The following is a 72,089-nucleotide window of genomic DNA, read 5'->3' as shown; positions in this document are numbered from 1 at the left end:
GATTTTTTAGGACAGTAACAATCTGTTCGAACGTCTTATCCATCGGTTCATCTGGTGATAACAGGTGTTTCAATTGCCCGTATGTCTTCGCACCCATTAAGTTTAGTAATGTTAGTGCTTTATCTGTCTCAGGAATTTTATTTGCCTTACAATAGTTTTGTATGCGTTCTACATACATAACCCAGTCTTCTATATCACTGTCGAAGGCATTAATGTTCCCATGTTTAGGCATCGTAGCAATTTATCGTATTTTTAATGTTATCTAAGATGGCGGCTTCCCGCTCTTGCCGTCGTCCTCCGCCCACAAAATGGCGGTTTTCCCACGCTTGGCGGTCGTCACCCATCCCCCGACGCTGTCTCCGCTTCACCGTGGCTCTCGCGCCTTCAGTTTCCCCAGACGCTGCGCCTTTAGCCCGAATGCGGTCCCTATGTCTGGTCGCGATCGATGTCCCGCGCTGCGCCTCTCACTCGAAAGCGGCCCGGCCCGTATCTCTGGTCGCAATCGACCTCACTGCCCTTATTCCTCCCTCTTGCCAGCCCCGTCTGTACAGCCAATGCGGTTGACTTTCTGTCACATCGCTGCCCGGCTTACCCACCACGAGGTAGTAGAAGAAGCTGACAGTCGCTGATGGAGGCTTCGAGGTCAGGATGTCTTCTGCACTCCGGTTGCTCGATGCCTGCCGCTCGACGTGTCTTCCCGTAGGTGATGAGGGGGGAAACCTCTCTTCGACATCCTGTCTGTGGACGAAGTCACCGTGGAAATTACTGCAGCAGGGTAAGAATCGGACTCGTCGCCACTGTTAAGTCTGTGTGTTATAGTGAGAATTACTACACAGACCACAAGAGTAAATTCAACAGGTCTTTACTGGTTGGAGGTCGGACTATACTGAATACAATATTATTACACTGTGCTTATATACCGGTGTGGTCACCACCGGTATTACGTATACAGCAGCCAAAGAAAGTAGTACCTTTCTTAAGGTGGACCAGGCTGAAGTTCTCTTAAGGTGGAACAGGTTACATACACCACAATTTGGACTTGGGAATCAGAAGTACAATTTCAAAATTTGCTGATGACACTAAATTGGGGGGTGTAGTTAATACTGAGGAAGACTGCGATAGCATCCTTGTAGAATTATTCAGTTGTGTTCAGTAAATAGCACCATCTTTTAATTTGCTTTGACTGATCACATCACTATATAGTTATGTAAAAAACAGAAATTATTAACAGCTCCCAATTTCAGAATTGTCAGATTCAAACTCAACTTCTTCCAAGTACAATCTAACATTTCAAAAATTGTAATGGATGTAGGCGAGATATTAGGACTGTTGTCTAACACAATCCAAACACAGTGACACACAGACAGATGGGCAGGTGTAGCTTCACAGCGAATCTTTTCAAGCCTCACTAAAAAGTGGCAGACTGGCAATCCATTGTCCACTAATAGAGTTGTGATCTTTGTAAATTAAGAAATGGAAATGTGTCAAAGAGTTGATTAACAGAGTGGGGCATCATCTTCCTTTGATTTCTATTTCTGACACCAGGCAACAGAAAAAGGTCATTACAACACGACATAAACAGACTCTTCAGGTGTGAGACATCAGACTTCAGAACAACACGTCTGCCAGCTCTGACCACAAACCCCAGTACAGTCAACCTTTCAGCAGCTGCAGCCCTGATTAAATAACTAGTAGTTCAACATGTCTAGTAGAACTTTTGTATCAAAATAGAAGAAATGTATTTGTGACACACACACAATGAATAATTAAATCACAATGTGATTGTGAGGATCGATTATCACATCTTGATACTTTCCGTGTCCACCAGTCGAGGAAGATATCAAGTGAACCGGTGGACACCACCTGCTCCCTCTCCAGGGCCACCCGGGCATGGACAAGACCATGGGAGAGAGGCAGGCAGCCAGAGTGACACCCCCATGGGCCCCGCCCATCCAGGGCCTACAAATTGCTGTTTTCGCCAGGCCCAAGAGCAGGTCCAGGAGAAGATCCTCCCACTTACCCACCCCCACTCCGCACCGGGCGGCCAAAGATTAGGAGCGTGGGGCTAAAGTGTAACCAAGAGTTGAGGAGCAGCCCCTTCAGGGAACTATACAGGGGCTGTAACCTCTCACACTGAATATATACACGGCATGTGGACTCGTCTAGGTCGCAAACATCACATCTGACCTTGGAGTCCGGAAAGGAGCTTAAACTGTTGCATACGACAGCTCCCTGCAACAGTCTCCACCTCAGATCCCCAATGGTGCTAGGAAGGACTCCCGCATAGCGAGCCCTCCATTGGGGACCCTCGCCTCTGTCAGACAGCAAGATGACCTGCCAGTCTGATTGAGATTTGGCAATAAACAAAATTAATCCATAAATGACACAGAAACCCAGGTCCCCGGGTACTCAGCCCTGGTGTGAAGTACGCTGGCCACCAATTTTCCGTTACTAACTGGCACCTCAGGCCCCGCCCAGTCTGGTTTAATTACTAAATGTTTTCTAACTCGGGTTCAGGCCTGTCATGCTGAGGGAAACAAGGCCTCATTTATTGGTGTGTCCCACCCGAGCGGCTGTTAATGGCTTTAATAAACTGGTAGCAATGTCTTATTTAAAGGTGGAAAGAGGTGAAAAACGCAACTAGCGATGCCTCAAAACTCACGGACAGAGAAATCCACTTCATCAGCGCCCCTGCCACAGGACTCAATATCCACCCCCTCCACCACTGGTGCACTGTGTCTGCAGTATGTACGGTCTACAAGATGACCACGGTCAGGCCGTGTGGAGTCAAGGGCCAGGCAACAAAATGGATGGAAAGATCGCTACAAACTTCCCTTAACTCCAACCCTCTGATTTCTGTTTTGTAGCCAGCTTATTTAAGAAGGGAAGTAGGCAAAAAGCTGGAAACTATAGACCAGTTAGCCTAACATCTGTGGTTGGCAAAATGTTGGAGTCCATTATTAAGGAAACAGTAACAGAGCATTTGGATAAACATAATTTAATAGGACAGAGTCAGCATGGTTTTATGAAGGGGAAGTCATGTTTGTCAAATTTGCTCGAATTCTTTGAGGATGTAACATACAGAGTGGATAAAGGGGAACCAGTGGGTGTAGTGTATTTGGACTTCCAAAAGGCATTTGACAAGGTTCCACACAAAAGATTACTGATCAAGATAAGAAATCATGGGATTGGGGGTAATATACTGGCATGGGTGGAAGATTGGCTATCTAACAGAAAACAAAGAGTTGGGATAAATGGTTCATTCTCGGGCTGGCAATCAGTAACTAGTGGTGTTCCGCAGGGGTCAGTGCTGGGACCCCAACTCTTTACAATCTATATTAATGATTTGGAGGAAGGGACCGAGTGCAACATATCCAAGTTTACCGACAGTACAAAGATGGGAGGGAAAGCAGTGAGTGAGGAGGACATAAAAAACCTGCAAAAGGACATAGACATGCTAAGTGAGTGGGCAGAGATTTGGCAGATGGAATATAATGTTGGAAAGTGTGAGGTTATGCACTTTGGCAGAAAAAATCAAAGAGCAAGTTATTATCTAAATGGAGAGAAACTGCAAAGTGCTACAGTACAAAGGGATCTGGGGGTCTTGGTGCATGAAACACAAAAAGTTAGTATGCAGGTGCAGCAGGTGATCAGGAAGGCCAATGGAATCTTGGCTTTTATTGCAAGGGGGATGGAGTATAAAAACAGGGAAGTCTTGCTGCAGTTATACAGGGTATTTGTGAGGCCACACCTGGTATACTGTGTGCAGTTTTGGTTTCCATATTTAAGAAAAGATATACTTGCACTCGAGGCGGTTCAGAGAAGGTTCACTCGGTTGATTCCAGAGATGAGGGGGTTGACGTATGAGGAAAGGTTGAGTAGGTTGGGACTCTACTCATTGGAGTTCAGAAGAATGAGAGGCGATCTTATCGAAACATATAAGATTGTGAGGGGGCTTGATCAGGTGGATGCGGTGAGGATGTTTCCACTGATGGGTGAGATTAGAACTAGGGGGCATAATCTTAGAATAAGGGGCTGCCCTTTCAAAACTGAGATGAGGAGAAACTTCTTCACTCAGAGGGTAGTAAACCTATGGAATTTGCTACGCCAGAGAGCTGTGGAAGCTGCAACATTAAATAAATTTAAAATGGAGATAGACAGTTTCCTAGCAGATAAGGGAATTAGGGATTATGGGGAGAGGGCAGGGAAGTGGACGTGAGTCTAGATTCGGATCAGCCATGATCCTATTGAATGGTGGAGCAGGCCTGAGGGACTGTATGGCCTACTCCTGCTCCTACTTCTTATGTTCTTATGTTCTTATGTTCCACACGGCCTGACCTTGGTCATCTTGTCAATCTTACATACTGTTATGGATAGCAAGCTGGTCACAAAACAGAAAACAGAGAGTAGGGGTTAAGAGTAGCTACTCAGACTGGCAAAAGGTGGGAAGTGGTGTTCCACAGGGATCGGCGCTGGGATCACTATTGTTCACCATTTACATAAACGATTTGGACATGTGAATCAGAAGAACAATTTCAAAGTTTGTCGATAACACCAAATTGGGAGGTAGAGTTAATACTGAGGAAGACAAAATGCAAGAAGCCATTAATAAATTTCAGAATGGGTGTGCAATTGGCAAATGAATTCCACTGTAGATCAGTGTGAGGTGGTGTGTTAATGAATTTCACTATAGATCAGTGTGAGGTGGTGCGCTGATGAATTTCACTATAGATCAGTGTGAGGTGGTGTGTTAATGAATTTCACTATAGATCAGTGTGAGGTGGTGTGTTAATGAATTTCATTATAGATCAGTGTGAGGTGGTGTGTTAATGAATTTCACTATAGATCAGTGAGAGGTGGTGTGTTAATGAATTTCACCATAGATCAGTGTGAGGGGGTGTGTTAATGAATTTCACTATAGATCAGTGTGAGATGGTGTGTGTAATGTATATACCTTTAAGGGGGGAACTATCTTTTACAGCTCATGTATACTGCAGTACCGGCAGTGACCACACCTTTATATAGCACTGAGTAGTAATCTGTACAGATCAGTTCCAGTGTGAGCCACGTTTAGTAAACACCTGTTGTACCATTCTGCTGCAGTCTGTGTCTTATTATACACGGACACAACATCGGTGACAAGGCAAGTTCGAACCTACCTGCAACTCTGCATCACCTCCCGGGGATTCATTCCTGGAGATCAGTGGATTGGAGGTCAAGGCCAGAGACTCGGGCGTCGACCACGGGCAACCACCCAGTCATCCAGCAGAGACTCGAGAATTGTGGGGGAGGCTGTCGAGAGCCAGGCTTGGCTTTCCAGTCGAGGTGGTCCAGCGAAATGGGCTGGCAACAGGTAGTGCGCAGACCCTTCCCGGACAGCAGCGGGCTAGAGCCCGACCGAGCGGCACAGCAAAGGGCCGAGCAGCGTCGATGGGGGAGAGAGAGAGAGGACAGAGTGCACTGGGCGCAGCCAGTGTTCAGGGGCCGAGCAGCATCAGAGAGAGGGAGAGAGAGATGCACAGAAACCCGCGAGGCACCGCCATTGCCATGAGGGCCGCCAAGAGCGTCATTGGCAGCAGCGCAGGAGAAGCGCGTGAAACCTACAGGGCGCTGCCATTGCCATGAGAGCTGCCGGGAGCGGCGTTGGCAGCAGCGGGGGAGGAAGGAAAGCGCAGGAGATGCAATTTTAAGTCATTGGGAGACGCCATTTTAAACCACACCCAAAATGCCGAAGAGTGTCAGTATCACCGCATTTGACAATGAAGTCGAAGATTGGACTACATATGTCGAACGAATAGAGGTATACTGCAAGGCAAATGAGGTGTCAGATGACAAGACAGCGTCGGTATTGTTAAATTTAATGGGTGCAAAGATGTATGGTTTATTACGAAATCTAGTAACCCCAATGAAGCCAATGGAAAAGAGTTTTGAAGACATAGTAACGATACTACAGGAACATTTACACCCCACACCACTGCTGATAGCAGAAAGATTCAAGTTTCACAAATGGAACCAGCATAAGGATGAAAGCAATGCTGATTATTTAACAGAACTGCGCAAACTATCGAAACACTGCCAGTTTGGAGCGGGACTGGCAGATACCTTAAGGGACAAGTTTGTGTGTGGGCTTCAAAGTGAAGGTACCCAGAAATGGCTTTTATCTGAAAAGGACCTTACGCTGGAAAAGGCTTTCAGCATTGCGGTATCATATGAAGCAGCAGCATGGGGCGCTGCAGAGATACAACAGAGACCACAAGAATATGGCACAAACGAAATGTCATATGGAACAGTGAAGTGCTATCGCTGCGGCAGAACAACACACGACCAGAATGATTGCTGGTTCAAAGACAAAGTCTGCAGACAGAGTGGAAAAGTAGGACACATAGCACGAGGCTGCAGGTCGGGAAAGAAAACCAGCAATAAGAAACCTACCAAAGAAAAGTACAAGAAGGTACATAAGATGACGGAGAATAGTTCAGATGAACAAAAGAGTGATAACGACTCCGAAAGCAGGGAACTGAGTTGTCTGAAACTACATAATGTGATCACAACGGAGGATCACCGAACCATTTGGGTCACTCTCAAGATAGCAGGAGTCCAGGTAAAGATGGAATTGGACACAGGATCAGCCCTAACAGTCATAAACTGACGGGACTACGAGCGGCTATTCTCACACATACACTTGAGAGACACAAAAATTATTTTGAAGACGTACATGGGGCAAAAAGTCTACCCCAAAGGAAAAATAAGGGTGACCGTTATATATAATGGTAAGGAAACACCAAAACTAGACCTGTATGTATTGCAAGATGGAGGACCACCATTACTGGGACGTGAATGGATCCAGAAAATACAACTGGATTGGCATTCCATACAGGCACTGACTGTGGCTGACAAAAAGGATGACGACGTCACACCTGGGTGACTGTCAAAGATCCTAACTGATGCGAAAGAAGTGTTCCAGCAAGGACTTGGAACACTAAAAGGCATGACAGCGACGATTTAAATTGAAGAAAATGCAAGCCCAAAATTTTTTAAGGCCAGACCGCTATCTTATGCGATCCGCCCAGCCGTCAAAGCAGAGCTGGAGAGTCTGGAACATTCAGGTGTACTGTCCAAGGTAGACTGGAGTGAGTGGGCTACACCCATCATCCCTGTGATGAAAAAGTCATTGAGCAGCACACCTGGGGAACCAAGGAAGGTTCGCATCTGTGTGGACTTTAAGGTAACTGTGAACCCAGTCCTTCACACCGTACAATATCCACTTCCGTGGATTGAAGATATTTTTGCCTCGCTATCTGGAGGGAAACGCTTCACTAAGATTGATCTGGCCCAGGTGTATCTGCAAATGGAGGTAGAAGAAGCATCAAAAAAATACCTCACAATCAACACCCATAAAGGTCTCTACCAATACAATCGGCTGGTATTCGGGGTAGCATCATCTCCGGCTATTTGGCAGAGGGCAATGGAACAAGTCCTGCAAGGGATCCCAGGGACCCAGTGTTATTTGGACGACATCCTGGTCATGGGCGAAAATGACAGTGATCACCTTGCCAACCTGGAGCAGGTGCACACTAGATTGCAGGAATATGGGCTCCGAGCTAACCGCCCCAAATGCGAGTTTTTTAGAAAACAGATCTCGTATTGTGGCCACGTTAGCGATAAAGAGGGGTTACATAAGTCACCAGAGAAGATTGAGGCAGTAGTCAAGGCTCCAGCACCGGAAAATGTGTCACAACTGAGGTCGTTCCTCGGGCTGGTAAACTACTACCATAAGTTCTTGCCAAATTTGTCTACAATACTACACCCACTGAACACCCTACTGCAAACTGGGGTGCCATGGAAGTGGAGTGACGAATGTAGATGAGCTTTCCAGAAGAGCAAAACACTAATCACATTGAAAGAGGTATTGGCCCATTACAACCCAGCATTACCAATTCGGTTGGCATGTGATGCGTCACCCTACGGCATTGGAGCGGTGCTGTCGCACAAATTCTCAGACGGCTCAGAGAGGCCAATAGCCTTTGTGTCATGATCACTAACCTCAGCTGAGCATAACTACGCCCAGATTGACAGGGAGGCCCTCAGCCTAGTGTGGGGAGTGAAAAAGTTCAATCACTATCTGCACGGGCAGAAATTCACCTTGCTGACTGATCACCAGCCTCTCGTCTCCATTTTTAATCCGAAGAAGGGCGTTCCGGTGATGACTGTGCAATGACTACAAAGATGGTCACTTTTTCTAGGGGCGCACCACTATGAGATTGACTATAAGGGCATGAAACAGCATGGAAATGCTGATGGGCTATCACGCCTGCCACTGCTTACTGCGGAGGAAGCACCAGCAGTGGATCCTGTCAAAATATTCCATTCGAGTATAGTTGAATACCTACCGGTAACTAATGCTTGTATCGAAAAGGTAACCTGAAATGACCCAACACTGTCTCGGGTATATGATTTGACAGTGAAGGGATGGCCAGCACATGGTGACTCACTGTTGCCAGCATTCTCGACAAGGAGAGAACAGCTGTCAGTGTGCCGGGGGACCTTGATGTGTGGATCCCGAGTGGTAATTCCACCCAAGTTAAGGGATAGAGTGCTCAATGAGCTTCATGAGGGTCATCTGGGAGGGGTAAAAATGAAAAGCCTAGCCAGTGCTTATGTGTGGTGGCTGGGAATCGATAAACAAATCGAGGACCTGACCAAGAGCTGCTCAGGATGCCAGAAAGTCCAAAATGCAGCACCACAGGCCCCTCTACACCCATGGGAGTGGCCCTCATCTCCACGGCAACGGGTGCATATTGATTTTGCTGGTCCATTCATGGACTCAATGTTTTTAATAGCCATGGATGCGCACTCGAAATGGCCTGAGGTCATCAAAATGTCCTCCACCACCACGGAGAAAACTATTGCAGTCCTACGGACCATTTTTGCCAGGAATGGCTTGCCAGAACAGATTTGCTCCGACAACGGATCACAGTTTGTGTCCGAAGAGTTCTGGGGGTACTTGAAAAAGAATGGGGTAAGGCATTACACATCCGCCCCGTATCATCCAGCCACAAATGGATTGGCTGAGAGGTTCGTACAAACCTTTAAGAAGGCAATAAAGGCTATGTACAATGACAACATTCCGCTGCAGCACAAGGTGGACAATTTCCTGTTCACCTACCGGAATGCGACACATGCAGTCACCAACCAGGCCCCAGCCATGATGTTCTTTAACCGAAGGTTAAGATCTCACCTGTATTTGCTCAGACCAAACGTACGAAGAGATGTTGAGAGTAAGCAATTCCAGCACATCCATGAGAAGCCAACAAGGAGCTTCAATATAGGGCAACCAGTCTTGGCCCGCAACTACTGAACAGAAAAATGGCAGCCAGGAATGATATGCACATGGCAGGGCCCACTAATGTACACAGTGGACATTGGGGAGAGCATTGTGAGATGCCATGCTGACCAGATCCTAGAGTCACAGGAACAAGTCAACCCCATGCCTCGCCCATACGTACCTGGTGATGAACCCGACGTACAGGTCGCATCTACCCCAGAAGCATTAGCATCGGAAGCTGATGAACCAACCAACGACAGGGGGCCAGAATCGCCTCCGCACCAAGAGCAAGACACTCGGGAAAGGTGCTATCCAGAAAGGATCAGGAAGCCTCCCCAAAGACTGAATATATAAATAGACTATTTTCAGCTAATGTTGCATGTTAAAAGTGTTAATTATAATTAGTTTGATATTTAATTGTTAAATGAGTGTTATGGTACTGTTAATCTAAAGGGGAGGAATTGTAATGTATATACCTTTAAGGGGGGAACTATCTTTTACAGCTCATGTATACTGCAGTACCGGCAGTGAACACACCTGTATATAGCACTGAGTAGTAATCTGTACAGATCAGTTCCAGTGTGAGCCACATTTAGTAAACACCTGTTGTACCGTTCTCCTGCAGTCTGTGTCTTACTATACATGGACACAACAGTGTGTTAATGAATTTCACTGCAGATCAGTGTGAGGTGGTGTGTTAATGAATTTCACTGTAGATCGGTGTGAGGTGGTGTGTTAATGAATTCCACTGTAGATCAGTGTGAGGTGGTGTGTTAATGAATTTCACTATAGATCAGTGTGAAGTGGCGTGTTAATGAATTTCACTGTAGATCAGTGTGAGGTGGTGTGTTAATGAATTTCACTGTAGATCAGTGTGAGGAGGTGTGTTAATGAATTTCACTGTAGATCAGTGTGAGGGGGTGTGTTAATGAATTTCACTATAGACCAGTGTGAGGTGGTGTGTTAATGAATTTCACTATAGATCAGTGTGAGGTGGTGTGTTAATGAATTTCACCGTAGATCAGTGTGAGGTGGTGTGTTAATGAATTTCACTATAGATCAGTATGAGGTGGTGTGTTAATGAATTTCACCATAGATCAGTGTGAGGTGGTGTGTTAATGAATTTCACGATAGATCAGTGTGAGGTGGCGTGTTTTGGTGGGAAGAATAAGGAGGCCACTCACTACTTGGACAAGGGGGTGAAATTGGGTTGCTTTGTGCCTCCCACAATATTCAGCAGGAGGTTAGCGGCGGAGGAAGTCGGTAGCTCCCCGCGGCACTGCACCGCCGGCAATGATGTCATCGCCACGCGCAGCACCCCGGCTGCAACCTTGGGTTGCGACCCCTGACCTATCACTGGAAGATATGTCCGACAGGGTCAGGGGTCGTTTCTGCAGCTGCGGCGACGCCACTTAAAGGGCAGGTGTCGGGCGGCAACTTTTTATTTTGGCCGACAGCCAGCACCTGCCCCCTTCCCCTTTCTTCTTCGGGGTGTCGGCCGCGATCGCACAGCCCGGCGCTCCTCTTGATCTGACACCCCACTCCCCGGTGGTCCAGCAGGGCCCCGGTGTGCGCAGTGCTAGGCCCCTCCCCTTTAATCAGGGAGGGAGGTCTGCTATGACACGGTGCTATGTGCCGACGGGCGCGGCGCTGTTACACGAAGCGCTGTGAAATTCACTGGTAGCGCCTCAAGAGGGAGGGGAGCGCTTCCAGTAGCACCCTGCCTCCTGCCTGGGGCGCTACCACTGAATTTAATGCGCAGGGGCGCTAACTTTTTCGGGACGCTAAAATTAGCCCCGGCGCCACCGAATTTCTCCCTCAGAGTCTAAATGGGCTGGAGGAGCAGAGGGATCTAGGGACACAGATACACAAATCACTTAAAGTAGCAACACAGGTTAATAAGGCCATTAAAAAAAAAGCACTGGGATACATTCCTAAAGGAGCCTTCTGTTCCGTGCCTAGGAGCTCTGAACCATGGCAGAGAGCGGCTGGGACACGTTTCTCACACACCTCAAGATTAACCCGCACGGCAACTTTGCTGTCAGTGAAGAGAGACAAGAAAGACCAACGTGCCGTTTGCCCCTCTCAGTGTGGCCCTGAAGGACTGTGTCCAGGCTGGAGTTCTGTTCCCGCCGTATGATCCTCCCCCAGATTGTCCTTTGAGCTCCAGCCAGGTGATGCTAAACATTCAGGTGGGAAAGAAGAAAATCTACAATAATGTGTTTAAAACAAAGCTCGTTTATTTGACATCTATCCAGAATATTAAACTCCAGCCCAGTTATCGGGGTTATTAACATCAGCAGAAACAAACCCCAACTGTCAGAATGAACATGGTTCAGTCCTGAATGTGATTAACAGCAGCAATAACAGCAGAATCCAACCCCTGCAGTCACTTGTGAACTCGGTGGTGTGTCAGTAGGTGGGATGACTGAGTGAATCCCTTCCCACACTCAGAGCAGGTGAACGACCTCTCCCCAGTGTGAACTCGCTGGTGATTCAGCAGGTTGGATGAATTAGTGAATCCCTTCCCACAATCAGAGCAGGTGAATGGCCTCTCCCCAGTGTGAACTCGCTGATGTGTCTGAAGGTCGGATGACTGAGTGAATCCCTTCCCACATTCAGAGCAGGTGAACGGCCTCTCCCCACTGTGAACACGCTGGTGTGTCAGTAGGTGGGATGAATTAGTGAATCCCTTCCCACACTCAGAGCAGGTGAACATACCCGCTCCAGTGTGAACACGCTGGTGTGTCAGCAGGTTGGATGACTCAGTGAATCCCTTCCCACACTCAGAGCAGGTGAACGTCCGCTCCCCAGTGTGAACTCGCTGGTGTGTCAGCAGGTGGGATGACTGAGTGAATCCCTTCCCACACTCAGAGCAGGTGAACGGCCTCTCCCCACTGTGAACACGCTGGTGTGTCAGTAGGTGGGATGACTGAGTGAATCCCTTCCCACACTCAGAGCAGGTGAACTGCCTCTCCACAGTGTGAACTCGCTGGTGATTCAGCAGGTTGGATGAATTAGTGAATCCCTTCCCACACTCAGAGCAGGTGAACGGTCTCTCCCCGGTGTGAACTCGCTGGTGATTCAGCAGGTGGGATGACTGAGTGAATCCCTTCCCACACTCAGAGCAGGAGAACGGCCTCTCCCCGGTGTGAACACGCTGGTGTGTCAGTAGATGGGATGACCGAGTGAATCCCTTCCCACACTCAGAGCAGGTGAACGGCCTCTCCCCGGTGTGAACACGCTGGTGTGTCAGTAGGTGGGATGACCGAGTGAATCCCTTCCCACAATCAGAGCAGTTGAACGCCCTCTCTCCAGTGTGAACTCGCTGATGATTCAGCAGGTTGGATGAATTAGTGAATCCCTTCCCACACTCAGAGCAGGTGAACGGCCTCTCCCCGGTGTGAACTCGCTTGTGTCTCGATAGGCCAGAGGGTTGGCTGAAGCCTCGTCCACACACAGAACACGTGTACGGTTTCTCCCCGCTGTGAATGGTGCTTTTTGCTTCCATGTTCAGCGGCCGATGGTATTCAGATCTGATGAGTCGAGTGACTCTGTCAGATCTTGACGTGATGTTTGGTTTGAGCTTACCATCTGTAAATCCTCCCCTTCCAGTGCCCTGTAAAATTAATATAAAACAGGGAACGTGACAGACAACCCACAAGAAAACAAAGGCAGGTTGTGAAATTGAGCTCAATGAACCTGGTCAATTGTGGGGCCGGCACTTGAAAAAAGTGACCATGAAAGCTGCCGGATTGCCATAAATACCCAACTGGTTCACTGATGTCCTTCAGGGAAGGGAATCCGCCATCTGGTCTGGGCCTACACAAGACTCTGGCCTCCATGGGAGGAGAGAGAGAGAGAGAGAGGTGGGAGTGGGAGGGGGAGGGGGCAAAGGAAAGGAACTTTATACATCTGCAACTCGACCAGAAGTTTGATAGAACCTCCAAAACCCACAACCTCCACCACCTAGAAGGACAAGGGCAGCTGTTGTATGGGAGCACCATCACCTCCAAGTTCCCCTCCAAGTCACACACCATCCTGACTCAGATATATTCATCGTTGCTGGGTCATAATCCTGGAACTCCTTACCGAACAACATTGTGGGAATACCTTCACCACACGGACTGCAGTAGTTCAAGAAGGTGACTCATCACCCCCTTCTCAACGGGCAACTGGGGATTGGCCATATTTGCTGCTCTTGCGAGCTACGCCCACATCCCAAGAATGAATGAAAACAAATCTGTAGATGTAAACTGGATCAAAAGCCTCTACAGAAATACTTGTTCCTAAAACAATACTCTTCTACATTGTACGGACAGTGTCTGTGTAACAACCTAATCTCCCTCAGAATCCACCTCCCTCGATAGTCTCACATTGGAAATTGTTGGGTCCTCCTGGGCTCAGAAGTACTGGGGTTAAACCCAGCAGCTTCTCCTCCATCTCCACTCCAGCTCAAACTGAAACATAGAAACATAGAAGATAGGAGCAGGAGTCGGCCATTCAGCCCCTCGAGCCTGCTCCACCATTCAATGCGATCGTGGCTGATCATCCAAGTTCAGTACCCGGTACCTGCTTTCTCCCCATACCCCTTGATCCCTTTAGAAACATACATAGAAACATAGAAGATAGGAGCAGGAGTAGGCCTTGTGTCCAATGAGGGGAATAAAGGCTCACAGCCTCCCCTGGCCCCTGGCCCTGAACAAGGGACTGGAGAAACTCGCTGCCCTGCAGATCAGACAATCAGCCGGTGCTAGTCCCGCCCCTTGGGCTCCCTGATTGGTTGGAGGACCCGCCGCCGGCTCGCTCCTTCAGCCCCGCCCCGCTCGCTCCCTATTGGTCGGAAGCTCCCGTCAATCAGGCCCTGGGCCCAGGTCACGTGTCCCTGAGGAGATCACGTGCTCCGTCCAATTGACGCCGCTCGGTCTGGGGCCTCACAGACTCTCAGGTTTTTCTATTTCTCTCTATTCTCTCCCAATCCACCCCTCCCCCCACCCTGCGCGATTCTCCACCCAATCGGAGCGGAGAAAACTCACTTTGCGCCACCGATTGCGACTCTGGACCCGACACTAAGGCCTTTCCCCGGAATGCCCCGCGCCGACTCCGTCCGGCAGGATCCGAGTGCGCAGGCGCAGCTCCGAGTGGGGGAGGGGGTTTGGCCCCCTCTGGGCATGCATGGTTATTACCCTTGGTGACCGGGAGGGGTCGCTGTGCCGGACTCGGTCCGAACCGCCGCTTCCTGTGCGCATGCGTGGACTATCATCTGTCAATCAACCATCAAGAAGAGGTCGCTGGTGAGACCAGTGAAGAAAGAAAGACTTGCATTTCTATAGCGCCTTTCACCACCACCAGACGTCCTAAAGTGCTTTACAGCTAATGAAGTACTTTTGAAGTGTAGTCACTGTTGTAATGTAGGAAATGCGGCAGTCAAATAGCGCACAGCAAGCTCACACAAACAGCAATGTGATAATGAGCAGATAATCTATCTTTTTGTTAACTCTGTTTCTCTCTCTACGGATGTTGCCTGGCCTGCTGAGTGTTTCCAGCATTTCCTGTTGTTATTTCAGATTTCCAGCATCCGCAGTATTTTGCTATTATCCTTTTGTTACATTGATTGAGGGATAAACATTGGCTAGGACACCGGGGATATTTCTCCTGCTCTTTCCCACATTACAACAGTGACTACACCTCAAAAGTACTTCATTGGCTGTAAAGCACTTCAAGACGTCTGCTGGTCATGAAAGCACTATATAAATGCAAGTCTTTCTTTCTCAAAATAGTGCCATGGGATCTTTTACATCCACCTGAGAGAGCAGACAGGGCCTCAGTTTAATGTCTCATCCGAAAGGCGCCACCTCTGACAGTGCCTCAGCACTGCACTGGAGTGTCAGCCTGGATTTTTGTGCTCAAGTCTCTGGAGTGGGACTTGAACCCACAACCTTATGCCTCAGAGGCAAGAGTGCTACCATAGAGTCATAGATTTATACAGCACAGAAAGGGGCCCTTCGGCCCATCGTGTCCGCACCGGCCATCAAGCCCTGTCTATTCTAATCCCATTTTCCAGCACTTGGTCCGTAGCTTTGTATGCTATGGCGTTTCAAGTGCTCATCTAAATTCTTCTTGAATGTTGTGAGGGTTCCTGCCTCTACCACCCTTTCAGGCAGTGAGTTCCAGATTCCAACCACCCTCTGGGTGAAAAAGTTTTTCCTCAAATCCCCTCTAAACCTCCTGCCCCTTACCTTGAAACTGTGCCCCCTGGTTATTGACCCCTCCACTAAGGGGAAAAGTTCCTTTCTATCTACCCTATGCCCCTCATAATTTTGTACACCTCAATCAGGTCCCCCCTCAGCCTTCTCCGCTCTAAGGAAAACAACCCCAGCCTGTCCAGTCTCTCTTCATAGCTGAAGCGCTCCAGCCCAGGTAACACCCTGGTGAAGCTCCTCTGCACCCTCTCCAATGCAATCACATCCTTCCTATAGTGTGGCAACCAGAACTGCACACAGTATTCCAGCTGTGGCCTAACTAGCGTTTTGCACAGCTCCATCATAACCTCCCTGCTCTTGGCTTCATTAGCCGAGGCATAGAATATAAGTATCCCATATGCCTTCTTAACCACCCTATCTAGCTGTCCTGCTGCCCTCAGGGATCTATGTACATGCACACCAAGGTCCCTCTGATCCTCTGTCCTTCCTAGGGTTCTACCATTCATTGTGTATTCCCTTGTTAGCCCTCCCAAAATGCATCACCTCACACTTTTCAGGGTTAAATTCCATTTGCCACTGTGCTGCCCATCTAACCAACCCGTCTATATTCTCCTGTAGCCTGAGGCCTCCCTCCTCGCTATTTACCACTCCACCAATTTTCATGTCATCTGCGAACTTACTGATCATACCTCCTACATTCATATCTAAATCATTAATGTACACTACAAACAGCAAAGGACCCAGCACCAATCCCTGCAGTAACCCACTGGACACAGGCTTCCAGTCACAAAAACAACCTTCGACCATCACGCTCTGCCTCCTGCCACTAAGCCAATTTTGGATCCAATGTGCCAAATTGCCCTGGATCCCATGGGCTCTTACCTTCTTGACCAGTCTCCCATGTGGGACTTTGTCAAAAGCCTTACTGAAGTCCATGTAGACTGCATCAACTGGACTGCCCTCATCCACACACCTAGTCACCCCCATCGAAAAATTCAGTCAAATTGGTTAGACATGATCTCCCCCTGACAAAGCCATGCTGACTATCCTTGATTAATCCTTGCCTCTCCAAGTGGAGACTAATTCTGTCCCTCAGAATTTTTTCCAATAATTTTCCGACCACTGATGTTCAGCTCACTGGCCTGTAATTCCCTGGTTTATCCCTACTACTACCCTTCTTGAATAATGGTACTACGTTAGCTGTTCTCCAGTCCTCTGGTACCTCCCCTGTGGCCAGAGAGGTTCTGAAAATTTGTGTCAGAGCCCCTGAAATCTCCTCCCTTGCCTCACACAGCAGGCTGGGATACGTCTCGCCTGGGCCTGGGGGTTTATCCACTTTTAAGCCCGCTAAAACTACTAGTACCTCCTCCCTCTCAATACTAATTTGTTCAAGTATATCACAATCCCCCTGCCTGATTTCTATGCCTGCATCGTCCTTCTCCATAGTGAACACAGATGCAAAATATTAATTTAAAACCTCACCTACATCTTCTGGCTCTACACACAGATTGTCACTTTGGTCATTAATGGGATCTACTCTTTCCCTGGTTATCCTCTTGCCCTTAATATACTAATAAAACACCTTGGGATTTTCCTTTATTTTGCCTGCCAGTTTTTTTTCATGACCCCTCTTCGTTCTCCTAATTTCTTTTTTAAGTACCCCCCTGCACTTTCTATACTCCTCCAGGGCTTCCATTGTTTTTAGTCCTTTGTATCTGCCAAAAGCCTCCCTTTTTTCCCTAAACCATTCGTGTATGTCCCTCGACATCCAGGGTTCCCTGGGCTTGTTGGTCCCACCCTTGACCTTTACGGGAACATGTTGGCGTTGTACTCTCTCTATTTCCTTCCTGAAAGACTCCCACTGCTCTGATGTGGATTTTCCTACAAGTAGCTGATCCCAGTCCACTTTGGCCAGATCCTGCCTTATCATATTAAAATCGGCCTTCCCCCAATTTAGAACCTTTATTTCCGGTCCATCTTTGTCCTTTTCCATAACTACTTTAAATCTCACCGAATTATGGTCACTGTCACCAAAATGCTCTCCTACTAACCCTTCTACCACTTGCCCTGCTACATTCCCTCGAATTAGGTCCAGTACCGCCCCCTCTCTTGTAGGACTTTCTACATGTTGGCTGAAAAAGCTCTCCTGGATGCACTTTAAGAATTCCACACTCTCTAAGCCTTTCACACTCTGACTATCCCAGTTAATATTGGGGAGGTTGAAATCCCCAACAATTATTACCCTATTATTTCTACACTTCTCTGAGATTTGCCTACATATCTGTACCTCTATCTCCCCCTTACTGTTTGGGGGCCTATAGTACACTCCCAGCAAAGTGCTTGCCCCCTTTTTGTTTTTAAGTTCTACCCATATGGCCTCATTAGAGGAACCTGCTAAGGTATCATCCCTCCTTTCAGCAGAAATTGACTCCTTGATTAATATTACTAACCTGATTTTTGGTCAACGCTTGGAGTATTCACATTTAATAAATCTCAGGGAGAAGGAGTTGTTTCACTTGCACTGGTTCCTGGGGCCTGATCACCTTCCCCAGGAGCAGGGCCTTGACCCTGACTTTGTTCACTTGTACTGGTTCCTGGGGCCTGATCACCTTCCCCAGGAGCAGGGCCTTGATTCTGGGGGTGTTTTATTGCACCACTTGGTGTACTTGAGAAGAGCCCCATCAGGGCGAGTGCGGGAGGGTCAGGGGGCGAGTGTGGGAGGGTCAGGGGGCGAGTGCGGAAGGGTCAGGGGGTGAGTGTGGGAGGGTCAGGGGGCGAGTGCAGGAGCATCCATCTCCAGGACCAGTGTGTATCTGAGTCAATGGGACTCTCTCTGACCTTTCTCCCCAGACCATCTCCAGGATCAGTGTGTATCTGAGTCAATGGGACTCTCTCTGACCTTTCTCCCCAGTGCATCTCCAGGACCAGTGTGTATCTGAGTCAATGGGACTCTCTCTGACTGTTCTGGACCGATGGACATTTCTACATGCAATAGCACCCTCTGGTGGCGGTTATTGTGTTAACAGTTTGTAAGCTGGAAAGGTCATCTGTTCCTTTCTTCCTGTGTGAGGTCATTTGACCTTTGTTCCTTTCTTCCTGTGAGAGGTCATTTGACCTTCTTACCTTTCTTCCTGTTGACCCCAGGAAGCAGTTTTGCCAGGAAGAACCTGACTTGAGTAATGGAGAATTTGCTATGAGAGGTTCCACTTACAATCTAATGTAATCTGACTTCATATGTTAGGCCAAACGCAATATCTGTGAGCATCTTTAGTTCTTAGCATAATAGCAATGTTGTCAGAGTAATATTTTGATAATACTATGTTTATAAAAGGTTAATGTTTAATAGTTACAGAAGTTAGTTCAAATGTTAGTTAGTTATACAATTAGTCTATTCTACTGTTGTAAATATGTTTGTATCTTGTGTAATATCGAATGTGTAGTACTCAGTTTATGTACAAAACATACTTTGTCTTTGTTTACAGTTTCACAAATTTGTTCAAGTAAAAGCTTCAAAACAGCAACCGCTTCAGGAAGAATTAATTTGAATGAGTGTTTAACTTGCTGGATAGCTAGATAGGAGCACGTCTAGCGCGGCCAGTACAGTGAAAAGATATCAGTGAAAAGATATCAGTGAAAAGATAGCAATACGGCTAGCTGTGAAGAGCGGAGCAGGAGGAACCCAGAGTAAGCCTTAACCTCGTAGAGCACATCTACCTCACATCAATATGTCAGAAGATAATAGCGAAAATGCTTTGCAGCAAGTAGAAGACCTTAAACAGGCAGACGAAACTGTAGAACGTGACAATCGGTCTATAAGCACCGGTTACTACAGATCGCAAGTTGGTTCACGGTCATCGGGTGATTCTAGAGTAAGCATAGCCATCGCCAAAGCACGGGCTAAACTAGTAGCAGCTCAAGCCAGAGCTGCGCATACGGACAGTGAAATAGAAATAAAAGTAAGACAGGCCCGTCTCCAAGCTGAATCACAAGCCGAACAGGCCCGACACCAAGTGGAACGCCAGGCTGAACAGGCCCGTCTCCAAGTGGAACACCAGGCTGAACAGGCCCGTCTCCAAGTGGAACGCCAGGCTGAACAGGCCCGTCTCCAAGCCACATTAGAGGCTCTGCAGCAACAAAAAGAGATAGATGCTGCATTAGCCGAGACACAAGTATTCAAGGCAATTTTGGAGGGAGCTGTTCCCGAGGCAGCTTACAAACCTTTAATTCCCGTTCCGTGGCAGAGTCCACGACAGCGCACCATAGATTACGTGAGCGACCATGCCGACATACAGTTTACAGGAGAAAGGGATGGAGGCCCGCACATCTCTACAGACGCAAACACTTCGTATAACATGCCACAAGTTGCCAACCAAGGTCAAAGCAGATGGCGTGCCTCAAGCCGCAGAGTCTCCGTGAGCAGAACGGAAGACACGGTGCAAAGGAATAGGACGCTGAATAGAGAAAGTCAGAGGCAAATCCCCTCTCGGTCCCTTGAGACCCCCAACAGAGCCCCCAGCCAAGGCAACCCTGGCCCAGGTCCCAGCACCTACGACCTCGCCAAATACCTTGCACGCACCCAGCTGGTGACTTCGGGGTTAATCAAGTTTGATGACAGGCCGGAGAATTATCGGGCTTGGAAGTCCTGCTTCCACGATGCCATATCGGGCTTAGACCTGTCGGCAGGAGAAGAGCTCGGCCTCCTTATCAAGTGGCTCGGCCCAGAGTCCGCCGGACAGGCCAGCAGGATAATAGCGGCCAATGTGGGGCAGCTGCCAGAGGGGTTGAAGAAGGCTTGGGTGAGGCTGGAAGAAAGCTACGGCTCACCCGAAGCCATTGAAAGGGCTCTCTTTGACAGGTTGGCGAACTTTCCGAGGTTGACGAGTAAGGAACCCCAGAAGCTCCGCAACCTTGGAGATCTGCTGTCGGAACTCGAAGCCGCAAAGCAGGACGGCTACCTACCCGGTCTATCGTACTTAGACACTTCGAGAGGGGTAAGTCCCATCATTGAGAAGCTTCCATTTAACCTGCAGGAGAAGTGGATAATGTTTGGATCAAAGTTCAAGCTAAAGCACAATGTGGCGTTCCCACCATTCTCTGCGTTCGTTAAATTCATCCGTAAAGAAGCCAAAGCCAGGAACGACCCCAGCTTCAACTTCTTCTCCTCCCAACCAGCACTTGCCAGAAGAGACAAGTTCGACAGACATGGGAAGACACCAATATCTGTCCACAGATGCAAGTGTCCTCAACTGAGCACACAAAGATTCAGAAGAAACCTGAGGATATGAGCAAACAATGCCCTATCCACAACAAGCCCCATCCTTTAAAGAAGTGCAGAGGCTTCAGGGAGATGTCCCTGGAAGATCAGAAACAATATCTTAAAGAGAACTCTATATGTTTCAGGTGCTGCTCGTCCACGAGCCATCTCGCCAAGAACTGCAAGGTGGATGCAAAATGCACTGAATGTGAAAGTGATCGGCACGTTTCAGCACTACACCCAGGCCCAGCTCCTTGGAAGTCAGAAACGCCTCCTCCCGCATCAGAGCATGGCGGGGAGAGAGAGGGAGCTGCTGGTATGGAGATTACATCCAGGTGCACCGAGGTGTGTAGAGAAGGAGTGCGCGCAAGAGCATGCTCCAAGATATGCCTCGTTAATGTGTACCCTGCGGGATGTCACCAGGAATCTGAAAAGATGTATGCCATACTAGATGAACAAAGCAATCGTTCTCTAGCAAGATCCGAGTTCTTCAACATCTTCAAGATCAAAGGAAGTCCGTCGCCTTACATGCTGAAGACGTGTGCTGGACTTTCAGAGACAGCCGGCAGGAGGGCCTGCGGTTACGTTGTTGAGTCAGTCAACGGGAAGATTAGTCTCCCCCTTCCTACACTCATCGAATGTAATCAAGTCCCCGACAACCGTTCCGACATTCCCACTCCGAATGCAGCTCGTCATCACCGTCATCTGAGACGCATTGCAGACGAGATCCCACCTCTTGACCCAGATGCAAGCATACTTCTGTTGTTGGGAAGAGACATCCTGAGGGTACATAAGATAAGGGAGCAGATCAACGGTCCACATGACGCCCCTTTCGCCCAAAGGCTAGACCTCGGCTGGGTCATTGTTGGAGATGTGTGCCTCAAGGGTGCTCACAAGCCATCTCAGGTGAGCACACTCAAGACTTCCATCTTGGAGAATGGTCGTACAAGCTACCTTACCCCATGCAGTAGACAGATCCGCGTGGTGTTTGACTCCAGTGCACCATATCAGGGCGTCTCTCTCAACGACGTACTCCTCACAGGGCCTGATCTTAACAACAGCCTCTTGGGAGTGCTCATGAGATTCAGGAAAGAGCCCGTCGCCATCACTGCCAATATCCAGCACATGTTTCATTGCTTCGTGGTGAGAGAAGACCACAGAGACTACCTCCACTTCCTGTGGTATTGGGGCAATGACCCCAATAGAGACATTGTGGACTACAGAATGCGTGTCCATGTCTTTGGGAATAGCCCATCCCCTGCTGTCACCATATATGGACTAAGGAGGGCTGCCAAGGAAGAAGGCGACGACTTTGACAGTGATGTGAGAGGGTTCATCGAACGAGAGTTCTATGTCGACGACGCACTGAAGTCATTCCCGACCGAAGCAGAGGCCATCAGCACCCTCGGACGAGCCCAGGAACTACTTGCACTATCCATCCTCAGGCTGCATAAGATAGCCTCTAACAGACCAGCAGTGATGGAGGCATTCCCCCTGAAGATCGTGCTAAGGACGTCAAGGACCTAGACCTCTTCACTGATGACCTCCCCCTACAGCGTAGCCTAGGGGTGTCGTGGAACATAGCAACAGACACGTTCACGTTCCAAGTCCTAGACGCCAAGAAACCCTTCACACGTAGAGGAGTGCTCTCTACAGTCAACAGCCTATACGACCCTCTTGGCTTCTTAGCCCCTGTCACCATACAAGGCAGGCTGCTCCTCAGGGAACTCTCCACATGCGCTGAAGAGATGGAAGCAGAGTGGGACAGATGGAGAGACTCACTCCAAGACTTACAGGAGATCCGAATACCTCGCTGCTATTCGTCTTTCTCTCCCTTAAATGCCCAATTCAAAGAGCTTTGTGTCTTTGCAGACGCATCCGCTAAGGCCATTGCAAGTGTGGCTTATCTGAAGGTCACCACTCAAGAAGGACAAAGCAAAATCGGCTTCGTCTTTGATAGAGGCAAGTTGGCGCCCCAGCCAGACCTCACCATACCCAGGTTGGAACTGTACGTAGCAGACCGCAACCTACCCCCTCACAGCAGTCTACGGAAGCTGCATCCTATCATCAACAACCAACGGACTGTCTCTGAGGTGGTTCTTCTTTTGTCACCAGAGGACTCCAGTGACAAGTAGAGTTCGGACTATGTGGAGTTGTTAATGACCCCAGACGGGGAGTGTTCTGGACCGATGGACATTTTTACATGCAATAGCACCCTCTGGTGGTGGCTATTGTGTTAACAGTTTGTAAGCTGGAAAAGTCATCTGTTCCTTTCTTCCTGTGTGAGGTCATTTGACCTTTGTTCCTTTCTTCCTGTGAGCGTCATTTGACCTTCTTACCTTTCTTCCTGTTGACCCCAGGAAGCAGTTTTGCCAGGAAGAACCTGACTTGAGTAATGGAGAATTTGCTATGAGAGGTTCCACTTACAATCTAATGTAATCTGACTTCATATGTTAGGCCAAACGCAATATCTGTGAGCATCTTTCGTTCTTAGCATAATAGCAATGTTGTCAGAGTAATATTTTGATAATACTATGTTTATAAAAGGTTAATATTTAATAGTTACAGAAGTTAGTTCAAATGTTACTTAGTTATACAATTAGTCTATTCTACTGTTGTAAATATGTTTGTATCTTGTGTAATATCGAATGTGTAGTACTCAGTTTATGTACAAAACATACTTTGTCTTTGTTTACAGTTTCACAAATTTGTTCAAGTAAAAGCTTCAAAACAGCAACCGCTTCAGGAAGAATTAATTTGAATGAGTGTTTAACTTGCTGGATAGCTAGATAGCAGCACGTCTAGCGCGGCCAGTACACTGACCTTTCTCCCCAGTCCATCTCCAGGACCAGTGTGTATCTGAGTCAATGGGGCTCTCTCTGACCTTTCTCCCCAGTCCATCTCCAGGAGGTGTATGTCTGATTCAATGGGCCTCTCTCTGACCTTTCTCCCCAGTCCATCTCCAGGACCAGTGTGTATCTGAGTCAATGAGTCTCTCTCTGACCTTTCTCCCCAGTCCATCTCCAGGACCAGTGTGTATCTGAGTCAATGGGGCTCTCTCTGACCTTTCTCCCCAGTCCATCTCCAGGACCAGTGTGTATCTGAGTCAATGGGACTCTCTGACCTTTCTCCCCAGTCCATCTCCAGGACCAGTGTGTATCTGAGTCAATGGGACTCTCTCTGACCTTTCTCCCCAGTCCATCTCCAGGACCAGTGAGTATCTGAGTCAATGGGACTCTCTCTGACCTTTCTCCCCAGTCCATCTCCAGGACCAGTGTGTATCTGAGTCAATGGGACTCTCTCTGACCTTTCTCCCCAGTCCATCTCCAGGACCAGTGTGTATCTGAGTCAATGGGACTCTCTCTGACCTTTCTCCCCAGTCCATCTCCAGGACCAGTGTGTATCTGAGTCAATGGGACGCTCTCTGACCTTTCTCCCCAATCCATCTCCAGGACCAGTGTGTATATGAGTCAAGGGTAGGCGGTGGCGTAGTGGTTATGTCTCTAGACTAGTAAGCCAGAGGCTCAGTCAAATGCTCTGAAGATATGGATTCAAATCCCACCACGGCAGCTGGTGGAATTTAAATTCAATTCAATTTAGTTCTGGAATTAAATGTTAGCCTTAGTAATGGCGACCATGATACCATTGTTGATTGTTGCAAAAACCCATCTGGTTCACTAATGTCCTTTAGGGAAGGAAATCTGCCGTCCTTACCTGGTCTGGCCTACATGTGACTCCAGACCCACAGCAATGTGGTTGACTCTTAATGCCCTCTGAAATGGCCTAGCAAGCCACTCAGTTGTAAACAACCGCTACGAAAAACAATAAGAATAAAACTGGACGGACCACCCGGCATCGACCTCGGCACCGGAAATGACAACGACAACGGCAAACCCAGCCCTGTCGACCCTGCAAAGTCCTCCTTACCAACATCTGGGGGCTTGTGCCAAAATTGGGAGAGCTGTCCCACAGACTAGTCAAGCAACAGCCTGACATAGTCATAATTACCGAATCATACCTTACAACCAATGTCCCAGACACCACCATCACCATCCCTGGGTATGTCCTGTCCCACCGGCAGGACAGACTCACCAGAGGTGGTGGCACCGTGGTATACAGTCGGGAGGGAGTAGCCCTGGGAGTCCTCAACATTGACTCAGGACCCAATGAGGTCTCATGGCATCAAGTCAAACATGGGCAAAGGAACCTCCTGCTAATTACCATCTACCGCCCTCCCTCAGCTGATGAATCAGTACTCCTTCATGTTGAACACCAATTGGAAGAAGCACTGAGAGTAGCAAGGGCACAAAATGGCCTCTGGGTGGGGGGCTTCAATGTCCATCACCAAGAGTGGCTCGGTAGCACCACAACTGACCGAGCTGGCCGAGTCCTAAAGGACATAGCTGCCAGACTGGGTCTGCGACAGGTGGTGAGGGAACCAACAAGAGGGAAAAACCTACTTGATCTCGTCCTCACCAATCTACCTGTTGCAGATGCATCTGTCCATGGCAGCATTGGTGGAAGTGACCACCGCACAGTCCTTGTGGAGACCAAGTCCCGTCTTCATGTTGAGGATACCCTCCACCGTGTTGTGTGGCACTACCACCGTGCTAAATAGGACAGATTTCAAACAGATCTGGCAACTCAAAACTGGGCATCCATGAGGCGTTGTGGGCCATCAGCAGCAGCAGAATTGTATTCAACCACAATCTGTAACCTCATGGCCTGGCATATCCCTCACTCTACCATTACCATCAAGCCGGGAGATCAACCCTGGTTTAACCCTGAGTGCCTCACAGCGCCAGGGACCCGGGTTCAAATCCGGCCTCGGGTGACTGTCTGTGTGGAGTTTGCACATTCTCCCCGTGTTTGCGTGGGTTTCCTCCGGGTGCTCCGGTTTCCTCCCAAAGTCCAAAGATGTGCGGGTTAGGTTGATTGGCCATGATAAAAATTGGCCCTTAGTGTTAGGGGGGATTAAATACGTGGGGTTACGGGGATAGGGCTTGGGTGGGATGGCTGTCGGTGTAGGGACCGGGTGCTAGGGTTTGGATGATCAGCCATGATCTCGTTGAATGGTGGAGCAGGCTCGAAGGGCCAAATGGCCTACTCCTGCTCCTAGTTTCTATGTTTCTATGTTTCTATGTTAACGAAGAGTGCAGGAGAGCATGCTGGGAACAGCACCAGGCATACCGAAAAATGAGGTGTCAACCTGGTGAGACTACAACACAGGATTACTTGCATGCCAAACAACGGAAGCAACATGCGATAGACAGAGCTAAGCGATCTCACAACCATCGGATCAAATCAAAGCTCTGCAGTCCTGCCACATCCAGTCATGAGTGGTGGTGGACAATTAAACAGTTAACAGGAGGAGGAGGCTCCAAGAATATCCCCATCCTCAATGATGGTGGAGCCCAGCACGTGAGTGCAAAAGACAAGGCTGAAGCATTTGCAACTATCTTCAGCCAGAAGTGCCGAGTGGATGATCCATCTCGGCCTCCTCCTGAGGTCCCCAGCATCACAGATGCCAGTCTTCAGCCCATTCAATTCACTCCACGTGATGTCAAGAAGCGGCTGAAGACATTGGATGCTGCAAAGGCTATGGGCCCTGATAACATTCCGGCAATAGTACTGAAGACTTGTGCTCCAGAACTAGCTGCGCCCCTAGCCAAGCTGTTCCAGTACAGCTACAACACTGGCATCTACCCGGCAATGTGGAAAATTGCCCAAGTATGTCCTGTCTACAAAAAGCAGGACAAATCCGACCCGGCCAATTACCGTCCCATCAGTCTACTCTCAATCATCAGCAAAGTGATGGAAGGTGTCGTCGACAGTGCTACCAAGCGGCACTTACTCAGCAATAACCTGCTAACTGATGCCCAGTTTGGGTTCCACCAGGGCCACTCAGCTCCTGACCTCATTACAGCCTTGGTCCAAACATGGACAAAAGAGCTGAACTCAAGAGGTGCGAGTGACTGCCCTTGACATCAAGGCAGCATTTGATCGAGTGTGGCATCAAGGAGCCCTAGCAAAACTGAAGTCAATGGGAATCAAGGGGAAAACTCTCCATTGGTTGGAATCATACCTAGCACATAGGAAGTTGGCTGTGGTTGTTGGAGGTCATTCATCTCAATCACACGACATCACTGCAGGAGTTCCTCAGGGCAGTGTCCTAGGCCCAACCATCTTCAGCTGTTTCATCAATGACCTTCCCTCCATCATAAGGTCAGAAGTGGGGATGTTCGCTGATGATTGCACACTGTTCAGCACCATTCGAGACTCGTCAGATACTGACGCAGTCCGTGTCCATATGCAGCAAGACCTGGACAACATTCAGACTTGGGCTGACAAGTGGCAAGTAACATTCGCACCACACAAGTGCCAGGCAATGACCATCTCCAACAAGCGAGACTCTAACCATCTCCCCTTGACATTCAATGGCATTACCATCGCTGAATCCCCCACTATCAACATCCTGGGGGTTACCATTGATCAGAAACTGAACTGGACCAGCCATATAAATACTGTGGCTACAAGAGCAGGCCAGAGGCTGGGAATTCTGCGGTGAGTGTCTCACCTCCTGACTCCCCAAAGCCTTTCCACCATCTACAAGGCACAAGTCAGGAGTGTGATGGAATACTCTCCACTTGCCTGGATGAGTGCAGCTCCAACAACACTCAAGAAGCTCGACACCATTCAGGATAAAGCAGCCCGCTTGATTGGCACTCCATCCACCACCTTCAACATTCACTCCCTCCACCACCGGCGCACTGTGGCTGCAGTGTGTACCATCTACAAGACGCACTGCAGCAACTCGCCAAAGCTCCTTCAACAGCACCTTCCAAACCCATGACCTCTACCACCTAGAAGGACAAGGGCAGCAGATGCATGGGAACTCAACCGTGGATAACAGGGGAAATTAGAGACAGCATAAAATCCAAAGATAGGGCGTATAAAATAGCCAAAAAAAGCGCCAGAGCGGAAGATTGGGAACAGTTTAAGATAGAGCAAAGGAGGGCAAAGGGCATGATCAAGAGGGGCAAAATAGCTTACGAAAACAAGCTGGCGGAAAATATAAAAACTAACTCCAAAAGCTTTTATAAATATATCAAAAGGAAAAGACTGGTGAAAACCAAAGTTGGTCCATTGCAGTCAGATACGGGGGAATATATAATGGGAAATAAGGAAATGGCAGATCAACTAAATGCATACTTTGGGTCAGTCTTTACGAAGGAAGACACAAAAAACCTCCCTGGGATATCGGGAAAAATAGGGACATTGGCAAAGGAGGAACTGACGCAAATCAATATCTCTAAGGATATGGTGTTAAGGAAGCTAAAGGGATTGAAGGTGGACAAATCCCCAGGGCCTGATAACATGCATCCTAGGGTACTGAAGGAGGTGGCCCTAGAGATAGCGGATGCACTAAGGATGATTTTTCAGAATTCATTAGACTCGGGAACAGTGCCGATGGATTGGAGGGTAGCTAACGTTACCCCACTATTCAAAAAGGGGGGTAGGGAAAAAGCAGGTAATTACAGACCTGTAAGCCTTACATCAGTTGTGGGCAAAATGCTGGAGTCCATCATTAAGGATGAAATAGCGGAGCACTTAGCAAATGGGGACAGGATAGGACAGAGTCAACATGGATTTACAAAGGGTAAATCGTGCTTGACTAATCTATTGGAATTTTTTGAGGGAGTAACTGGTAGAATAGATGGGGGAGAGCCAGTAGATGTGGTGTACCTGGACTTCCAAAAGGCCTTCGATAAGGTCCCACATAAAAGATTAGCATGGAAAATTGAGGCTCATGGGATAAAGGGGAAAGTTTTGGCGTGGATAGGGAACTGGCTGTCAGATAGAAAACAGAGAGTTGGAATAAACGGCTCATTTTCTGAATGGCAGGCAGTAACAAGTGGGGTACCACAGGGATCTGTCCTGGGCCCCCAGCTGTTCACAATTTACATTAATGACCTGGATCAGGGAGTCGGATGCAGCATTTCCAAATTTGCAGACGACACTAAACTAGGAGGGGGGGTGGGCTCAGAGGAAGAGACCAGGAAGCTCCAGAGCGATTTGGACAGACTGGGCGATTGGGCGGATAAATGGCAGATGCACTATAATGTGGACAAGTGCGAAGTTATCCACCTTGGGTGCAGGAACGGGAGGGCAAATTATTATTTAAATGGCAATAGATTGGGAGAGGGGGAAGTACAGAGAGACCTGGGTGTTCTTGTACACCAGTCACTGAAGGCGAGCATGCAGGTGCAACAGGCGGTCAAGAAGGCAAACGGTATGCTGGCCTTCATAGCAAAAGGGTTAGAATACAGGAACAGGGATACCTTGCTGCAGCTGTACAGGGCACTGGTGAGACCACACCTCGAGTACTGTGTACAGTTTTGGTCGCCTCATCTGAGGAAGGATGTTCTTGCCATGGAGGGGGTGCAGCGGCGATTCACCAGGCTGATACCAGGAATGGCGGGAATGACCTATGAGGAGAGACTATGTAGTTTAGGGATGTACACACTGGAGTTTAGAAGATTGAGAGGGGACCTCATAGAAGTGTATAAAATTCTGACAGGTCTAGACAGACTGGATGCAGAAGGAATGTTTCCCTTGGCGGGTGAGAACAGAACTAGAGGACATAATTTAAGGATAAGGGCTAAACCATTTAGGACAGAGATGAGGGGGAATTTCTTCACTCAGAGAGTGGTGAACCTGTGGAACTCATTGCCACAGAGGGCAGTGTACGCCAGCTCATTAAATATATTTAAGAGGGAATTAGATATATTTCTACGGGCAAAAGGGGTTAAGGGTTACGGAGAGAAGGCGGGGACGGGATACTGAATTAAAGGATCAGCCATGATCTCATCGAATGGCGGAGCAGGCACGAAGGGCCGAATGGCCTACTCCTGCTCCTATCTTCTATGTATCTATGTATCTATGTATCACCAACTACAGGTTCCCCTCCAAGCCACACACCATCCTGACTTGGACCTATATCGCCGTTCCTTCACTGTCGCTGGGCCAAAATCCTGGAACTCCCTCCCTAACCGCAGTGTGGGTGTACCTACACCACATGGACTGCAGCGGTTCAAGAAGGCGGCTCACCACCATCTTTTCAAGGGCAATTAGATATGGGCACTAAATGCAGGCCTAGCCAGCGATGCCCACATCCCATCAATGAACAAAAAAAAAGATTGGGTCGATTGGACTTGTACTCGCTGGAGTTTAGAAGAATGAGAGGTGATCTCATTGAAACTTATAAAATTCTGACAGGACTGGACAGACTAGATGCAGGAAGGATGTTCCCGATGGTCGGGGAGTCCAGAACCAGGGGACACAGTCTAAGGATAAAGGGTAGGTCATTTAGGACAGAAATGAGGAGGAATTTCTTCACCCAGAGAGTGGTGAACCTGTGGAATTCTCTACCACAGAAGGCGGTGAAGGCCATTTCATTAAATATATTCAAGAAGGAGTTGCATATATTTCTTAAGGCTAAAGGGATCAAGGAGTATGGGGAGAAAGCAGGGACCCGGTACTGAATTTGGATGATCAGCCATGATCGCATTGAATGGCGGAGCAGGCTCGAGGGGCTGAATGGCCTACTCCTGCTCCATCTTCTATGTTTCTATGTAGCGAATTCCACAGGTTCACCACTCTCTGGGTGAAGAAATTCCTCCTCATCTCTGTCCTAAATGGCTTACCCCTTATCCTTAGACTGTGACCCCTGGTTCTGGACTCCCCCGCCATCGGGAACATCCTTCCTGCATCTAGTCTGCCTGGTGCTGTTAGAATTTCATCAGTTTCAATGAGATTCCCTCTCATTCTTCTAAACTCCAGCGAGTATAAGCCCAATCAACCCAATCTCTCCTCATATGTCATTCCTGCCATCCCAGGTATCAGCCTGGTGAATCTTCGCTGAACTCCCTCCATGGCAAGAACATCCTTCCTCAGATAAGGCGACCAAAACTGCACACAATACTCAAGATGTGGTCTCACCAAGGCCCTGTACAACTGCAGCAAGACATCCTTGTTCCTGTACTCAAACCCTCTCGCTACGAAGGCCAACATACCATTTGCCTTCTTAACCGCCTGCTGCACCTGCATGCTCACCTTCAGCGACTGGTGCACAAGGACACCCAGGTCTCATTGCACTTCCCCTTCTCCCAATCTATTGCCATTCAGATAATAATCTGCCTTCCTGTTTTTGCCACCAAAGTGGATAACCTCGCATTTATCCACATTATACTGCATCTGCCATGTTTCTGCCCAATCACCCAACCTGTCCAAATCATACTGGAGTTTCTCGGCATCCTCCTCACAGCACATCACTCTCTGGGTGAAGAAATTCCTTCTCATCTCTGTCCTAAATGGCTTACCCATTATCGTTAGACTGTGACCCCTGGTTCTGGACTCCCCGACCATCGAGATCCCCTCGTGGTGTCGATTGACAGTGGTGTGTCAGCCAATGAGTTGCAGGAATGGGCGGGACCAGGGCCAGGACTGACAGCAAGCAGGAACTAACTCAATTAAATACCTGCAGCCCAAAAAAAACCTTTTATTTCGTCAGCCAAAAAGCAGCAAAGCAAATAAGGTTTGCTGAGTCAGCAAAGCCTATTTTAAAGAATTCTAGATCGATATCGCAGTGATCGGTGCTCGGACCCCAGCTATTCACAGTATATATTAATGATCTAGACAAGGGAACTAGATGTAATATCTCCAAATTTGCAGACGACAGAAAGCTGGGTGGGCGTGTGTGTTGGCCTTCATAGCGAGAGGGTTCGAGTACAGGAACAAGGATGTCTTGCTGCAGCTGTACAGGCCTTGGTGAGACCACACCTTGAGTACTGTGTGCAGTTTTGGTCGCCTTATCTGAGGAAGGATGTTCTTGCCACGGAGGGAGTGCAGCGAAGATTCACCAGACTGATACCTGGGATGGCAGGAATGACGTATGAGGGATTGGGTCGATTGGGCTTATATTCGCTGGAGTTTAGAAGAATGAGAGGGGATCTCATTGAAACTTATAAAATTCTAACAGGACTGGACAGACTAGATGCAGGAAGGATGTTCCCGATTGTCGGGGAGTCTAGAACCAGGGGTCACAGTCTCAGGATAAGGGGTAAGCCATTTAGGACTGAGATGAGGAGGAATGTCTTCACTCAGAGGGTGGTGAACCTGTGGAATTCTCTGCCCCAGAGGGCTGTGGAGGCTCAGTCATTGAGTATAATCAAGGCTGAGATCGATAAATTTTTGGACTCATGGGGAATCGAGGGATATGGGGATCGGGCGGGAAGGTGGAGATGAGGTAGAAGATCAGCCATGACCTTACTGAATGGCGGAGCAGGCTCGAAGGGCCGAATGGCCTGCTCCTGCTCCTATTTTCTTATGTTCTTAAGAAAGCTGTTTGCTATAACCTGCTGCCCCATGACAAATACACAGAGGATTTCAGTTACGTGGAGAGACTGGAGAAGCTGGGATTGTTCTCCTTGGAGCAGAGAAGGTGCAGCGGAGATTCAATAGAGGTGTTCAAAACATGAAAGGTTTTGATAGAGTAAATAGGAGCATGGGAACAGGAGGAGGCCATTCAGCCCCTCCAGCCTGTTCCACCATTCAATGAGATCATGGCCGATCTGTGTCTTAACTCCACCCACCTGCCTTGGCTCCATATCCCTTTGCTCCCTGGTCTGGCAAAAATCTATCGCTCTGGGATTTAAAATGATTAATTGAGCTGGCATCGACTGCTTCCTGTGGGAGAGGGTTCCACACTTCTACCACCCTTTGTGTGAAGAAGTGTTTCCCAACTTCTCTCCTGAATGGCCTGGCTCTGATTTTAAGGTGATGTCCCCTTGTCCTCGACTCCCCCACCGGCGGAAAAAGTTTCCCTCTCTATCTACTCTACCAATTCCTTTCAAAATCCTAAAATCCTCAATCACTCCTTAACCTTCTAGATTCCAGGGAATACAAGCCTAGTTTATGTAATCTCTCCCTCATAATCTAACCCTTGGAGCCCGGGTAACATTCTGGTGAATCTGTGCTGCACTCCTTCCAAGGCCAGTATATCCTTTCTGAGGTGCGGTGCCCAGAACTGTACACAGTGCTCCAGGGAGTTCCTGGGAGTTAATGTGCGTAGGTCGCTGAAGGTGGCGGGACATATTGAGAGAGTGGTTAACAAAGCATGTGGGATCTTGGGCTTCATAAATATAGGTATTGAGTACAAAAGTAGAGAAGTTATGCTGAACCTTTATAAAGCGCTGGTTAGGCCACAACTGGAGTTTTGCATCCAGTTCTGGTCACCACACTTTAGGAAGGATGTGAAGGCCCTTGAGAGGGTGCAGAGGAGATTTACCAGAATGGTTCCGGGGATGGGGGATCTTAGCTACAAGGACAGGTTGGAGAAGCTGGATTTGTTTTCATTGGAGCAAAGGAGGTTGCGGGGTGATTTGATAGAGGTGTACAAGATTATGATGGGTTTGGATAGGCTAGACGGGGAAAGGCTGTTCCCACTAGCTGATGGTACAAGGACTAGGGGACACAGATTTAATGTTTTGGGCAAGAGATACAGGGGGGATGTGAGGAAAAACTTTTTTACGCAGTGGTGATGACCTGGAACTCGCTGCCGACGGAAGTGGTGGAAGCGGAGACACTCAATGTTTTCAAGGGGAGACTGGATAGGCACTTGAGGGAAATAAACTTGCAGGGCTACGGGGATAGAGCGGGGGAGTGGGACTGACTGGATTGCTCTACAGAGAGCCGGCACGGACTCGATGGGCTGAATGGCCTCCTTCTGTGCCGTTATGACTCTCTGGGGTCTAACCAGGGCTTTGTATAGCTGTAGCTTATAAGGAGAAACTGGTTCCAGTGGCAGGAGGGTCGGTGACCAGAGGACACAGATTTAAGGTCATTGACAAAAGAACCAGAGGCGAGGTGAGGAGACTTTTATTGACGCAGCGAGTTGTTGTGATCTGGAATGCGTTGCCTGAAAGGGCGGTGGAAGCAGAGTCAATAATAACGTTCAATGGGGAATTGGATAAACACTTGAAGGGGAAACATTTTCAGGGCTATGGGGACAGAGCAGGGGAGTGGGACTAAATGGAGAGCTCTTTCAAAGAGCCGGCACAGGCACAATGGGCTGAATGGCCTCCTTCTGTGCTGTATGATTCTAGGAGCCACTCCTAGAGTGGAGTGGTGCCCGCAGGGATCGCTTGGCAGGAAATTGGGAGGAGGTGGTGCACACGCAGACAGCACCTGATTTCGAGACACTGTCCTTTTAAAATTGGCCCTCCACAGGCAAGGAGGGACTCGGTCCCTTTAATAAAAATCACATTGAAAAGAAGAGTCCCTGTCCCTTTAAGAGCCCTCCGCCCACCATTCCCACCTTTTTCGTAAAGTCTTTGAAAGTAATAATAAAAGTTCATGCAGAAAAAATGTGAGTGTTTGTCTGACTGTATTTTAGTGAGTATCTGTGTCTGTGTGTCTGTCTGACTGTATGTGTGTGTGTCTGTGTAGAATAGCATCATAGAATGATACAGTACAGAAGGAGGCCATTCGGCCCATCGTGCCTGTGCCAGCTCTTTGAAAGAGCGATCCAATTAATCCCACTCCCCCTGCTCTTTCCCCAAAGCCCTGTAAATGTTTTCCCTTCAAGTATTTACCTCAATCCCTTTTGAATTATAATATTGAATCTGCTTCCACCGCCCTTTCAGGCAGCGCATTCCAGATCACAACAACTTGGGGTAAAAATCTGTTTCCTCATGTCACCTCTGGTCTTTTGCCAATCGCCTTAAATCTGGTTTCTGTCCCTTCAGCCATTGGAAACGGTTTCTCCTTATTTACTCTCTCAAAATCCATCCTGATTTTGAACAACTCTATTAAATCTCTTAATCTTCTCTGCTCTAAGGAGAACAACCCCAGCTTCTCCCGTCTCTCCACATAACTCAAGTCCCTCATCCCTGGTCCCATTCTCGTCAATTTCTTCTCCACCCTCTCCAAGGCCTTGACATCCTTCCTAAAGTGTGGTGCCCAGCGAAAGCCTAGCCAGTGTTTTATAAAGGCTTAGCATAACTTCCTTGCTTTTGTACTCTATTCCTCTATTAATAAAGTCAAGGATCCTGTTTGCTTTATTAACAGCCTTCTCAACTTGTCCTGCCACCTTCTAAGATTTGTGTACATACCCCCTGAGGCCTCTCTGTTCCTGGACCCTCTTTAAAACTGGACCATTTAGTTTATATTGCCTCTCCTCATTCTTCCTGCCAAAGTGAGTCACTTCACACTTCTCTACATTAAATTTAATCTGCCACGTTTCTGCCCATTTCACCAGTCTGGCTACATCCTCCTGAAGTCTGTTACTATCCTCATTGTTTGCTACATTTCCGAGTATCGTGTCATCTGTAAATTTTGAAATTTTGCCCTGGATCCCCAAGTCCAGGTCATTAATATGTATCAAAAAAAAGCAGTGGTCTGAATCAATGTTCACGTTAAGTTGCGCGGCCACGCAGCGGTCTGGAGGTCCCGCGCAGCCGGCTCACCGCCCTATAAATGGAATAAACGCGCATGCGCGGAAATTTGAATGGGCCGTGCAGCCCATTAAAGGGGACATGCACCTCAAAAAAAAGAGGGAACATTGATCCTAATACCGACCCCTGGGGAACATCACTGTTTACCTCCCTCCAGTCTGAAAAGAACCCGTTCACCACTACTCTCTGCTTTCTGTCCCTTGGCAGAAAATTGGGAGGGGGAGCGAGCAAACAGCACCTGATTTCTCACCAAGCACTCACGGGAGCAGAGGATTTGCCCTACTTTAAATGTCAGTCTCTTAAATATACATTATAAAAAGGGAGACGCTGTCCCTTTAAAATCGGTCATCCACAGGGACGTGGTCCCTTTAATGAAAACACATAGAAAAAGAGAGCACCTGTCCCTTTAAGAGAACCCCCACCACTCCCATATTCTCTTAAAGTGCTTGAAATTAATAATTAAAAACACAGAAAATTAGTATTTAAAAAATTAATTCAGGGAGAAAAAATATTTTTACTCACATTTGGTCCACAGGGTTTCTTGTTTCTGTTTCATCAATTTAAAAACGAACTGCTTTTTTTATGATCAGCCATGATCGCATTGAATGGCGAAGCAGGCTCAAGGGGCCGAATGGCCGACTCCTGCTCCTATCTTTTGTTTCTCTGTTTAAAACAAGTATCTTCTGTCAAATAAAATTAGTTTGAGCTGTAAAATGGGAAAGGAACATTAAAAATAAACTTTCCCAGGCTCACAGATCCTGACCAGGCCCCTTTACAAAATGGCGGCGGGCCGATCCCAGGCCCCGCCTCCGCCTTCACCGCGATTGGTTGGAGGACCAAAGTCCCTCGGTCGATCCTCCAGGCTCCGCCTCCCCTCGCTCATTGGTGGAGAGCTCAGTGTCACTCGGTGCACGCCAGCGACGTCGTGACGTTGCAGGGTGGGCGGTTGGAGCAGGCAGGAAATTAAATTCATTTAAATTAAATCTCCCGTCAGCCTCCTCTGTCCCACTCAGCCGGCGCAAGTCCCGCCCCTCGGGCTCCCCGATTGGTTGGAGGAACCGCCGCCGGCTCGCTCCTCCAGCCCCGCCCACTGGGTGCCACTAGTCCCGCCCCTCGGGCTCCCCGATTGGTTGGAGGACCCGCCGCCGGCTCGCTCCTCCAGCCCTGCCCCGCTCGCTCCCTACTGGTGGGAAGCTGCCACCAATCAGGCCGCGGGCCCGGGTGACGTGTCCCCGAGGAGATCACGTGCACCGTCCAAGTGCCGCCGCTCGGTCCGGGGCCTTGCGGACTCTGAGGTTTTTCTATTTCTCTCGATTCTCTCCCGATCCACCCCGCGCCATTCTCCACCCAATCGGAGCGGAGAAAACTCACTTCGCGTCACCGATCACGACTCTGGAACCGACACCAAGGCCTTTCCCTGGAATGGCCCCGCGCCGACTCCGTCCGGCAGGATCCGAGTGCGCAGGCGCAGCTCCGAGTGGGGGAGGGGGGGTTGGTCTCCTCTGGGCATGTGCGGTCATTACCCTTGGTGACTGGGAGGGGTCGCTGTGCCGGACTCGGCCCAAACTGCCGTCCCCTGTGCGCATGCGCGGGATCTTGGCTGTCAATCCACCAACCGTCAGAAGAGGTCGCTGGTGAGACCAGTGAAGGAAGAAAGACTTGCATTTATATAGCGCCTTTCACCACCACCGGACGTCCCAAAGTACTTTACAGCCAATGAAGTACTTTTGCAGTGTAGTCACTGTTGTAATGTAGGAAATGCGGCAGTCAGTTAGCGCACAGCAAGCTCCCACAAACAGCAATGTGATAATGACCAGATAATCTATCATTTTTTATGTTGATTGAGGGATAAACATTGGCTCGGACACTGGGGATAATTCCCCTGCTCTTTCCCACATTACAACGGTGACTACTTCGTTGTAGTACTTCATTGGCTGTAAAGCACTTTAGGATATCTGGTGGCACTATATAAATGCAAGTCTTTCTTTCCTGAAATAATGCCATGGGATCTTTTACATCCACCTGAGAGAGCAAACAGGGCCTCAATTTAACATCTCATCCGAAAGACGGCACCTCCGACAGTGCCGCACTCCCTCAGCACTGCACTGGAGTGTCAGCCTGGATTTTTGTGCTCAAGTCTCTGGAGTGGGACTATGAACCCAAACTTTCTGACTCAGAGTCGAGAGTGCTACCCACTGAGCCACTGGCTGACACTAAAGAGCAAGCAGTTCTGACGAATGGTCATCGACCTGAAACGTTAACTCTGTTTCTCTCTTCACAGATGCTGCCTGACCTGCTGAGTACTTCCAGCATTTTCTGTTTTTATTAAAGAAACGAGGGAGTGATTGCTGACAGGAAGAATGTTGGGTTGTCCTGCGCATGCGCACCTCCCTGGCGGCTGAGGCAAAACACCAACTCGCCCCCACCTGAGCCGCTCACGCGTACCAGATGTTGCGGCTCCGCATGCATGCCCGATGTTCCAACCGCGGGGTTTTGTGTGCTGAGCATGCGTGTTGTGGACCGATCGGGACGGGCGATTGTAGAGCAGGAGGGAGAGCGCGGGGGCCATGAGCACGTGCGCGGGACTCAGAGTCAACAGAGCACTTTCTGCAGAGCCGGGGCCTTGTGGGTATTACAGCCGCCATTACTGCTGATCCTTTCAACCAACCTGTGCAGCAGCTGGGGCCTGAAAATCAGCTTCACTGCCCCTAGGTTCGGAAAGGGGAAAATTAAACAACAGTTTGCCTCTGATCCTTTTCTGATCTCAATTTACAGGGTTATAGAAGTGGAGCAGTCACAGGCAGGAAGCTCAGACCAAACATCACGTCAAGATCTGACAGAGTCGCTGGATTCATCAGGACCTGAATATCATCGGCCTTTGCACATGGAAGGAGAGAGCAGGGATCGCAGTGATGACAAACCGCACACGTGTTCAGTGTGTGGACACGGATTCAGCCGATCGCCTGGCCTGGTGAGACACGTGCACCGTCACACCAGGGAGAAACCGGGTAAAGGTGGGGACGGCGGGAAGGGCTTCAGTTCCCCGTCTCCATTGGAAGTTCAATGGCGCAGTCACACCAGGGACAGTCTGTTCACCTGCTCCGTGTGTGGAAAGGGATTTGTTTGTTCATCCCACCTGCAAACACACCAGGGAGTTCACACTGATGGGAGACCATTTCAGTGTCCTGACTGTGGGAAGAGCCTTAAAAGCCCTGGGGAATGAAAGCAACGCCAACTTGTCCACACTGATGAGAGACCATTTCAATGTTCTGACTGTGCGAAGAGCTTTAAAAGCCCCAAGGAACTAAAGCTACACCAACTTGTTCACACCGATGAGAGACCATTTCAATGTTCTGACTGTGGGAAGAGCTTTAAAAGCCCCAAGGAACTAAAGCTACACCAACTTGTTCACACTGATGAGAGACCATTTCAGTGTCCTAACTGTGGGAAGATCTTTAAAAGCCCCGGGGAACTAAAGCAACACCAACTTGTTCACACTGGCGAGAGATCCTTTAAATGTTCTGACTGTGGGAAGAGCTTTAAAAGCTCCAGGGAGCTGAAGGGACACCAGCGACTTCACACTGGGGAGAGACTCATGCAATGTTCTGAGTGTGGGAATAGTTTTAAAAGCTCTGGGGCGCTCAAGAAACACCAACACCTACACACTGGGGAGAGGCCGTACACCTGCTCCGTGTGTGGGAAGGGATTCACTGTGTCATCCAACCTGCTGGCACATCAACGAGTTCACACTGGGGAGAGACCGTTCACCTGCTCTGTGTGTGGGAAGGGATTCACTCGGTCATCCCACCTGCTGACACATCAGCAAGTTCACACTGACGCGAGGCCCTTTAAATGTTCTGACTGTGGGAAGAGCTTTAAAAGCTCCAGGGAGCTGAAGAGACACCAGCGAGTTCACACTGGGGAGAGGCCGTTCACCTGCTCCGTGTGTGGGAAGGGATTCACTCAGTTATCCAACCTGCTGACACATCAGCGAGTTCACACTGACGAGAGGCCCTTTAAATGTTCTGACTGTGGGAAGAGCTTTAAAAGCTCCGGGGATCTGAAGAGACACCAATACCTACACACTGGGGAGAGGCTGTTCACCTGCTCCGTGTGTGGGAAGGGATTCGCTCGGCCCTCCTACCTGCTGGTACACCAGCGAGTTCACACTGACGAGAGGCCCTTTAAATGTTCTGACTGTGGGAAGAGCTTTATAAGCTCCGGGGAGCTGAAGGGACATCAACGAGTTCACACTGACGAGAGGCCCTTTAAATGTTCTGAGTGTGGGAAGAGTTTTAAAAGCTCCAGGGAGCTGAAGAGACACCAGCGAGTTCACACTGGGGAGAGGCCGTTCACCTGCTCCGTGTGTGGTAACGGATTCAATCAGTCATCCTACCTGCTGGTACATCAGCGAGTTCACACTGGGGAGAGACTGTTCACCTGCTCCGTGTGTGGGAAGGGATTCACTCAGTCATCCAACCTGCTGACACATCAGCGACTTCACACTGATCATAGAATCTAACAGCACAGAAGGAGGTGATTCGGCCCATCGTGTCTGTGCCGGCTCTTTGAAAGAGCTGTCCAATTTAGTCCCAAACCCCAGCTTTATCCCCAGAACTCTGCAAACTAGTCCTCTTCAAGGACTCGTCCAATTACTGTTTGAAAGTTCCTGTGGAACCTGATTCCAGCATCCTTTGAGATGGTGTGTTCCAGATCTGAACAACCCTCTGTATGAAAACAATTCTCCTCATTTCCCGTATAGTTCTTTTAGTAACTATTTTAAATCTGTGACCTTTGGTTACCGACTCACTTGCCAGAGTGAACAGTTTCTCCCTACTTGCTCGATCAAAACCCCTCATCATTTTGAACACCTCTATTAGGTCTCCTCTTAACCTTCTCTGCTCTAAGGGGAACAATCCCAGCTTCTCCAGTCTCTCCACATAACTGAAGTCCCTCATCCCTGGTACCATCCTGGTCAAACTCCTCTGCACCCTCCCCAAGGCCTTGACATCCTTCCTAAAGTGTGGTGCCCAGAACTGTACACAAGACTCCAGCTGAGGCCAAAACCCTGCAGCTGTACAAAACCCTGGTTAGACCACACCTGGAGCACTGTGAGCAGTTCTGGGCACCACACCTTAGGAAGGATATATTGGCCTTGGAGGGAGTGCAGCGTAGGTTTACCAGAATGATAGGTTTCTGTTACCCAAAGGTATTAAGGGATATGGGCCAAAGGCGGGTGTATGGAGTTAGGTCACAGATCAGCCATGATCTCATTGAATCGCAGAACAGGCTCGAAGGGCTGAATGGCCTCCTCCTGTCCTATGTTCCTAACTAGTGATTTGTAAAGGTTTAGTGTAACTTCCTTGTTTTTGTATTCAATGGCACTATTTACAAAGCCAAGTATCCCATACGCTTTCTGAACCGCCTCACCAACTTGCCATGGCACTTTCAAAGAACATAAGAACATAAGAAATAGGAGCAGGAGTAGGCCAATCGGCCCCTCAAGCCTGCTCCGCCATTCAATAAGATCATGGCTGATCTGATCCTAACCGCCAATCCACTATCACAGAACCATCTCCTGAATCTAACAGAATTAGACACACGAAATAGGAGCAGGATCAAGCTACACGGCCCCTGGGCCCGCTCCGCTACCCACAGGGCCATGACCGATCCGAACCTAGACTCATGTCCAAATTCCTGCCCGCTCCCCGTAACCCTTAATTCCCTTTACTTCTAGGAAACTGTCTATTTCTGTTTTAAATTTCTGTAATGATGCAGCTTCTACAGCTTTTTGGGGCAGCATATTCCATGGACCTACCACCCTCTGAGTGAAGTAGTTCCTCCTCATCTCAGTTTTGAAAGAGCAGCCCCTTATTCTAAGACTATGCCCCCTAGTTCTAGTTTCACCCATCATCGGGAACATCCTCCCCGCATCCACCCGATCCAACCCCTTCACAATCTTATATGTTTCAATAAGATCGCCTCTCATTCTTCTGAACTCCAATGAGTAGAGTCCCAATCTACTCAACCTCTCCTCATATGTCCATCCCCTCATCCCCGGGATTAACCGAGTGAACCTTCTTTGTACTGACTTGAGAGCAAGTATGTCCTTTCTTAAGTATGGACACCAAAACTGTACGCAGTACTCCAGGTGCGGTCTCACCAATACCTTGTACAACTGAAGCAATACCTCCCTATTTTTATATTCTATCCCCCAGCAATGAAAGCCAACATTCCATTGGCCTTCTTAATCATTGCTGCACCTGCATACTAACCTTTTGAGTTTCGTGCACCAGGACCCTCAGATCCCTTTGTACTTCAGTACTTTCCAGTTTCTTGCCATTAAGATAATAACTTGCTCTACGATTTTTCCTGCCAAAGTGCATAACCTCACACTTTCCAGTAATGTATTCCATCTGCCAAATCTCTACCCACTTACTTAGCCTGTCTATGTCCCCTTGCAGGTTTTTTATGTCCTCCTCACTCACTACTTTCCCTCCCATCTTAGTATCATCTGCAAACTTTGATATGTTACACTCGGTCCCCTCCTCCAAATCGTTAATGTAGATTGTAAAGAGTTGGGGACCCAGCACTGACCCTGCGGAACACCACTAGTTACTGATTGCCAGTCTGAGAATGAACCATTTATCCCAACTCTCTGCCTTCTGTTAGATAGCCAATCCTCTATCCATGCCAGAATATTACCCCCAATCCTGTGATTTTTTATCTTAAGCAATAATCTTTTGTGTGGCACCTTGTCAAATGCCTTTTGGAAGTCTAAATACACTACGTCCACTGGTTCCCCTTTATCCACCCTATATGTTACTTCCTCAAAGAACTCCAGCAAATTTGTCAAACATGACTTCCCCTTCATAAAACCATGCTGACTTTGTCCTATTAAATTATGATTATTCAAATGTCCTGTTACTGTCTCCTTAATAATGGACTCCAAAATTTTACCTACCACAGATGTTAGGCTAACCGATCTATAGTTTCCAGCCTTCTGTCTACTGCCCTTTTTAAATAAGGGTGTTACATTAGCAGTTTTCCAGTCTGCCGGGACCTTTGCCGAGTCCAGGGAGTTTTGGAAAATTATTACCAATGCATCCACAATCCCTACCGCCACTTCCCTCAAGACCCTAGGATGTAAGCCATCAGGTCCAGGTGATTTATCCGCCTTGAGTCCCATTATTTTACCGAGTACCACTTCCTTAGTGATTTTGATCGTGTTTAGCTCCTCCCCCCCTTTAGCCCCCTGTTTGTCCAGTGTTGGGATATTCTTAGTGTCTTCTACTGTAATGACTGATATAAAATATTCATTCAGTGTTTTTGCCATCTCCATATTTCCCACCATTAATTTCCCGGTCTCATCCTCTAAGAGACCAACATTTACTTTAGCCACCCTTTTTCTTTTTATATAACTATAAAAACTCTTACTATCTGTTTTTATATTTTTTGCTAATTTACTTTCATAATCTATCTTCCCTTTCTTAATCAATCATTTTGTTATTTTTTGCTGTCTTTTAAAGTTTTCCCAATCCTCTATCCTCCCACTAGATTTGGCTACCTTATATGCCCTTGTTTTTAGTCGAATACTATCCTTAATTTCTTTACTTACCCACGGATGGCTCTTTTCTTTTACACCCTTTTCTTCTCAGTGGAATATATTTTTTTTGGAAGTTGTAAAATAACTCCTTAAATGTACACCACTGATCATGTATCGTCTTACTCTTTAATCTATTTTCCCAATCCACTCTACTCAATTCCGCTCTCATACCTTCATAGTCTCCTTTATTCAAGCTTAGCACGCTTGTTTGAGATCCAACCTTTTCACCCTCTAATTGAATATGGAATTCAACCATGTTATGGCCACTCATTCCAAGGGGATCCTTTACTAGGACATTTTTAATTAAGACTTGTGAATGTGGACCCCCAGGTCCCTCTGCTCTTGCACCCCCTCAAACTAGTCCCATTTAGATTATACGGCCTCTCCCTGTTGTTTCTCCCAAAGTGCATCACTTCACACTTATCCTCATTTAATGTCATCTGCCTTGTGTCTGCTCATTTCACAGTCTGTCTCTGTCCTTCTGAAGTCTGCTACTACTACACTCTCAAAACTTGGCAACATAGTAAATAGTATCATCCGTAAACTTTGAAATTGTACACCTATACCCAAGTCCAGGTCAGTTATATATAACAAGAAAAGCAATGGTCCTAATCCCGACCCCTGGGGGAACCCACTGCATACTTCCCTCCAGTCAGAAAAACATCCCTCAGCACTGCTCACTGCCTCCTCTCCCTTAGCCAATTAGCAGGAGTGGGCCATTCGGCCCCTCGAGCCTGCTCCACCATTCAATAAGATCATGGCTGATCATCGATCTCCATATCCCTTGATTCCCCCAGAGTCCAAAAATCTATCTGTCTCAGCCTTGAATATACGTATAGGTGTGATAACCAGACGGGCTTGTGGTTTTGTATCTGTCTTCACAGTAGAAGACACAAAAGCATACCAAAGATGGTGGGGAACCACGGGTTCAATGAGGGTGAGGAACTTAATGTAAAGTACTAGAGAAACTAATGGGACTAAAGGCCGACAAATCCCCTGGACCTGACTGGCTACATCCTCGGGTTCTAAAAGAGGTGGCTGAAGAGACAGTGGATGCATTGGTTTTGATCTTCCAAAATTCCCGAGATTCTAGAACGGTCCCAGCGGATTGGAAGGTTGCAAATGTAACACCGCTATTCAAGAAAGGAGGGAGAGAAAAAACAGGGAACGACAGGCCAGTCAGCCTGACATCAGTCGTTGGGAAAGTGCTGGAATCCATTGTTACGGAAGTTGTATCAGGGCACTTAGAAAATCATAACATGGGTAGGCAGAGTCAACATGGTTTTATGAACGGGAAATGGTGTTTGACAAATTTATTAGTTATTTGAGGATGTAACTAGCAGGGTAGATAAAGGGGAACCAGTGGATGTAGTATATTTGGATTTCCAAAAGGCATTCGACAAGGTGCCACATAAAAGGTTATTACACAAGATTAGGGCTCACGGGGTTGGGGGTAATATAGTAACATGGATAGAGGATTGGTTAACGGACAGAAAACAGAGAGTAGGGATAAACAGACCTTTTTCAAGTTGGCAGGCTGTAACTAGTGGGGTGCCGCAAGGATCAGTGTTGGGACCTCAGCTATTTACAATCTACATTAATGACCTAGATGAAGGGACTGGAAGAACCGGGTTTTTCTGGTCCTCTTCTTGAGTTCCGTAGTACGAAGAATTCCAGGCTCGAGGGTTCGGAGAGTTAAAACAACATCATTTTATTCATTACTGTTCGGAGTGGTCATACAGCATATCGACAGTACATTCGTGTCCCGAGGGTCACACCGGGTTAGACACGTGGTGCCAGCATTTACGTCCCCGGGAGATGTCTGACCCTCTTGATGTTCCACACGCCTTCTGGCTAAGAGAGAGAATACCTGTGGGGAAGCCCCTATTATACCGTTGGACAAGGGTCACTACATCACTTCCCTGGCAACAAATGTTTCCTTACATCACTTCCCTGGCAACAAGCGTTCTCCAATAAGGGGTCACTCAAGCCCTTTCGGTTTGACCATGATCTGGTCTTCAGTCTGGCAGGCAAGTCCTGACTTGCCTCACTGCTGTGGGCACCGAACAATGGCTAGTCAATCATTCTCTAGTCAGCAGTTAGGCTTTTTCAGTGGCCCTGATCTGGTCGTTAGCACTTCGTTAACACTTGGCCTCAGGCTGAGGCAGATTCTCTCTGTTCTGCTAGCTTTTGCACTCTGCAAAGCTGGGGCTGCTTTTTAATCTAATCTAGACTTTTCTTGTGTGAAGCCATTTTGTAAGCCAATTCATTGTCCATTTTATTCACGTTTCCACATCCCTCCCTTTGATCCTTTATACAATCTACAAGAATCATTATATACAAGGTATCCTCTTGATAGTGCACTTTATCAAGAACATACCCTGTGGCTCCGTTTTGTTTGTGTTCTGGCCATGAACACAACCAAAAGGGTTTTAATTTCGAATTTACAGATAACTGTGTAGGACCGAACAGGCTTCCTCTGGGGGTTCCCCCTGCTTTGCTGTGTCTACTTCTACCCTAATTCGGGAGAGGCGAGGGGGTATAGTAGCTCCTGCACGACTTATACAACATTTGATAATATTTACAAAAATAATAATTCCCAGAATTACACCACTTATAACAATCAAACCATACAGTAATTTCTGTCCCAATGTTTTCAGCCATGTAAACCATCCTTCACCCCCTCCGGCTTCAATGAAGTCGGCCAGTTGATTTTTAATCTTGTCTACAGCGTCTTGGATATTTTGTCTCTCACTATTGATGTTTGTAATGCATTTGTCTCCTATAATCATACACACACCTCCCTCTTGTGCCAAGAGGTAGTCCAAAGCATATCGGTTTTGCATGCTAAAAAGACGTAGGGTTGCCATTTCCTTATTTATGGCGGTTAATGCTTTAATGGTGCTATTGCCCAGGAGGGTGATTCCACACATTAGATAATTCCTATTCTTGGCTGCTATCACTCCTGCGCCCCCTCCCAATGATATGGCCGATAGAATACCCCACCCTACTGAGCTACCCAGTGTGGTCGGATCTCGCCAATCAGCACAGAACTCCTCGGAGACTGCCCGGCATTTCCGTCTGGATGGTGTACTGGTGGGGCAGGGAACAGCTACGGGGGCGATTACTCCTACTGCGAAGAGAGAGGGGAGTTTTGGCGTCGCTGTTGTATACGTTCCATTGAGGAGGAACGCAAACCCGTGCTTCGCTCGGCAACATTTGACTTCCCGGTTATCAACCTTCGCAAACTGTGTATAATAATAGTTAAGGGGGTCATTTGAGTTTCCCCCAGACCCGGACAGCTGGAATGTATCAAATGGGAAGATCCATTTATCGGATGATACATGGGTCCCGTTACACTGACCACAAATGAATTGTCTTCCTGCTGTGACATTAAAGCACCTTGTTCCTCGCATGTACAGGCCAGCTGGCCCCTGTGTACCTGACAGTGGTGTCGGGCACATTGTTGCTGTATGCAGGTATTGTCCTGGGGGACAAGGGCATATACGCATCCCCATCCTTTACCTGTAAAACACGGGATAGCTACCTGACGTTGTGCAATTCCCACCCACGAGCCCTCGGCAACCGGGGTCTGTTGAGCTTATTAGCCGCACGCATTGCCCCCGAACACCCTGGCTATATCGACCCGTCTGGCCCTTGCATGTCTGTTTCATTGTGTCGGCGGTATATAGTGGGAGGGGTTGCCAACCTGGTGTGGCTGCAAACCAAGATTCCACTGATGTGGCCAGGGGGTAGCATACACTCCGGTCTCCGTGTATCTGTAGGTGGGTCTGATAAAATAAGTTATTCTCTATACCTCCTACCCATGTTAGAAAAGGGGTAAAGGAGATGGCCAGCAATATGTTGATGGGAATCATGGTACACAATAAGTCCAATTTATTCTTCTGTTGGGGCTCCTGTCGGATCCCTTTTCACGTGTGTCGCGTGTATCCAAGCTTTTTTTCCTTGTACTTTCACGGCTGCACCGGTGGTCAACAGGATGACATACGGACCTTCCCACTTGTCTTCCAGGGGGGCTGGCTTTATTTTCTTTACCCAAACTTGTAGCCCGGGGACTAAACTGTGTCCTCCCGGTGGGGGTTCTTGCCAAGCTGCGCTGACCTGTTGGGAAGCAAAACTGACAGCATCTGTTAGATCTTTGCAATACTTTAGTACTGTGTCACTTAGAAGGTGAATGTCAGCCCTACGTAGATCTATTGTTCCGGGTAGTGACATTGGTCTACCGGTAACGACCTCATAGGGGCTGAGTCCAGTGGTCCTATTCGGGGTGGCTCGAATACTACATAGGACAAGGGGTAGGGCCTGAGGTCATGGCACTCCTTCAGAGTGATACTTAGTGAGCCGTTGTTTAATTGTCCTGTTTGCTCTTTCCACTTGTCCCGATAATTGGGGGTGGTATGGGCAATGCAATGACCATTGTAAGATGATGTCTTCTCCGCTGGCCCCTAAGGCTTTCTCAGTTTTTCCATCTAGCGAGCAGTCTTGGGCATATTGTGTGGGGAAGACCGTCAATTCTGCTCCTGTATCCAATAGGCAGTCTACTTTCAGTGGGGGTGAGTTATCTGTTTTTCCCACCAACAAAGTCATATAGAGGCCGTCCCTGGCTTGGGTGATTAAGGCTCTCAGTTGCCAAGGTATCTCTACCTTCGGGGGTTCGTTGGTGGGGTCTATTGGTTTTTTGAATGCTGTCGGGCCATGCTGTCGAAGGTTTCCCTTCCGGTGGAGTTTGAGCTCCGGTACATTTCTACCATCGCCATCTCTCCAGGGCTAAGGGTCGGTGGGGAGGGGGTAATTGCCTGGGTGTCATACAGGCCGGCGGCGCCCAGGGTCTGCCACGGATTTGTGCCTGGTTGATTATCTGGGACTGCCTGTCCTTGCCATTGTCCTCCCCCACCTCTTCCTCCGTTATTGCTTCTTCCTCTACCCCTGTTGCCCACTCGGCATGTTCTAGCCCAGTGTCCCTCTTCCCCACATTTGTAGCAAGTGCCTGGTTTCTTATCTGGGTTTCCCCAGGGGGGTGCAGAGCTTGCTCGCTCCGGGGGGTTTAGTTTCATGACTCGGAGATTGGCACAGTGTTCTCTATCCTGGGTTACGGCTTGTTGGGTCAGGTTCGCAAAAGAAACTGCATTTGTCTTCCAGCTTGCCATTGTTAATTTTACCAATTTTGCCAGGTCAGGTCTCAAACCATTCATAAATGCGTTTTTCAATGGTTCATGGGTGCAGGCATCCACCTCTGCTTTGGTATTCTGTCCCATGCCAGAGTACTCTACCCACTGGCTAGCAAAACGAACGGCAAAGTCATTGGGGTCTTCTTTTTCTTTTTGGACACAGGAGGCTATTTTGGACCAGTCTGGATTGGTCGGGCCCCTTTCCTGTAGCCAATTTCTAATGGCCGTCCACCCTTCTGTCCTATCGGCTTCTGATTCTATCAGAGCTAGGTCAGGGGGGACTATTAGGACTGGTGGTGCTGGAGGTGGTACGGCAGGGAGTGCGGCTCCGGCAGCTGGAGGTGGGTTGGCTGCTTGGTGCGCCGCTAATGCCACTTGGTGTGCTTGTCTGGCTGCGTTAAGTAGGGCGTTTGCTCGTCTGGTGACGGCCATATTTACTATTGCCGTCAGGGCGGCCGACTCTCTTGCGCTAACTACTACTGCTATAACCTGGCATCCATCAAATGGGTGCAGGTTATAGATTGTTCTTTTTCATTCCAGGAACTGCCAGGCTTTTACTCCGCTTTTCTTTGCGTGCGGCATATCAGTTGCCCATTGATCTATATCTTTTGGGTTGGCCGGGTAGTAGGTATAAATTCGGAGATTTCGGCCGCCTACTTCATGTTTTTGTAACCTGATGGGGGCAAGGCGTGGGGGTGGTTTTTTGGTTATATCTTCTTCGTCTGATGGGTCCGTAAGAGGGGTATTTATTTTAGCAATATGGGCTTCGTTTGACCGGGGTTGGAGCGTGGGCTGTTCATATGCCGGAGGGGCTGTAGGGGGCGCTGCAGGATAGGTAGGATACAAGGGTGTTGGAGTAGTCGTCACCACTCCGGGATTTTCCCTATTTTCCCTGTGTATCTCCCTTTGTTTCTTGGTTTTTGCCTTCCACTTTTCTGCTCTTTCGTTTGCTTTTTCAAGGCATTTTTGGTGTTTCTCTAACTCGGTTTTGTATTTTGTTATCTGTTCATGGAGAGCTGCTTTTTGTTCTTTCTCTTTGGCCTCTGCCGCCTTCCGAGTTATTTCCCCTCTCTGCCTACACTGTTTCAAGGTGGCCAATACCCAGCCCGTTTTTCTTTTCCCTCCTTTCATACGGGTGGTCTTGCCCCATGCTCTTTTTATATCATCAAGGGACCATTGTCCTTTTGAGGCACCAAATTTTTGTTCGATCTTATATTCATGTTGTGGGACATCGAATGTACTTTCTATATACTGCTTGAGTTGGATTACTATTTCATCTAACGTGGTCTCAGGAGGGGCTCTGCCTCCTTTTTCCGTCGTTGGTTTTCTACTTGGTTCCGTCATGTTGCCACAGGTCGTAGACTTAACGAATAAGTTTAAAATAGACTAGAGTCGTCCCGGACTCCGCCGCGTGCTAGCTAGCAATGGGACCTGTGCCACAGGTCGTAGACTTAACGAATAAGTTTAAAATAGACTAGAGTCGTCCCGGACTCCGCCGCGTGCTAGCTAGCAATGGGACCTGTGCTCCTGTTGCCACAGGTGATAGACTTAATGAATAAGTTTAAAATAGACTAGAGTCGTCCCGGACTCTGCCGCGTGCTAGCTAGTAATGGGACCTGTGCTCCGTTAACCGCCAGCCAGAGGGTACGCTACCCGGTTGGTTTGTTCAATAAAGATCGCAGAGACAGGGTGCAAAAAGGGCACAATAAATTCCAGTGCTTACCTTTTTCCCCTTTCTTGATGTCTTGCGATCCTGCCGACTACGCCAAGTTGTAAGAACCGGGTTTTTCTGGTCCTCTTCTTGAGTTCCGTAGTACGAAGAATTCCAGGCTCGAGGGTTCAGAGAGTTAAAACAACATCATTTTATTCATTACTGTTCGGAGTGGTCATACAGCATATCGACAGTACATTCGTGTCCCGAGGGTCACACCGGGTTAGACATGTGGTGCCAGCATTTACGTCCCCGGGAGATGTCTGACCCTCTTGATGTTCCACACGCCTTCTGGCTAAGAGAGAGAATACCTGTGGGGAAGCCCCTATTATACCGTTGGACAAGGGTCACTACATCACTTCCCTGGCAACAAGTGTTTCCTTACATCACTTTCCTGGCAAGAAGCGTTCTCCAATAAGGGATCACTCAAGCCCTTTCGGTTTGACCATGACCTAGTCTTCAGTCTGGCAGGCAAGTCCTGACTTGCCTCACTGCTGTGGGCACCGAACAATGGCTAGTCAGTCATTCTCTAGTCAGCAGTTAGGCTTTTTCAGTGGCCCTGATCTGGTCGTTAGCACTTCGTTAACACTTGGCCTCAGGCTGAGGCAGATTCTCTCTGTTCTGCTAGCTTTTGCACTTTGCAAAGCTGGGGCTGCTTTTTAACCTAATCTAGACTTTTCTTGTGTGAAGCCATTTTGTGAGCCAATTCATTGCCCATTTTATTCCCATTTCCACATCCAAACCATTTTTGTAAGCCAATTCATTGTCCATTTTATTCACGTTTCCACAGGACCGAGTGTAATGTATCCAAGTTTGCTGATGATACAAAGCTAGGTGGGACAGTAAGCTGTGAGGAGAACACAGAGTCTGCAAAGGGATATAGATAGACTAAGTGAGTGGGCAGTAAGGTGGCAGATGGAGTAAAATGTAGGGAAATGTGAGGTTATTCACTTTGGTAGGACGAATCGAAAAACTGAATATTTTTTAAATGGTGAGAAACTTTCAAATGTTGGTGTTCAGAGAGATTTGGGTGTCCTCGTGCAAGAAACACAGAAAGCTAGCGTGCAGGTACAGCAAGCAATAAGGAAGGCAAATGGCATGTTGGCCTTTATTGCGAGGGGGCTGGAGTATAAGAGTGAGGAAGTCTTGCTCCAATTGTACAGGGCCTTGGTGAGACCACACCTGGAGTACTGTGCACAGTTTTGGTCTCCTTATCTAAGGAAGGATATACTTGCCTTTGAGGCGGTGCAACGAAGGTTCACTAGATTGATTCCTGGGATGAGAGGGCTGTCCTATGGTGAGAGATTGTGTAGAATGGGCCGATACTCTCTGGAGTTTAGAAGAATGAGAGGTGATCTCATTGAAACTTACAAGATTCTGAAGGGGATTGACAGGGTAGATGCTGAGAGGTTGTTTCCCCTGGCTGGAGTGTCTAGAACTAGGGGTCACAGTCTCAGGATAAGGGGCCGGCCATTTAAGACTGAGATGAGGAAGAATGTCTTCATTCAGAGGGTTGTGAATCTTTGGAATTCTCTGCCCCAGAGGGCTGTGAATGCTGAGTCTTTGAGTATATTCAAGGCTGAGATCGATAGATTTTTGGACTCTGGGGGGAATCAAGGGATATGGAGATTGATGATCAGCCATGATCTTATTGAATGGTGGAGCAGGCTCGAGGGGCCGAATGGCCCACTCCTGCTAATTGGCTAAGGGAGAGGAGGCAGTGAGCAGTGCTGAGGGATGTTTTTCTGACTGGAGGGAAGTATGCAGTGGGTTCCCCCAGGGGTCGGGATTAGGACCATTGCTTTTCTTGTTATATATAACTGACCTGGACTTGGGTATAGGTGAACAATTTCAAAGTTTACGGATGATATTTTTTACTATGTTGCCAGGTTTTGTGAGTGTAGTAGTAGCAGACTTCAGAAGGACAGAGACAGACTGTGAAATGAGCAGACACAAGGCAGATGACATTAAATGAGGATAAGTGTGAAGTGATGCACTTTGGGAGAAACAACAGGGAGAGGCCGTATAATCTAAATGGGACTATTTTGAGGGGGTGAAAGAGCAGAGGGACCTGGGGGTCCATATTCACAAGTCTTTGAAAGTGCCACGGCAAGTTGGTGAGGCGGTTCAGAAAGCGTATGGGATACTTGGCTTTGTAAATAGGGCCATTGAATACAAAAACAAGGAAGTTACACTAAACCTTTACAAATCACTAGTTAGGAACATAGGACAGGAGGAGGCCATTCAGCCCCTCGAGCCTGTTCCGCCATTCAACGAGATCATGGCTGGTCTGCGACCTAACTCCATACACCCGCCTTTGGCCCATATCCCTTAACAAAAACCTATCAATCTCAGATTTAAAATTAACAATTGATCCAGCATCAATTGCTGTTTGCGGAAGAGAGTTCCAAACTTCTACCACCCTTTGTGTGTAGAAGTGTTTCCTAATTTCACTCCTGAAAGGTCAGGCTCTAATTTTTAGACTATGCCCCCAGTCCTAGAATCCCCAACCAGCGGAAATAGTTTCTCTCTATCTACCCTATCTGTTCCCCTTAATATCCTGAAAACTTCGATCAGATCACCCCTTAACTTTCTAAATTCCAGGGAATACAACCCTAATTTGTGTAATCCCTCCTCGTAACTTAACCCTTGAAGTCCAGGTATCATTCTGGTAAACCTACGCTGCACTCCCTCCAAGGCCAATATATCCTCCCTAAGGTGTGATGCCCAGAACTGCTCAGTGCTCCAGGTATGGTCTAACCCGGGTTTTGTACAGCTGCAGGGTTTTGGCCTCAGCTGGAGTCTTGTGTACAGTTCTGGGCACCACACTTCAGGAAGGATGTCAAGGCCTTGGAGAGGGTGCAGAGGAGGTCGACCAGGATGGTACCAGGGATGAGGGACTTCAGTTATGTGGAGAGACTGGAGAAGCTGGGATTGTTCCCCTTAGAGCAGAGAAGGTTAAGAGGAGACCTAATAGAGGTGTTCAAAATGATGAGGGGTTTTGATCGAGCAAGTAGGGAGAAACTGTTCACTCTGGTAAGTGGGTCGGTAACCAAAGGTCAGAGATTTAAAATAGTTACTAAAAGAACTATACGGGAAATGAGGAGAATTGTTTTCATACAGAGGATTGTTCAGATCTGGAATGCACCATCTGAAAGGATGCTGGAATCAGGTTCCACAGGAACTTTCAAACAGTAATTGGACGAGTCCTTTAAGAGGACTAGTTTGCAGAGTTCTGGGGATAAAGCTGGGGTTTGGGACTAAATTGGACAGCTCTTTCAAAGACACGATGGGCACAGACACGATGGGCCGAATCACCTCCTTCTGTGCTGTTAGATTCTATGATCAGTGTGAAGTCGTTGGTGTGTCAGCAGGTTGGATGACTGAGTGAATCCCTTCCCACACACGGAGCAGGTGAACGGTCTCTCCCCAGTGTGAACTCGCTGATGTACCAGCACGTAGGATGACCGAGTGAATCCCTTCCCACACACGGAGCAGGTGAACGACCTCTCCCCAGTGTGAACTCGCTGATGCGTCAGCAGGTTGGAGGACCGAGCGAATCCCTTCCCACACACGGAGCAGGTGAACAGCCTCTCCCCAGTGTGTAGGAGCCAGTGTCCCTTCAGCTCCCGGGGGCTTTTAAAGCTCTTCCCACAGTCAGAACATTTAAAGGGTCTCTCGTCAGTGTGAACAAGTTGGTGTAGCTTTAGTTCCCTGGGGCATTTAAAGCTCTTCCCACAGTCAGAACATTGAAATGGTCTCTCGTCAGTGTGAACAAGCTGGTGTCCCTTCAGATACTGAGCGCTTTTAAAGCTCTTCCCACAGTCAGAACATTTAAAGGGTCTCTCATCAGTGTGGACAAGTTGGTGTAGCTTTAGTTCCCCAGGGCTTTTAAGGCTCTTCCCACAGTCAGGACACTGAAATGGTCTCTCATCAGTGTGAACTCCCTGGTGTGTTTGCAGGTGGGATGAACAAACAAATCCCTTTCCACGCACGGAGCAGGTGAACAGACTGTCCTTGGCGTGACTGCGCCATTGAACTTCCAATGCAGACGGGGAACTGAAGCCCTTCCCGCCGTCCCCACCTTTACCCGGTTTCTCCCTGGTGTGACGGTGCACGTGTCTCACCAGGTCAGGCGATCGGCTGAATCCGCGTCCACACACTGAACACGTGTGCGGTTTGTCATCGCTGCGATCGCTGCTCTCTCCTTCCATGTGCAAAGGCTGATGATATTCAGGTCCTGATGAATCCAGCGACTCTGTCAGATCTTGACGTGATGTTTGGTCTGAGCTTCCCGCCTGTAACTGCTCCACTTCTATAACCCTGTAAATTGAGATCAGAAAAGGATCAGAGGCAAACTGTTGTTTAATTTCCCCGTTTCCGAACCTAGGGGCAGTGAAGCTGATTTTCAGGCCCCAGCTGCTGCACAGGTTGCTTAAAAGGATCAGCAGTAATGGCGGCTGTAATACCCACAAGCCCCCGGCTCTCCAGAAAGTGCTCTGTTGACTCTGAGTCCCGCGCATGTGCTCATGGCCCCCGTGCTCTCCCTCCTGCTCTACAATCGCCCGTCCCGATCGGTCTGCAACACGCATGCTCAGCACACAAAACCCCGCGGTTGGAACATCGGGCGTGCATGCGGAGCCGCAACATCTGGTACGCGTGCACGGCTCAGGTGGGGGCGAGTCGGTGTTTCGCCTCAGCCGCCAGGGAGGTGCGCATGCGCAGGACGACCCAACATTCTTCCCATCAGCAATCACTCCCTCGTTTCTTTAATAAAAACAGAAAATGCTGGAAATACTCAGCAGGTCAGGCAGCATCTGTGGAGAGAGAAACAGAGTTAACGTTTCAGGTCGATGACCATTCGTCAGAACTGCTTGCTCTTTAGTGTCAGCCAGTGGCTCAGTGGGCAGCACTCTCGCCTCTGAGTCAGAAAGTTGTGGGTTCATAGTCCCACTCCAGAGACTTGAGCACAAAAATCCAGGCTGACACTCCAGTGCAGTGCTGAGGGAGTGCGGCACTGTCGGAGGTGCCGTCTTTCGGATGAGATGTTAAATTGAGGCCCTGTTTGCTCTCTCAGGTGGATGTAAAAGATCCCATGGCATTATTTCAGGAAAGAAAGACTTGCATTTATATAGTGCCACCTGATATCCTAAAGTGCTTTACACCCAATTAAGTAATACAATGAAGTAGTCACTGTTGTAATGTGGGAAAGAGCAGGGGAATTATCCCCAGTGTCCGAGCCAATGTTTATCCCTCAATCACCATAAAAAATGATAGATTACCTGGTCATTATCACAGTGCTGTTTGTGGGAGCTGGCTGTGCGCTAATTGACTGCCGCATTTCCTACATTACAACAGTGACTACACTGCAAAAGTACTTCATTGGCTGTAAAGTACTTTGGGACGTCCGGTGGTGGTGAAAGGCGCTATATAAATGCAAGTCTTTCTTTCTTCACTGGTCTTAGCAGCGACCTCTTCTGGCGGTTGGTGGATTGATAGCCAAGAGTCCGCGCATGCGCACACGGAGCGGCGGTTTGGGCCGAGTCCAGCACAGCGACCCCTCCCGGTCACCAAGGGTAATGACCGCGCATGCCCAGAGGAGACCAACCCCCCTCCCCCCACCCGAAGCTGCGCCTGCGCACTCGGATCCTGTCGGACGGAGTCGGCGCGGGGCCATTCCGGGGAAAGGCCTTGGTGTCGGTTCCAGAGTCGCGATCGGTGATGCGAAGTGAGTTTTCTCCGCTCCGATTGGGTGGAGAATGGCGCGGGGTGGATCGGGAGAGAATCGAGAGAAATAGAAAAACCTGAGAGTCCGCGAGGCCCCGGACCGAGCGGCGGCACTTGGACGGTTCACGTGATCTCCTCGGGGACACGTCACCCGGGCCCGCGGCCTGATTGACGGCAGCTTCCAACCAATAGGGAGCGAGCGGGGCGGGGCTGGAGGAGCGAGCCGGCGGCGGGTCCTCCAATCAATCGGGGAGCCCGAGGGGCGGGACTAGCGGCACCCAGTGGGCGGGGCTGGAGGAGCGAGCCGGCGGCGTGTCCTCCAACCAATCGGGGAGCCCGAGGGGCGGGACTAGCGGCACCCAGTGGGCGGGGCTGGAGGAGCGAGCCGGCGGCGGGTCCTCCAACCAATCGGGGAGCCCGAGGGGCGGAACTGGCGGCACTCAGTGGGCGGGGCTGGAGGAGCGGGCCGGCGGCAGTTCCTCCAACCAATCGGGGAGCCCGAGGGGCGGGACTAGCGCCGGCTGATTGTCTGATCCGCAGGGCAGCGAGTTTCTCCAGTCCCTTGTCCGGGGCCCGGGGAGGCTGTGGGCCTTTATTCCCCGCATTGGACACAAGGCCCTTTGGCTCACAACACACTGGCTCAGGTTTTAATAGAGACTTTTTAAATTCATCAATAAAAGCAGATAAACCTCGTGCTTCTGTGGAACAAACTTTCTAATATTTTATAGAATCATAGAATGGTTACAGCACAGAAGGAGGCCATTCGACCCGTCGAGCCCGTGCTCGCTCTCTGCAAGACCACTTCAGCTAGTCCCACTCCCCGCCCTTTCCCCGTAACCCTGCAAATTTCTTTCCTTCCGATACTTATCCAATTCCCTTTTGAAAGCCGTGATTGAATCTGCCTCCACCACCCTTTCAGGCAGTGCATTCCAGATCCTAACCACTCGCTACGTAAAAAAGCTTTTCCTCATGTCGCCTTTGGTTCTTCTGCCAATCACTTTAAATCTGTGTCCTCTGGTTCTCGACCCTTCCAGCAATGGGAACAGTTTCTCTCTATCTGCTCGGACCTGGGTGAGGATTGCAGCGCGAGGCGGAGCTTATAACCGGCAGCAAACGAGGCCCGACCAGAGCATCGGACCTGGGTGAGAATTGCAGCGCGAGGCGGAGCTTATAACCGGCAGCGAACGAGGCCCGACCAGAGCATCGGACCTGGGTGAGGATTGCAGCGCGAGGCGGAGCTTATAACCGGCAGCGAACGAGGCCCGACCAGAGCATCGGACCTGGGTGAGGATTGCAGCACGAGGCGGAGCTTATAACCGGCAGCGAACAAGGCCCGACCAGAGCATCGGACCTGGGTGAGGATTGCAGCGCGAGGCGGAGCTTATAACCGGCAGCGAACGAGGCCCGACCAGAGCATCGGACCTGGGTGAGGATTGCAGCGCGAGGCGGAGCTTATAACCGGCAGCGAACGAGGCCCGACCAGAGCATCGGACCTGGGTGAGGATTGCAGCGCGAGGCGGAGCTTATAACCGGCAGCGAACGAGGCCCGACCAACTCAGGGAGAGAGGTAAAAAGTAATCAAAGTGTGACGTCAGCAGGAAGCAGGTAAGTGATTGGTTGGTGAGTATTTCTCTATTTTTTAAACTTTAACTCTGGTTTATAGTTTCTAAGGTCTCTCTGGTGTAGCGGGGACTGTTGGTAAGCTATTTAACTGTAGTGTAATTAGTGGGATTGATTGATTTAATTTAAATTCAATTAATTAAAGGGTAAATCATGGCAGGACAGCCCGGGCACGTGATATGCTCCTCCTGCGATATGTGGGAACTCAGGGACATTTCCTGTGTCCCTGCCAACTACGTGTGCAGGAAGTGCACCCAGCTGCAGCTACTGACAGACTGCATTGCAGCGCTGGAGCTGCGATTGGATGCATACTGGAGCGTTCACGATGCTCGGGACATCGTGAATAGCATGTTTAGGGAGTTGGACACACCACAGGTAGAGGTTGGACAGGAAGAAAGGGAATGGGTGACCAACAGGCAGAGTACTAGGCGCAGGCAGTTAGTGCAGGGGTCCCCTGTGGCCATCCCTCTCTCCAACAGATACACCACTTTGAGTGCTGTTGGGGGGGATGGCTTATCAGAGGAAGGCAGCAGCAGCCAACTTCCTGGCACCAGGGGTGGCTCTGCTGCACAGAGTGGGAGGAAAAAGAGTGGTAGAGCTATAGTAATAGGGGATTCAATTGTAAGGGGAATAGATAGGCGTTTCTGCAACCGCAAGCGAGACTCCAGGATGGTGTGTTGCCTCCCTGGTGCAAGGGTCAAGGATGTCTCCGAGCAGCTGCAGAACATCTTGGAAGGGGAGGGTGAACAGCCAGTTGTCGTGGTGCATATAGGCACCAACGATGTAGGTAAAAAGCGGGATGAGGTCCTAAAAGCGGAATATAGGGAGTAAGGAGGTAAATTAAAAAACAGGACCTCAAAGGTAGTAATCTCAGGATTGCTACCAGTGCCACATGCTAGTCAGAGTAGAAATAGAAGGATACTTCAGATGAATACGTGGCTAGAGGAATGGTGCCAGGGGGAGGGATTCAAGTTCCTGGGACATTGGAAACAGTTCTGGGGGAGGTGGGACCAGTTCAAACCGGACGGTCTGCACCTGGGCAGGGCTGGAACCGATGTCCTAGGGGGTTTGTTTGCTAGTGCTGTGGGGGAGGGTTTAAACTAAAATGGAAGGGGGTTGGGAACCTGAGCAGGGAGACAGGAAAGGGAAACAAGGATAAAAGCAAAAGATAGGAAGGAGAAAAACAAAAGTGGCAGTCAGAGAAATCAACGGTTTAACTCAAACGTGGCCACAGTAAATAATAATTCTAATAGGTCTACGAGCATTAAAAAAACAAGCCTGAAGGCTTTGTGTCTTAATGCGAGGAGCATTTGTAATAAGGTGGATGAATTGGCTGCGCAAATAGAGGTAAACGAATATGATTTGGTTGGGATTACGGAAACGTGGCTCAAGGATGGCCAAGACTGGGAACTCAACATCCAGGGGTATTCGATATTCAGGAAAGATAGGCAAAAAGGAAAGGGAGGTGGGGTAGCATTACTGGTTAAAGAAGGGATTAATACAATTGTAATGAAGGATATTAGCTCTGATGATGTGGAATCTGTATGGGTAGAATTGAGAAATACTAAGGGGAAAAAAACATTAGTGGGAGTGGTATATAGACCTCCGAACAGTAAGGCAGAGGTTAGGGATGGCATTAAAAGGGAAATTAAAGAAGTGTGCAATAAGGGCACAGCAGTCATCATGGGTGACTTTAATCTACATATAGATTGGGCTAACCAAATTAGTAACAATACTGTGGAGGAGGAATTCCTGGAGTGTTTACGGGATGGTTTCCTGGACCAATATGTCGAGGAACCAACCAGAGATCAGCCCATCTTAGACTGGGTATTATGTAACGAGAAAGGATTAATTAGCTATCTTGTTGTACAAGACCCCTTGGGTCGGAGCAATCATAATACGATCGAATTCTTCATTAACATGGAGAATGAAGTAGTTGACTCAGAAACTAGGGTCCTCAATTTAAATAAAGGAAACTACGATGGTCTGAGGAGCGAGTTGGGTAGGATTGATTGGGGAATGGCACTCAAAGGGTTGACGGTGGATAGGCATGGCAAACATTCAAAGACCGAATGGATGAACTACAGAAGTTGTTCATCCCAGTTTGGCATAAAAATAAAACAAAGAAGGTGACTCAACCGTGGCTAACAAGGGAAATTAGGGACAGCATAAGATCCAAGGAGAGGACATACAAATTGGCCAGAAAAAGCAATAATCCTGAGGATTGGGAGCAGTTCAGGATTCAACAAAGGAGGACAAAGGGATTAATTAAGAAAGGGAAAATAGAATATGAGAGTAAGCTTTCAGGGAACATAAAAACTGACTGTAAAAGCTTTTATAAATATGTGAAGAGAAAAATGGTGAAGTCAAGCGTAGGTCCCTTGCAGTCAGAATCAGGGGAATTTATAATGGGGAACAAAGAAATGGCAGACCAACTAAATACATATTTTGGTTCTGTCTTCACAAAGGAGGACACAAATAACCTCCCAGAAATACCGGAGAACATAGGGTCTGATGAAAGGGTGGAACTGAAAGAAATCAGTATTTGTAGGGAAATGGTGTTAGGAAAATTGATGGGACTGAAGGCCGATAAATCCCCAGGGCCTGATAATCTACATCCCAGGGTACTTAAGGAAGTGGCCCTAGAAATAGTAGATGCATTGCTGGTCATCTTCCAGAACTCAATAGACTCTGGAACAGTACCCATGGATTGGAGGGTAGCTAATGTTACCCCACTATTCAAAAAAGGTGGCAGAGAAAAAGTGGGGAATTATAGACCAGTAAGCCTGACATCGGTAGTGGGGAAAATGCTCGAGTCCATTATCTATATATATAAAGCGGCTCTTCTGTCTGTCTGTCTGTCTGTCTGTCCGCCTGGTCTCTATACGTTTGGAAGTTACAGAGCGTACCGACGCGCGCGTTGCCTCAAAAGAAAGCTTGCGATTCCGGACCGGTCATAGGCGTATTTACGTTTCGGCCGGACAAAAATCCCGCCCGCAGTATCCCAAAAACGTTCAGCGTTCCGCTCATTAGCATCTCATTAGCGACCGTGTGACGTCGAGGTCTTCCTACAGTTGAGTGTCGAGTGACTCGACGATTCACGAATCCTACGCTTCGGTGACCTGACCAGTCGACCAATCGGTGCATGTGTGGGCGGGCCTTATCCTTCTGAACCGAGGTGAGTGGCCGCCATCTTGATTTTCCACCATTTTTTCCCCCACACTTTCTGTGTGTTAGGGAACTAAGGTAAATACTTCAATTATGTGTTAGGCAATTAATTAACAATTTATTTGAGTTTTATATTGTGTTTAGCAACCGCCCCCCCTCCTCCTCACCCTCGCGCAGGGGGGACTCAGGGCCTGAAGCTGAAAAAATTTCTCTCTCTCTCTCTCTCTTTCTTCCCTCTCTCTCTCTCCTTCTCCTCTTCCCTCTCTCTCCTTCTCCTCTTCCCTCTCTCCTCTTCCCTCTCTCTCCTTCTCCTCTTCCCTCTCTGTCTCTCTCTACTTCCCCCTCTCAGGTGTCGCGGACGGAGCGCGGGCGCGCCGCCCGAAGTTTCCCGCTCGCTAACGGCCTTGCCGGCTCCCGCGGGCCGCTCGCACTGACCGCGCATGCGCCGCCCGCACTCACCGCGCATGCGCCGCCCACACTCACCGCGCATGCGCTGCCCGCCCGCCAGCAGCGGCCGTCCATCAGCTGCGCGATACGCGGGGGACCTCAGCAACGGCACCGGACCTCAGGCGCTAGGCAGGGGGAGGGGCCGGAGAGAGGGACAGAGGGGAGTGGGGGAGCGGCGGAGTGGGGGAGCGGGGGAGTGGGGGAGGGGAGGGAGAGGGAGACAGGGGAGGGAGAGAGGGGAGGGGAGGGAGGGAGAGAGGGGAGGGGAGGGAGGGAGAGAGGGGAGGGGAGGGAGGGAGAGAGGGGAGGGAGAGAGGGGAGGGAGGGATAGGACAGGGAGAGGACATGACAGGGAGAGAGGGGACACACAGGGGCAGGGAGACCAAACGCCCCAAAATTGCCCTCGCGCCCCAAAATTGCCCTGGCAACGCGGGGCTCCCCAGCTAGTAAAAGATGTAATAGCAGAGCTCTTGGAAAGCAGTGACAGGATCGGACAAAGTAAACATGGATTTACAAAAGGTAAATCATGCTTGACTAATCTACTGGAATTTTTTGAGGATGTAACTGGTAAAATAGATAAGGGAGAACCAGTGGATGTGGTGTATTTGGACTTTCAGAAGGCTTTCGATAAGGTCCCGCATAAGATATTAGCGTGCAAAGTTAAGGCACATGGGATTGGGGGCAAGGTATTGACTTGGATAGAGAACTGGTTGGTGGACAGAAAGCAAAGAGTTGGAATAAACGGGTCGTTTTCCGAGTGGCAGGCAGTGACTAGTGGGGTACCGCAAGGATCGGTCCTAGGACCCCAGCTGTTCACAATATATATTAATGATCTGGACGAAGGAATTGAATGTAATATCTCCAAATTTGCAGACGACACAAAGCTGAGTGGGAGGGTATGCTGTGAAGAGGATGTCATGAAACTCCAGTACGATTTGGACAGGTTAGGTGATTGGGCAGAAACATGGCAAATGCACTATAATGTGGATAAATGTGAGGTTATCCACTTTGGTGGCAAAAACAGGAAGGCAGATTATTATTTGAATGGCAATAGATTGGGAGAAGGGGAAGTGCAAAGAGACCTGGGTGTTCTTGTGCACCAGCCGCTGAAGGTAAGCATGCAGGTGCAGCAGGCGGTTAAGAAGGCAAATAGTATGTTGGCCTTTGTAGCAAGAGGGTTCGAGTACAGGAACAAGGATGTCTTGCTATAGTTGTACAGGGCCTTGGTGAGACCACATCTTGAGTATTGTGTGCAATTTTGGTCACCTTACCTGAGGAAGGACGTTCTTGCCATGGAAGGAGTGCAGCGAAGATTCACCAGGCTGATACCTGGGATGGCAGGAATGACGTATGAGGAGAGATTGTGCCGATTGGGCTTATACTCACTGGAGTTTACAAGATTGAGAGGGGATCTCATCGAAACCTATAAAATTCTGTCAGGCCTGGACAGACTAGATGCAGGAAGGATGTTCCTGATGGTCAGGGAGTCCAGAACCAGGGGTCATAGTCTAAGGATAAGGGGTAGGACATTTAGGACTGAAATGAGGAGGAATTTCTTCACCCAAAGATTGGTGAACTTGTGGAATTCTCTGCCACAGAGGGCGGTGGAGGCCAGTTCATTAAATATATTCAAGAAAGAGTTGGATATATTTCTTAATGCTAAAGGGATCAAGGGATATGGGGAGAAGGCAGGGACAGGGTACTGAATTTGGATGATCAGCCATGATCTCATTGAATGGCGGAGCAGGCTCGAAGGGACGAATGGCCTACTCCTGCTCCTATCTTCTATGTTTCTATGTTACTCTGTCCAGACCCCTCATGATTTTGAACACCTCTATCAAATCTCCTCTCAACCTTCTCTGCTCTAAGGAGAACAACCCCAGCTTCTCCAGTCTAACAACATAACTGAAGTCCCTCATCCCTCATCCCTGGAACCATTCTTGTAAATCTTTTCTGCACCCTCTCCAAGGCCTTCACATCGTTCATAAAGTGCGGTGCCCAGAATTGGACACAATACTCCAGTTGAGGCCGAACCAGTGTTTTATAAAGGTTCATCATCACTTCCTTGCTTTTGGACTCTATGCCTCTATTTATAAAGCCCAGGATTCCGTATACTTTTTTAACCGCTTTCTCAACCTGCCCTGCCACCTTCAACGATTTGTGCACACATACCCCCAGGTCTCTCTGTTCCTGCACCCCCTTTAGAATTGTACCCTTTAGTTTATATTGGCTCACTTGGTTCTTCCTACCAAAATGTATCACTTTGCACATTTCTGCATTAAATTTCATCTCCCACGTGTCCGCCCATTCCACCAGCCTGTCTGTGTCCTCTTGAAGTCTATCACTATCCTCCTCACTGTTCACTTCCAAGTTTTGTGTCATCTACAAGTTTTGAAATTGTGCGCTGTACACCCAAGTCTAAATCATTAATATATATATCAAGAAAAGCAGTGGTCCTAGTACCGACCCCTGGGGAACACCGCAGTGTACCTTCCTCCAGTCTGAAAAACAACCGTTCACCACTGCTCTCTGTTTTCTGTCACTTTGCCAATTTTGTATCCATGCTGCCACTGTCCCTTTTATTCCATGGCCTTCAACTTTGCTGGCAAGCCTATTATGTGGCACTTGTCGAAAGCCTTTTGGAAATCCATGTACACCACGTTAACCGCATTGCCCTCATCAACCCTCTCTGTTACCTCATCAAAAAACTCAATCAGAATCAGAGCGGCCGGGCCCGGCAGACGTGCGGCCAGGGCCCAGGCACCAGGAAACCCAGGGTGCAGTGCCTCCCCCATCCGAGCCGCCGCTTCCCGGTTTCTTCAGCCGGTTCCACTGAGTCCGACTCAGGTCAAAGGACAGGAGCCAGGCTCCCAGAATGGCCCGCGGCCCCGGGGAGCATGCGCACTCTCAGCGGGGAAATCAGCGCATTGGATAGAGTGGTTTCTGGGGCGCGGGGAATTGTGGGTGCTGCGGCTGCCATTAGTCAGCAGCTGTTGGGAAGAGTTTTATTGCAGGCTGACGGAAGGTAGGTCCCTGGCCGCCTGTGTAGCTCTTTTTGTTGCTTCAGTTTGAGCTGGAGTGGAGATGGAGGAGAAGCTGCTGGGTTTAACCCCCAGTACTTCTGAGTCCAGGAGGACCCAACAATTTCCAATGTGAGACTGTCAAAGGAGGTGGATTCTAGGGGAGATTAGGTTGTTACACAGACACTGTCCGCACAATGTAAAAGAATATTGTTTTAGGAACAAGTATTTCTGTAGAGGCTTTTAATCCAGTTTACATCTACAGATTTGTTTTAATTCATTCTTGGGATGTGGGCGTCGCTCGCAAGACCAGAATATGTTGCCAATCCCCATCTTCCCGTTGAGAAGGTGATGGTGGGCCACCTTCTTGAACCGCTGCAGTCCGTGTGGTGAAGGTACTCCCACAATGCTGTTGTGTAAGGAGTTCCAGGATTTTCACCCAGTGATGATGTAGTAATGGCGATATATGTCCGAGTCAGGATGGTGTGTGACTGGGAGAACTTGGAGGTGATGGTGCTCCCATGCACCTTCTGCCTTTGTCCTTCTAGGTGCTGGAGGTTGTGGGTTTTGGAGGTTCTCTCAAAGTTCTGGCCGAGTTTCAGATGTATAAAGTCCATCTCCTTCTCCCCCTCCCACTCCCACCTCTCTCTCTCTCCTCCCATAGAGGCCAGAGGCCCAGACCAGGTGGCAGATTCCCTTCACCGAGGGACATTAGTGAACCAATGGGATTTTATTACAATCTGGCAGCTTTCATGGTCACTTTTTTCTAGTGCCGGCCCCACAATTGACCAGATTCATTGAGCTCAATTTCACAACCTGCCTCTTTAGTGGGTTCTCTCTCACGCTCCCTGTTTTAAATTCATTTTACAGGGTATTAGAAGGGGAGGATTTGCAGACGGGAAACTCAAACCAAACATCACGTCAAGATCTGACAGTCACTCGATTCATCAGGAACTGAATATCATCGGCCTTTGAATATGGAAGCAAAAAGCACCATTCACAGCGGGGAGAAACTACACGTGCTCTGTGTGTGGACGAGGCTTCAGCCAATCATCTGGCCTATCGAGACACAAGCGCATTCACACCGCGGAGAGGCCGTTCACCTGCTCTGAGTGTGGGAAGGGATTCACTAATTCATCCAACCTGCTGAATCACCAGCGAGTTCACACTGGGGAGAGTGCCGTTCACCTGCTCCGAGTGTGGGAAGGGATTCACTAATTCATCCCACCTGCCAGCACACCAGCGAGTTCACACTGGGGAGAGGCCTTTTAAATGCTCGGACTGTGGGAAGTGCTATAAAGGTTCCGGGGATCTGATACGCCATCAATGTGTTCACACCGGAGAGAGACCGTTTACCTGCTCAGAGTGTGGGAAGGGATTCACTCAGTCATCCGACCTGCTGAAACACCAGCGAGTTCACACTGGGGAGAGGCCATTCACCCGCTCCGTGTGTGGGAAGGGATTCAATCGTTCATCCCACCTGCTGACACACCAGCGAGTTCACACTGGGGAGAGGCCGTTCACCTGCTCCGTGTGTGGGAAGGGATTCACTCTGTCATCCACCCTGCTGACACACCAGCGAGTTCACAAGTGACTGCAGGGGTTGGATTCTGTTGTTGTTGCTGCTGTTAATCACATCCAGGACTGAACCATGTTCATTCTGAGAGTTGGGGTTTGTTTCTGCTGATGATAACTCCTGTAACTGGGCTGGAGTTTAATATTCTGGATGGATGTCAAATAAATCAGCTTTGCTTTAAACACATTGCTGTAGATTTTTGTCTTTCCCACCTGAGTGTTTAGCATCACCTGGCTGGAGCTCAGAAAGGACAATCGGGGAGGATCGTACGGCGGGAACAGAACTCCAGCCTGGACACAGTCCTTCAGGGTCACACTGAGAGGGGCAAACGGCACTTTGGTCTTTCTTGTCTCTCTTCACTGACAGCAAAGTCCCCGTGTGGGTAATATTGAGGCGTGTGAGAAATGTGTCCCAGCCGCTCTCTGCCATGGTTCAGAGCTCCTAGGCACGGAACAGAAGGCTCCTTTAGGAATGTAGCCCAGTGCTTTTTTTTTAATGGCCTTATTAACCTGTGTCGCTACTTTTAGTGATTTGTGTATCTGTATCCCTGGATCCCTCTGCTCCTCCAGCCCATTTAGACTCTTAGGGGGAAATTCGGTGGCACCCCCTTTGGGTCGCTAACGTCGCCGGGGCTAATTTTAGCCCCCTGAAAAAGTTAGCGCCCCTGCGCATTAAATTCAGCGGTAGCGCCCCAAGCAGGAGGCGGGGTGCTACTGGAAACGCTCCCCTCCCTCTTGAGGCGCTACCAGTGAATTTCACGGTGCTTCGTGTAACAGCGCCATGCCTGTCGGCACATAGCACCGTGTCATAGCAGACCTCCCTCCCTGATTAAAGGGGAGTGGCCTAGCACTGCGCACACCGGGGCCCTGCTGGACAACCGGGGAGCGGGGTGTCAGATCAAGAGGAGCGCCGGGCTGAGCGATCGTGGCCGGCACCCCGAAGAAGAAAGGGGAAGGGGGCAGGTGCTGGCAGTCGGCCAAAATAAAAAGTTACCACCCGACACCTGCCCTTTAAGTGGCGTCGCTGTGGCTGCAAGAACGACCCCTGACCCTGTCGGACATAGCGTCCGGCGATAGGTCAGGGGTCGCAACCCAAGGTTGCAGCCGGGGTGCTGCGCATGGCGATGACGTCATTGCCGGCGGTGCAGTGCCGCGGGGCGCAACTGGCTACTGCCGCTGCTAACCTCCCACTGAATATCGCGGGAGGTGCAAAGAAACCCAATTTCACCCCCTTGTCCAAGTAGTGTGTGGCCTCCTTATTCTTCCCACCAAAACACACCACCTCACACTGATCTACAGTGAAATTCATTAACACACCACCTCACACTGATCTACAGTGAAATTCATTTGCCAATTACACGCCCATTCTGAAATTTATTAATGTCTTCTTGCATTTTGTCTTCCTCAGGATTAACTCTACCTCCCAATTTGGTGTCATCGACAAACTTTGAAATTGTTCTTCTGATTCCCGAGTCCAAATCGTTTATGTAGATGGTGAACAGTGATCCCAGCACTGATCCCTGTGGAACACCACTTCCCAACTTTTGCCAGTCTGAGTAGATGCTCCCAACCCCTACTCTCTGTTTTCTGTTTTGTGACCAGCTTGCTATCCATAAACAGTATGTAAGATCTACAAGATGACCAAGGTCAGGCCGTGTGGAGTGAAGGGCCAGGCAGCAGAATGGATGGAAAGATGGCTACAAAACAGAAATCAGAGGGTTGGAGTTGTGGAAACGTGAATAAAATGGACAATGAATTGGCTTACAAAAATGGTTTGGATGTGGAAATGGGAATAAAATGGGCAATGAATTGGCTTACAAAAATGGCTTCACACAAGGAAAGTCTAGATTAGATTAAAAAGCAGCCCCAGCTGTGCAAAGTGCAAAAGCTAGCAGAACAGAGAATCTGCCTCAGCCTGAGGCCAAGTGTTAACGAAGTGCTAACGACCAGATCAGGGCCACTGAAAGGGCCTAACTGCTGACTAGAGAATGATTGACTAGCCATTGTTCGGTGCCCACAGAAGTGAGACAAGTCAGGACCTGCTTGCCAGACTGAAGACCAGATCATGGTCAAACCGAAAGGGCTTGAGTGATTCCCATTGGAGAACGCTTGTTGCCAGGGAAGTGATGTAACAAAACACTTGTTGCCAGGAAAGTGATGTAGTGACCAATTGAAATAAAGAGTAGATTTGCCTTTCCAATCTAGGCTTTATTAACTTTAAAAATCCAGTAGCACATCTTTCCACACCCAGTCCCCAACCAAGACTGTAGAGCATTGAATTTAAGATGGCCACCACAAATCACATGACATCAACTACCAATGAGTTTACAGCATATATCTCAAGGCAGAAAACAACAACCAATTACAATACTTCTTACTAACATGAAGAACAACCACCACATTCACCAATTACAATACTTCTTACTAAACATAAGGAATAATCACCACATTCACCCCTCCTTTTAAAACATGCTCCAACCTAATTAACCTTTACAATTTATAATTAATTTATTTACAACTAAAATACAATTACAATATTTAAACAATTTTAAAATATTACTATCAATTTAAAAGTCCATTTTCAATCGGTCGACCGGATATCTTATTCGTGTCGACCTTCTTAACCTTGGTGAAATTCCTTGCCCTCCCACACCCGGAGACACAGAAGTATCTTCTGCAGGAAGGCTATCCACATCCCGATTATCAACGGTTTCCGGATTGGAAATCCCATCAGGAAGTAAACTGGGACGGTTATGAACATCCATCGAAGGCTGACTAATAGAAATATAATTATCTGCAATAGGATTGGAAATATTCGTAGTATCTATAACAACATCCACATTATCTGAATCATGACTATTGTTAATATCCTCAGAAGAGGGCTGGCCACCACAAGGAGCCAAGTCTTTAATTGAAACAATACTTTCTTTCCCATCTTGGAATCGAATATGAGCATATTGGGAATTTGCCTCCAACAGCTCCACCTCCTCCACTAAAGGATCATATTTTGACAATCTAACATGGCGTCGAAGCAGCACAGGTCCCTGCATAGTAAGCCATGAAGGTACCGAATATCCCATAGTAGATCTCCGTGGGTAATTAAAGAGCGTTTCATGGGGGGTCACTTTAGTAGCCGTTGAAAGCAATGATCTAATGGAATGCAGGGCATCAGGCAGTACCATTTCCCACTGTGTATTCTTAAGGTTCCGGGATGTCAAAGCCAACATAACTGCCTTCCAGATCACCCCATTGTATCGTTCGCACTGTCCATTACCCTGGGGGTTATATGGGGTAGTTCTACTAGTAGAAATTCCCCGACTCTGAAGGTATTCCTTCAACTGGGAAGACATAAAAGAACTTCCCTGATCCGAATGGATATGCGCAGGCATCCCAAGGATGACAAAAAGTTGAGTCACACATTTGATAACTGTAGCAGCTGATACATCTGTGCAAGGAAAAGCAAAAGGAAACCTTGAAAACTCATCCACAACAGTAAATATGTATCGACTTTGAGTCATTGAAGGAAGAGGCCCCTTAAAATCAACGCTCAAACGTTCAAAAGGAGAAGTAGCCTTTATAAGATGAGCTCGTTGAGGCTTAAAGAAATTCGGTTTACACCGAGCACAGATAGAACTTGATGAAGTCATCCGCTTGACGTCTTCAACTGAAAAGGGCAAATTCTTACTGCGTACGAAGTGTATCATCCTCGTAACCCCAGGATGACATAAGGCATTGTGAAGATTAATAAGCGTATCTCCGTGAATCACAGAACAATAAGCCCTCGACAGCGCATCAGCAGCAACATTATCCTTCCCCGGACGATAAACTATATCAAAATGGTAGCGTGCCAACTCAATCCTCCACCTCATTATTTTATCATTTTTGGTCTTTCCAAAATGTTTAACATCAAACATAAAGGACACAGATTTTTGATCGGTTACCAACGTGAAATGTCGCCCCGATAAATAATGTCTCCATTTACGCAGTGCTTCTACTATTGCATACGCCTCTTTCTCTATTGAAGAGTGTCTTTTTTCACTATTGTTCAAAGTACGTGAGAAAAAGGCCACAGGTCTTCCATTTTGGTTCAGAGTAGCCCCTATTGCAAGATCAGAAGCATCCGTCTAAATCACAAAGTGAACCTGCTCATCAATAGAATGCACAACTGCTCCAAGGATATCCTTTTTAAAATTATCAAAACACGTCCTGGCCTCCCATGATAGAGGATATGTCGTAACCTGAATAAGGGGCTGGATCTTCTGCAAGAAGTTTGCAATCCAATTAGAATAATAAGAAAACAGTCCAACAACTCATTGCAAAGCCTTAGAATTAGTAGGACAAGGTAAATCAATCAATGGTCGCAGCCGTTCTGGATCTGGTTTAATCTTGTTTCCCGAGATAATATACCCCAGTAGATTTACCTCAGTGGTCGAAAAGATGCACTTCTCTTTATTGAAAGTTAAACCAACTTTTTCCGCAGCTTGAAGGAATCTTTCTAAATTAGAATCATGCTCCACCCTTGATTTGCCACACACCGTGATGTCATCTAAATATGAAAAGGTGTCAGAGAGAGAGTTATCACTTATAAAAGCATCCATTGCCCATTGAAAACAAGCAACACCATTAGTAACACCAAATGGTATTCGGCAAAACTGATACAGCTTGCCACCAGCCTCAAAGGCCGTATATGGTTGATCCCTCTTAACAATAGGAATCTGATGATAAGCACTCTTTAAGTCAATAGTGCTAAAAACCTTATACTGAGATACTTTGTTGATAAGCTCATCAATCTTAGGCAAAGGGTACGCATCTAATTGAGTATACCTATTAATAGTTTGAGAGTAGTCTATCACCATTCGTTTCTTATGCCTCTCGTTAGTGGTGACAACTACCTGTGCTCGCCAAGGCGAACAACTAGGTTCAATGATTCCTTCCAATAAAAGACGTTGAACTTCAGAATTAATAAATTCTCTATCCTGACTGCTATACCTTCTTGACTTGGTAGCAATTGGCTTACAATCCGGCATCAAATTGGAAAAAAGTGATAATGGAGAAATGGATAAAGAAGTTAATCCACAAATGGATAAAGGTGGCTTGGTCACTCCAAACAAAAGACTGAGAGGTTCGTGTAATTGAAGCACATCATGACCAATCAAAATATCCGCACAAAGATTAGGCAAAACAGATAGGTGTATATCAGTATACGTATTACCTAGAAGAATCAATTTCACAAGGCAACAACCAGCTACTTGTGAAGTAAGAGTCGTCTGAGCCATACACACCTGATAAGTAACAGGCGAAATTTTCAAACGCTTCTCCTTCACAAACTGAAGACTTATAAAACTCTCGGTACTGCCCGTATCTATAAGGGCCTTCACTTCTAACCCATTAACTTGGGCCATAACTATAGCTTTGTTTAGGCCATGAGCAAATGCAGCAGAAATTGATGCAATAAACGCCCTATCTACAGGTTGAATAGTCGCAGAGGAGGAGGTACTTGAACCTAATGATTTACAAACACGTGCATAATGACCTCTCTTGCCGCATTTACTACACACAGCCTCCCGAGCAGGACACTTCAAACGAGGGTGCCGGACGTTCCCACAAAAATAACACTTCTGAATCCTAGAGGCAACAGCCACCGAAGTATAAACTGTTTCAGAATCTAGTAAACCACTCCCATTAAGTCCACATAATTCCTTTTCATCCGGAACTGCCGAAACCACAGTCGCAGGCCGATTAAAAAGAGCATAAGAATCCAAACTTCTCTGAGCCGCATCCAATGTAGAGGCTTGCTCAAAAGCACTCTTGAGATCCAAAGTCTTATTTTCTAACAACCGCTGATGAATTGATCTAGACAGTAATCCATTAATAAAAGCATCCCGCACCGATTCTTCCTTATATTCTTCAGCCTTCACGGCCTTATAATTACAGTTAGTACTAAGGTGCCGAAGTGCTTGTAAATAAGTATCCAAAGATTCTCCCACCTGCTGCCTACGGGCAGATAGAAGGTAACGTGCAAATACCTCATTCTTTGGTTTAACAAAAATCTTTTCCAAAGTAGAAATAGCCAATTCATAAGTTTTACAGTCCAAAAAAACTTATACACATCCGGAGCAATGTAGTTGATCAGCATATTCAGCTTATTCAGGGACTCTTGATTCAACACACCCAAAAAGTTTGTATATGTACGATACCAGTGTTTCCATTAATCATCCACTCCTGCAGAATTAGGGTCAGCATTGAATCGTTCCGGTTGAAGATATCGCTCCATTCTGATTTAAAGTTAATAAATTGAAATAAAGAGTAGATTTGCCTTTCCAATCTAGGCTTTATTAACTTTAAAAATCCAGTAGCACACCTTTCCACACCCAGTCCCCAACCAAGACTGTAGAGCACTGAATTTAAGATGGCCACCACAAATCACATGACATCAACTACCAATGAGTTTACAGCATATATCTCAAGGCAGAAAACAACAACCAATTACAATACTTCTTACTAACATGAAGAATAACCACCACATTCACCAATTACAATACTTCTTACTAAACATAAGGAATAATCACCACACCAATGTCCCACGGTATAATAGGGGCTTCCCCACCAGTATTCTCTCTCTCTTAGCCAGAAGGCGTGTGGAACATCAAGAGGGTCAGACATCTCCCGGGGACGTAAATGCTGGCACCACGTGTCTAACCTGGTGTGACCCTCGGGACACGAATGTA

The 72,089-nt window shown here is 48.2% G+C and overlaps 2 protein-coding genes and 1 pseudogene across 2 annotated transcripts; 1 reads left to right on the top strand and 2 right to left on the bottom strand.

The window, feature by feature from the left end:
• Positions 1-11,678: 11,678 nt before the first annotated feature.
• On the bottom strand, positions 11,679-64,540 carry LOC147090071 (uncharacterized). The gene is made up of 3 exons (XM_085977031.1): positions 64,524-64,540; positions 53,153-53,905; positions 11,679-12,810 (listed from the first exon to the last, which is right to left on the bottom strand). The coding sequence occupies exons 1-3, from the start codon at positions 64,538-64,540 to the stop codon at positions 11,715-11,717; spliced, it is 1,866 nt and encodes a 621-aa protein (XP_085833157.1). The 3' UTR covers positions 11,679-11,714.
• Positions 44,595-49,786, bottom strand: LOC147090072 (syncytin-2-like). The gene is given in 2 exon segments (XM_085977233.1): positions 44,595-46,003; positions 46,005-49,786. Coding segments are annotated over 2 exon segments (774 nt in total). The 5' UTR covers positions 46,124-49,786; the 3' UTR covers positions 44,595-45,348.
• A 221-nt stretch (positions 64,541-64,761) lies between the features above and the next one.
• Positions 64,762-65,548, top strand: LOC147090070 (uncharacterized; annotated as a pseudogene).
• The last annotated feature ends 6,541 nt before the right edge of the window (positions 65,549-72,089 follow it).

Source organism: Somniosus microcephalus, unplaced genomic scaffold, assembly GCF_052327205.1.
Source record: "Somniosus microcephalus isolate GS21.2 unplaced genomic scaffold, FLI_Smic_1.0 unresolved_chr4, whole genome shotgun sequence".
NCBI lineage: Eukaryota > Metazoa > Chordata > Chondrichthyes > Squaliformes > Somniosidae > Somniosus > Somniosus microcephalus.
This window is presented reverse-complemented; position numbering and strand designations above follow the sequence as displayed.

Coding starts and splice junctions, on each gene's coding strand:
- LOC147090071 (XM_085977031.1), bottom strand. Junction 12,811..53,152: donor ACACACCAACGACTTCACAC/TGATCATAGAAT, acceptor CACCATTCACAG/CGGGGAGAAACCGTACACGT.